The sequence below is a fragment of the Pongo abelii genome, chromosome 19, assembly GCF_028885655.2.
Source record: "Pongo abelii isolate AG06213 chromosome 19, NHGRI_mPonAbe1-v2.0_pri, whole genome shotgun sequence".
Classification (NCBI taxonomy): domain Eukaryota; kingdom Metazoa; phylum Chordata; class Mammalia; order Primates; family Hominidae; genus Pongo; species Pongo abelii.
Window position 1 is genome coordinate 15,296,487 of NC_072004.2, and position 72,089 is coordinate 15,368,575.

The 72,089-nt window shown below is 40.9% G+C and overlaps 1 protein-coding gene and 1 non-coding gene across 6 annotated transcripts; one reads left to right on the forward strand and one right to left on the reverse strand.

Annotated features, from left to right (window-relative positions):
- Positions 1–9,455: 9,455 nt before the first annotated feature.
- TEKT3 (tektin 3) lies at positions 9,456–47,950 on the reverse strand. Of its 5 annotated transcripts, XR_008515294.2 has the most exons (11): positions 47,824–47,942; positions 46,536–46,841; positions 46,316–46,345; positions 36,670–37,277; positions 33,650–33,733; positions 24,704–24,774; positions 19,711–19,854; positions 17,882–18,104; positions 14,299–14,453; positions 10,591–10,663; positions 9,774–9,792 (listed from the first exon to the last, which is right to left on the reverse strand). XR_008515294.2 is itself a non-coding variant. In XM_054536221.2 (10 exons), exons 4-10 carry the CDS (start codon positions 37,246–37,248, stop codon positions 9,576–9,578), a joined length of 1,473 nt encoding a protein of 490 aa, XP_054392196.2. In that variant the 5' UTR covers positions 37,249–37,277; positions 46,316–46,345; positions 46,536–46,841; positions 47,824–47,896; the 3' UTR covers positions 9,456–9,575. The 5 variants fall into 5 exon arrangements, 3 of the variants coding, with proteins under 3 accessions (XP_054392196.2, XP_054392197.2, XP_024090875.3); XM_054536221.2 differs by lacking the exon at positions 10,591–10,663 and having other exon boundaries at positions 9,456–9,792; positions 47,824–47,896; XM_054536222.2 differs by lacking the exon at positions 10,591–10,663 and having other exon boundaries at positions 9,456–9,792; positions 46,536–46,820; positions 47,824–47,893.
- On the forward strand, positions 16,969–17,071 carry LOC112129868 (U6 spliceosomal RNA). Its single transcript, XR_002912204.2, has one exon. It is a non-coding gene; the product is annotated as a U6 spliceosomal RNA (small nuclear RNA).
- Positions 47,951–72,089: the final 24,139 nt, after the last annotated feature.

Here is a 72,089-nt window from a genome sequence, read left to right on the forward strand (position 1 = left end):
TTACACAGGAGCCCCTAGTGTTCAGCCAAAGATACCAAGCAATTCTAAAAGATAATCTGAGGCTTCAAATGGGAAGTTATAGCCTTCAGGTTTTTTTTGTTGTTGTTGTTGTTTTTGAGACGGAGTCTCGCTCTGTCGCCCAGGCTGGAGTGCAGTGGCGTGATCTCGGCTCACTGCAAGCTTCGCCTCCTGGGTTCGCACCACTCTCCTGTCTCAGCCTCCTGAGTAGTATTTTTAGTAGAGACGGGGTTTCACCGTGTTAGCCAGGATGGTCTCAATCTCCTGACCTCGTGATCCGCCCGCCTCGGCCTCCCAAAGTGCTGAGATTACAGGCATGAGCCACCGCACCCGGCTGGCTCTCAGGTTTTTAAGCTTCTTAATCGATGTAAGAAATCGAGCCTTCAGTCAAAAAGGCAAAAGGAACTGCATGGTATTTAGCTCAGGGAAAGACATTGGGAGGCAATGTATAAGAGATTATAGCTTATCCCAACGAGGGGATATTATTAGATGACTGCTGGACCTCCAATTTCCCCAGATCCTCTTCAATATATTTCTATAATATGTTACTTTTAACAAATGCCTTGGCTGGATTTGGCATTACCAGCCTTACCCTTAGTTCCTCGAGGGCGATACCTATGTCCATCTTTTCCTTCTTCACAGCACAACCACCATGCTCCTTTAGGACTTGAGATTCATATCACTCCTTGCCTTAAAACCCTCCAAAGGGTTCCAGATCCCACTCACACACCCAGGATTGGCTCCATAATTTGAAGCGCCCAGTGCAAAATGGATATGCAGGGCTCTTTGTTCAAAAATTATTAAGAATTTCAAGATGGGCTGGGCATGGTGGCTTACGCCTGTAATCCCAGCACTTTGGGAGGCCAGGGCGGGAGGATCACCTGAGGTTAGGAGTTTGAGACCAGCCTGGCCAACATGGTGAAACTCCATCTCTGCTAAAAATACAGAAATTAGTTAATGTGGTGGCACGTGCCTGTAATTCCAGCTACTCAGGAGGCTGAGGCAGGAGAATCTCTGGAACCCAAGAGCCGGAGGTTGTAGTGAGCTGAGATCGTGCCACTACACTCCAGTCTGAGCAACAGAGCTAGTCTCCATCTCAAAAATAAATAAATAAATACATAGAATTTCAAGATGGTGAGAATAAAGCACTAAACCAAGCATACACCCTTCTGAGTCTCACACCAATGAAGCTGGCCCTGCCCATATATAACTCCTATAGATAGCTACTCAAATTTTCAGGGTCTTTTAAAATGTGTTTCTCTCTATCTAGAACACCCATGGGGGCTCTCCCGCCGCCATCGTGTTGCATATTGATTTCTCACCTTTCAGGTAATTGCTTAAATGTCCCAACTTTGAAAAGCCTCTCAAGGCCCAAACACTCAAGTCCTTATAAATTCTCATAATTAACATAGTTCTTTGTATGATTATTGGTTGCCAATCTAATCCACTGACTGTAAGCTCTATGAGGACAGACCCCATTTCTGTCTCATTCATCATATTATTTTCATGGTCTCATAAAGCACTAGCACATAGAGGGTGTTCAGTAAAAATTTGTTTATTGAATCCGTGAATAAATGGATGAATTGCAATTTTCTATAGACCATCTCTTCAAAGGATTGGCGGGGGGACAGGAGGAGGATGACTCTGGAGGTGAGCATACCACAATTCCCAGTCCAAATCCGGTTTCCAGGCTAGTGTCACTGAGGACACCTGATTCAACCAGCCTGAGAGCAGGGAGACAGTAAATCCAAAGGTTTGGATTTATTTATGTATTATTGGACCATCCTATTGTTCCTACTGGGTCTCAGTGTATTCTTCTCACTTGCCACTGAATTTGACTTGCTTATATATTTTTCAGGGAGTTTTATTGATTACGAAAAAAGACTTCATTAGACTATTCCTCAAAGCCTTACGGGTTTCCAACCTCTATTTTGAAAGACATAGCAATGGCTTCCAAAAGGCCAAGCAATGCAGTCTTTACAACTAAAAACATAAGCGTGTCTCATCTGACTGATAACAGTATTTAACTGAGGAGAGAGAGGCTGTGACTGGGGGGTAGAGGTCAAAAAAGAATTTAGCCTCATCTGTAATGTTTCATCATCCTAAAAGGATAATATATTTCTATGTTGTCATATAATTTTATATAATATTAAGATATAAAATATAAGTCATTTGCTATGCAGGTAATATGGACAGAGGAAAAAAAGAAAAAAGTATATATAAATTAATATTATATATTTGCTTCACCTTCCTGGCCATAAAAACATTAAAACTCAAATTCTTAAAAACAAGGATGCTCTACCCAAACATATTCACATATATGGATATACAGATATAAATATATAGATAGGGTTTAAATGTTAAAATAAGCAGCTACCTTGATTATATCCATCACATAACTGACGCTACAGAGCTTCTCATTCTCATCATGGGATGGATTTTGTTGACTAGTATAATTCTCTAGTTGTTTTGATCTCTTTACTGAGCCAGAGTATTTCACTAATGCCAATCTGGTTATTCGATTTTAATTTGATGTCTCTTCAACTCAAAATTACACTCTAACCACGCAGTATTCTGTAAAATCATGCAAAGGTAAAGAATCACAAGACTATGTGCCGTCATGTCCTTTTGTATTATCCATTTGGAATTTGTAGTAAGGCCCATGTCTTCGGCTCATGTGCATCTTCCTCTGTTTGCCCAATTGACAGCTCAAATTTTGTGTTAGAGAATGTCAAGCTTCTTTTATTTTTTATGAATAGAATTAAGCTACACTATAATGCTGTTTTTGTAGACATGGATGAACAGGTATTGCACTATAGGTTAGGTCATATTTCTTGATTTTTAACAACATATGCTTTTAAAGTTAATTTTACAGTTCTAGGTCCCCCAGAATGACTCAATCTCCCATTTTCTATTGGACTGTACACTAGTGCCATAAATTAAAACCACATCATGTTACCTGTCCCGGCTGGTACATTCTTGCATCTCTGGGCCTCAGTTCATCTCAGGCCCAGTGTGGCCACTGACACTACAATTTAAAGTATGAATAAAACAAACCTAAGCTCTAGGACTAAACTGGGGCTCCCGTCTCTACTGTTATCCTTCTTAAGTTGCTTTGTAAGATAAGCATCTGAAGACCTCATAGTTTTATTTCAATCTCCAAGCCAGAGCTTTCTGTTTCTTACCAGGGTTTCAATAACCTCAACAGCAGGGTACAGCAGTTCCAGCCACACAGGGCACATTCCAGAGCAGAATAGAGGCTCCCTCTTTAGTCTGGGCACATGTTCTTCAGGCCTGCTTATTTGAGGCCTGCTCTCTGCTCCCCTAAAACTCCTTATTGTTTCTCCAACCCAGCAGCTGAAGTTCAGCTGCCACTGAACCTCACTGTTGTTTCTGTTATAGTAAAGTGATACCAGGAAAGCTGAATAACCTTCGCTTATATCTCCTGGCTGGCCCCATAAGCATTTGAGCTTGCCATCCCCACTCTATAGCTTCTGAGGGCTTTAACACTAAAGCGCCTTGGGTTTTTTTTGGCTCTCATAGTCTTAGAAATACCTGCACCTCTGGGCTAGCTATCCTGTGCTTAGAGGGCCTTGCTTTGTCCTGTTTCCTAAATAGGTAAAAACTTTTTTTTTTTTTTTTTGAGATGGAGTTTCTCTCTTGTTGCCCATGCTGGAGTGTGATGGCACAATCTCCGCTCACCACAACCTCCGCCTCCCAGGTTCAAACAATTCTCCTGCCTCAGCCTCCCGAGTAGCTGCAATTATAGGCATGCACCACCACACCTGGCTAATTTTGTATTTTTAATAGAGACGGGGTTTCTCCATGTTGATCAGGCTAGTCTCAAACTCCTGACCTCAAGTGGTCCGCCCACCTTGGCCTCCCAAAGTGCTGGGAGTACAGGCATGAGCCACTGCACCCAGCTGAAAACTATTTCATTTTAGCCTGCTATTTCTAGGGATGGGATGTGCTCAGTTGCCTAGCCAGCACTACCTGCACTCTGGGGAACTAAACAGTCTGAATTTCAGAGTGGAAAATGACCATTCACGTTATAGTCCCTGCATTCAGCTGTTTCTTCTGGTTGGTGCATCAGTCAGGATAGGCTAGGTTAGGCTGCAGTAACAACTCCATAGTGTCCATGGCTTATGACTAGACGAGTATATTTCTTCCTCATATTGAATGGCGGCAGTGGGTCAGCAAGTAAGTTCTGTTTATTGTGGTGGCTCAGGGAATATCTCAAATGTTCTTGGTTGTCATGTCAAAAGGAAGAAAACTTTGGACAATCTCACACTGGCAATTAAATATGCAAGTCTGAAGTGACTCACATCGCTTCTGCTCGGTCACATGGATCCACTCATCCACAAGGGACTAAGGAGGTGGAATGCTGTAAATAGTTTAGTATTCTAAGCCACTAATTGCTACCAGGGTTGGTTTTCAATGACAGAGTTCTGGAAATCAAATAATTGTACCTCACTCAATCTCTTCTAGCATCCTGTTGGCAATACCTATTGACATTGATGAGTTGTGGGACTAGCCTCCATATACCTTTAATCAAATTGTCAGGGAATGGTTTTCTTTATCTGAAAAAACAGAGTACATAGATACTCAGCTCTTATACTTAAATTCTACTTAAAGATAGAATCAAAGAAGTTTAGAGCTAAGACTTGGCAATACTATGGTAAAATTTATTGTACTGATGGTATTGATTATTTATAATAAAATATTACACCTTCATGAATATCTGTTGGGATATTAAAACATTGGTTTTAAAATAATTTTCCTTTAAAAACACAACTTTTGAGGATGTCTAATTCATTCTAAACAGCTTAGAAGAAGGCACTGTAGGATGATAGCAAAGAGCTTTGGAAGCAAGCTCATCTGAGTTTAACTCCTGACTCTGAAATGTGCCCCTGTTTGGCTTTGGGTTATTTTCCTTCCCTAAGTCTCAATTTTCCCATTTTAGAATATAAATAATTAAATGTATGTACCTTAGCCATGATGTTGAAATAATACACGTACAGTTCTTCTGCTCAGGAAAAGCTGGCTATCATTATCATTACATGTATCAATCGCAAGATAGGATCAATGACACAGAAGCTGGATCCCACTCATGTTTTAATTTTATACACATTTTCCGAAAGTAAAAATTTCTTAAATGCCTCTGTCCTCAGTTCTAATTCCAATAATACAATCATTTTACACATTTTTTGTTGTTGCTGAGAAGGGAAACAGTGTCGGGGATTACTCTCCTCTCAGAGACCAATTAACAGTATAGGATGGTAGTTAAGAGCTCACATCCTAGTATCAGCCAAGAGGACTCAGGAGATTGTCATGTTATATGATGGGATCATAATAAGCACTCCACAAATGTTAGATGTCCTTCCTCTCCAGGAATTTGATTTCTGAGAATCCAGTGAAAACTTTAGTTGTCTATTGTCACGTAAAAAATTACCTAAGAACTTAGTAGTTTAAGACAATAATCTATTATTTCTTGAGATTCTGTGGGTTGACTGAAGAGCCCTTCTCTCTCATGGTATCAGCTGGGGCACTAGGAGAGTGGAAAGATCCCAAATGGCCTCACTCACATGGCTACCAGTTGGTGCCTGCCTAGCCTGAGAGCTCATCTAGGGCTGTTGGCTGGGGAGCCTCTCCATGGGCTGCTTAAGCTTCCTCACAGCATGGTGGACTCAGGCTAGTCAGATTTCTCATATGGCAGCCAGCTTCCAAAAGCAGAAGCTTCCAGGCCTTCTTAAAGCCTAGACCTAGAATTGACACAGTGTTACTTCCATTGCACTCTATTGGTCCAAGTGATCACAGAGTCCGCCTATATTCAAGGAGGGAAGACTTCACAAGGACATGAGTATTTGGAGGCATGGTTATTTTCCCACAGGTGTTTCCCACCAATATCTACGATATCTACCTTAGGGAACTGGGAAATTTGGTCACCCCTTCTAGCACTGCTGCAAAGCACCAACATGTTAATCTTTCAGACTGTGCTACATGTGGTGTTGTCTGTGGACCTGGCTTATTATTTTCCTCTCAGGTTGCCTGTCCTCCTCTCTCTTCAGGAGCCCCTGTCTTTCCTACACCCATGAAGAGCACTGGGGTTGAGAGATGAACACAACCAGCTTGTTGCAAATAAATGGGTGGCCCTCAATACAGATATGGATTTTCATTATCAGAAAATGTGCAGTTTTGCTAAAGAGCAGGTCCTTGGGCAAGTAGGGCATCATTTTTGTGGAAGTAGGGAAGGCGTTCTTATGTCTGAGTGACTGCAGGGCTAAAATGCCAAAGACAGGAATGTTGAAACTTAGTCCAAAGATTTCACATCACCTTAAAAATTAACCTTTACTTTACAGGGAGGGAAAAAAGTAATTGCAAAATAAAAAGTTATTTTTATGGTTCCCACAGCCCTGTGCATACACAAGGGGATATTATTTAGAATAGCTATGAAAAGCCCCCTGTTCCCAATAAGCTCTCCCCTCACTCTACCATGATGCCATCTGAGTTGTTCAGGAGTCATGGTGGTGTATTTAGGGGTCTTTCCTTGCTAAAAGGAAAACGTGGGCTACAGAAAGGGTCTGCTTCTAGCTCCTAGCAAAATTAGCAAATGGGTAGGTCCTATGGGAATGAGCCAGAGGTCACAAGACAGATCCTTCTGATGTTGAAAGCCAAGGATCTATCTGAGCTGAGAAAGAATTCAGAGCTGTTTAGAGAGAGGGATGAGGGAATGTATGCAGCCACTTCCCCATTCTGGATTCCCTGCAGATGGAACTGTCTCATTCTGTAGCCCAGGCTGGAGTGCAGTGGCATGATCACGGCTCACTACAGCCTTGACCTTCTGGGCACAAGTGATTCTCTCACCTCAGCCCCTCAAGTAGCTGGGACCACAGGTGTGTGCCACCATGACTGGTTAATATTTTTTATTTTGTAGAGAGATGGGGCCTCCCCATGTTGCCCAGGCTGGTCCTGAACTCTTGGCCTCAAGCAATCCTCCTGCCTCAGCCTCCCAAAATGCTGAAGTCCTAAGATTCTTAAACAGGACCACGCTTCTGAGCCTTGGAGCTCTTGGACTTTAGCATGAGCCACAGCACTCGCTTCATATGGCACTATCTATTGACCTCTCAGGATCCTTCTCAACTCAACCTTCCAGATAAACATTCCCAGTGGTCTAGGACTGGCCCCCGAGGTGAATTGATTCACCGTTCCTGGGGAAGAGATTGAGTATTGTTTATTTTCCCCATGAATGCATGAATACTTATCAGACCATATATATTAATATAGAGCTCAGATAATATCAGAGCACTCTGCATAGAAGGCTGGTCTTGGCAGTTGGTGCCAATGGTGAATCCAGCCCTGCTGGGAACAGTTTCAGGGCCAGGGCTAGAAGAGGGGAGGTTGCAAGGGAAGACTCAGGCACAATGATGAGCAGCAGCTTCACCTCCTCCTTTGTGCTTTGGGTTAGCCCTTCATACAAAGGAAAGGAATCCGCCCCTGTTTTTGGTGCAAAACAAAAATTATAACCTAAAATCAGACCCCACACTTCAGCTATTTACAGCATGAACTCAGGACTCAAAAGTGCCAGGTGAGGTGTTTATGACAACACTCTCCGGAGACATAAATGGAAATTACTAAAATTATAGGCAACTCGGTTATTTAGGGGCAATTACACACATTTCTAAATCTGAATGATGCTTGGGTAAGTGGAAGCCTTTGACGTTCCAGCAGCCCTTCTTAAAGCCACATGATATTAAAGATAGTTTGGGCTTAAATAAATAAAGCCAGATCATGTGCCAGTATTTGTAGTCCTAAGATTCTTAAACAGGACCACGCTTCTGAGCCTTGGAGCTCTTGGACTTCAGCATTAGAATATTTACCCTCCTGGAGTAGCTGCAACATTTTAGATGAGAAACCAAATGTTTATTTGTGGAATTTAGCCTTGCCCACAGTTTACCAAAATAACAAAAAAACTTTTCTATGTTTGAATTACATTTCCTTCCCATCACAGTCTTGTAATGCCAGGAATATATATGCTTCAGTAAAAGGACTACATAAGCATATATTCCTAAAAATATATATAGTTCATGAAAAAAGTCAGAAAGGTTTTACCCCAAACACATAACAAATAAGAGATATGCTGAATTTATGTTTATTCCTACTATTGTCTAAAAGTCATAACTACCAACATTTGGTTACTCTCATTGCTAAAAATTTTAGTGGCATTTATATACCTTTGTTTCCATTAGAGGCAAAAACAGAACAACTAAACCTACAATTTGATTTCTAAACTGAGACCACAGCACAACCCCAATACAAGCTTCTCATCTGGACATCCACTCTTCTGGCATTCTGAGATGATTTGTGAAATTGACTAACCAAGGTCTTAAAACACTTTTCAGAAACAGAGAGAGAAGGAAATGGAGTTGGGGTTAATGGACAGTGGTTAAGGCAGAGCAAGGAGAACACAAGGATACAGAGAGAAATGCTAATAAGAGAGAGAGACACACAAGCGTGAGAAATAGGAGAGAAAAGAAAGAAAACCTTGTTCCCTTCCTGGTTCATCTTCCCATTTCAGAGCTCCCAGACCAAAAGGATTCAAAACTAGCATGCTTTCTACACCATCTAAACATACATTCCAGGTGATTAAATGCCACTTTTAAACATACAAAAGAATTAGAATAAATTATAAATTATCTTGGGATACAGAAGTGCTTTCTGAGCATAATTCCAAAGGCATAAATCATACAGAAAACATTGACACATTTTTAATTCTGTACTTTAAAAAACCATAAACAAAATGTAAAGGTAAGTAACATATAAAGAATATATGGTCAGTACATAGGACAAAAGTGTCACAGATGAAGAAATACAGTGGGCGAGGTGCCTGGAGAAGTGGAGCAGCGGGTGTTCAACTCCAGGTTCAGGGGCTGGGGGAACTGATGAGTATCTCTGAGCATGGACATGGCTTTATGAAAGCAATGCTCAAGTAATGAAAGTTTGAATTGGAGAGATGAGAGTGGAATAGAAAGAGACGTGCAGAACACATTATGAATTATGCATTATGAATCACAGCCAAGCTGGCCCTACCTACTATTGTTCCAAATGCACTCTGTATTTCTCTACCTTTGTTTTTGATCAAATTACCCCAACTACCTCATACCCAGTGGCCTTTCCCCTTCTCACTGTGGATCCTTTAAAGTAAAACTCAGAAACCACCTACTTCATGATTCCTGACTGCCTCAGAGAGAATACAGTCCTCCTTTCCAGCCCATTCGGATTAACACACAAAATGACAAGAATCACACCAGTTATCCTTTTACCTTCTCTATTAGATTGATTATATTTCTTCATATCCTTCCCATAACCCAGACGCCTAGTAAATAGTAGAAAATTAAGGTTTGGATGCGAACAAAAGGCTTTCCGAGACAGGAGGCTGGTACATTTCCATCAGCATAATCCTTTAATAAGTGACTATATTAGCACTTGGTTCAAATGCTGAGACAGTGCTCTGGCTCAGCCTTAACTTAGGGGTATCAAAACCACACCCGATGGGGTCCCTAGCAGAAGCCGACCAGCCGGAGGGTGTTGGGGTAGCTCTTGCGCATGCTCATGCATTTTTCCTGGTCAATGTACAGGGAATTGGCTTTGACAGCTAGGTCATACTCGAGGGTGGCTTTGGTGTGGACCAGTGACTGCAGGGTGTCCTCTGCATCCCTCAGGCGCTGCTGCAGGGTCTGTATGGTGTCGTCAACCTCGTGTACCTCGTTAACAAGGCTGCAGCATAAAGGAATCAGCATGGTTAGGTCAGCATGTAGCTTACGCAACTCCAAGTACATCACATTGTAACCAGTGATGCAAAGCTCACATTTTCTTTACTTTAGGATATATTTATCAGCAAATGAGAGGTGCATGAAATTAATAAAATATAAAGAAATATAAAGAGAATGGTAACAATGAACCAATGGGAATGTAGATGTCCCAGGAGATAGAAAAGGATTTCATAATTATAGAAAAATATCCAGACCATTTTAAAGTCATTATGCCAAGGCAATTCTATAGTTTCACAGAAATTCACAACTGGAAAACGAATTTAGAGAGGTCACCAAGACCAACTTCCTTGTTTTACAGACTAGGAAATAGAGCCCAGGGGTTCATAAGCTGCCCTCTCCATTGACACAGGGCCCACATGTGTTTGTAAGCTGCACCTGCTTATCCAGGAAGCTAAGAAGGAAATACAGAGCTTCAGTGGCCATAATAAGAAACTGGGTCCCATTTCCTGGCCGCATTCCCCTCTCAGCTCCTTGAGACAGAAGAGTAGAAGCAGAGACCCAGGAAGACCCATCTCATCATCTGCAGACACATCCTGGAATATGCTTGCAATTTCTCAGACCTCAAGGCCTTCACTCTTGCTGTCCCCTAAGCTCAGAATGCTCCTAACCCACTCTTCATCTCGCTAATTTATCCCATCCTCAAATCCTAGGTGAATTAACACTTCTTCCAGAAGTCCCTCCCTTAACCCGGAAACCATCTGCTGCCCAGTGTTGTGACTTCCAAGAGGACCAAGCCTTTTACAGCACTCAGGGTCTTGTGATTGTCTGCTTGCAGCATCTGCTGTCCTTGCCCAGGGTTGCATCCTCAGCCCCTCCTGCAAAAATACAGGTGTGAAAAAATTACTTATTGGGTGAGGACCAACTTTCATGCCCTAGGTGAAGGAGGATGTCTTGGGAGGTAGGGAACTGCCCAAAGGTCTGAATCCATGGGATCTACTAAGAACAAGACCCAGATCCAAGGAAATAAAAAGGAAGGAAAGGCAGGACGGAGCCTGGAGCATTCACTTCCAAGCCACTTGAAGGTGGCCTAAGAGGAGGAAGGTGCTGGTAAAGGCCCCCATGTGGGCTCATTGAAGCAACAACAGGCCATGGGAACATATCCACGCTGTGCAACACCTTTCATCTTACAAGCTCTACTGTCTCCTGCTTTCCAATGGGGAGGGGAAGAATTAAAGCTTAAGTGCCAAAGTTTGGTTTTGTCTGGGGACAGTAAACACAAAATCTGAGAACTCATCAGAAAGCAAATTTCTTGTTATTGTTTAGGTCAAACTGAATTAAAAAAGAAAGCCTTTTTAAAGATCCCAGGGTATAAAATATCACTAAGAAAGAAACAGATCTTTGGCAAGGCTGCCGCAGATGGCTGGTAATGGGATTTTTGATGGTGGATTGTTTACAATCACACGGGGCCTGCCTCTTGTCTCCCACCCTCCCTGGCTTCAATAGGAACCCTGAACCCCAACGTAGGAAACAGAGCAGGATGATATATGTGTCTTTACTCCTTTCAGCCAAATACGAGTCTAGTGGAAATTTTATCTGGGAGGGAACATTTGAAAATATACATGTCAAAACATCAATGCTAAAAAAAAAAAAAATCAAGAGATACAGAATGTAGGCAGTTAGAACACTTGTTTTCACACTGCTGCATGGACACAGCTAGGGAATAACACGCTCCACTTCCCTCAGCGTCGATTAGAAATATGTTGTTCATCATCTTCAAGGCCCTATTTCACTCCCAGTTTCCTTGTTCTTGGCTGATTGCAGAGAGCTGTTCTGCTGAAGTCACTCTTTCTCTTTCTTTCTTCTTTTTTTTGGAATTACAGAACCACAAAACATCTTGCATTCGAATACAAATAAAGCTACCACAGTTTATATATATATATATATACAAACGAATATATATATGTGTGTGCATATATATATATATATATATATATACATATAAAGATTATTTAAGTAGAGCAGAGCCTGGTCTGTCTGGCCTGCCACCAAAAATGCCAAGAATGTTTAGAATCACTTTTGAAATAACTCGTTTAGAACATTTTTAAATAAAAGTAAGTCTTGAAATGAAAACAGCAATTTTTTTCAGTCCCCACTCCCCTTAGTTTATGATCTTTATTTTTTCTAAATCTAGACCGCCAAAGGGCTGCTTTCAGAACCATCCATTTAAAAAGGAAAGTAATCCCCTCCCACAATAATAATCCTAAAGATTTTTGGCAAGGATATTTTAACAAGAAAACTTGACAGAAACAAAAGTAGGTTTTGTTCAAAAGTCAGTAAAGGAGCAGAGGAAATAGACATACCATGAAGTCGGCAGGAAGTGAAAGAAAAGCAAATTCTGTTTAGCCAGGAAAAGGAAAAAAAAAAAAAGAGTAAAAATCATTCAGTTCCTCAGGAGAAGCTGTGAATGCCTCATTGTTTGATAATTCCAAAGTCCTATTAGACCACTACCCAAAACCCATTTTAAAAGCAACCCTGTGTTTGTCTAACGGCAGTATAAACAATTTATTTGTTCCCATCTCCACTTTTGATGACTCTGCAGAGATTTTTAGAGAATGAAACATCAGCTCAGCTTCTCCTAATAACATTTACATAAAGTCAAAACTGGTGATCTAACTCTAATAGGCCAAGTGGGTGTGCGCTCACTGCTGGGTTCTTCTAAAGCAGAGAGGTGCCTCCAGCTGGCTGTCTGGGGGACCATCTAGTCTCTGGAGTGGAGAGCTGCTTATCCTAAATAATGAGCTGTGCATGAAGAGGGGTTCTATGGAACCCACTTTGAAAAACATGCAGACTGAGTGATCTCTTCTGTGGCTATGGCCTAGATAACAGCTCCACCAGGAGAAATACAACTCATCCTGGAAATGAAGATCATGTGCGTACAACGTAAAGCACGCCTCATGGCACTCAACACAGACAACATGCATGCTATACACGTAAGGTGTTTTATCAGAATGATTTCCTCTGTGACCTTCAGTTTCATCCTCTGTGTGAGAGAGAGATGAGCTGCAGCATTTACTTTGCCAACTCTTCTCAAATGAGATCAGGTACCTGACAGGGGGATGGTAAATGCATTACACGACGTAAAAGACAGGAGAAAGAGAAGCAAATGGCTTGGTGGAATAGAACTCTGGGGTGAGACAGGCAAAGACTCAAACTGCAGCTCTCTCACCACTAAATGTGGTCTGGGCCAAGCCACTCACCCACTCCTGCCTCAGTTTCCTCACTTGTAATATGAAGGTAATGAATGAGATAGTATAAAGTGCTTAGGGCAGTGCCCAGCATCGAGTCAGGTTAAGAGATGGTAGCAGCTATTATTATCATTGCATTGAATATCGCCATCATTATCTTTACTATTATTATCATCATCAGTGTTGGCCTCACAAGATCCCCCTTCCTTCCATTTCAGGAAATTCACTGTCTCAAACCACCACTTATTTATTTTATCCCTAGGATCAATCCTTCAAGATAAGAGAATTTTATCGTGGAAGCAGAGCGAGTGGCATCTCCCCACTGCAACAGAAAGGCTTCAAGAGTTCATGCACTGCCACTTGGCTCCTCCAGTTGCTATCAAGTTGATTTACTTCTGCATGGAGCATTTTAGGACCTAAGAACAGCAATGATGAAACCCAGAAAGAAAAGACAGACTCACAGGTATTGGGAAATTGGAAATGAAGCCAGATTGTGGCGGGGGTGGGGAGGGAATCTTGGCCAGTTCCTTACAGGTCCATCCCAAAATGAATCTTCAAAGTGAAAATAATAATAAAATTCATGTAGTGTTTAGTAGATAAACTGTGGGGTCAGATTCCTCCTGCTGTGTATATACAGGAGCTGTGCTCGATGAAGACCAGCTGGCTTTGATTTCTACTGAGAATGAAACACATTGAAATAAACTTAAATGAGATCCTCAGTCACAAAGACAGCAAATGAGTAGATAGGAGTCAGTGGAATTGGTACTGAAAGTCCCTTTTCTGTTGCGTTCCCCATGCTGAGAAATACACAGAAGTCAAAAACTGCTGCTTATAAGACAGGAGTTCTGGAAACTCCGAAGACTCCAAGAACGTGCAAAAGAACCCGAACACCACACTGGCCTCCATGAATGAGTTAAAGGCTTAATAGCACTTTTTTTGCGTGTAGCGTTGATGTCCTTTCCTTTTTTAAGGACTTGTGGTAAAATATACATAACATAAAACTTTAACTAATCTTAAGTGTACAGATCAGTGGCATTAAGTACATTCACACTGTTGGTGCAACCGTCACCGCCATCCATCTGCAGGACTGTTTCATCATCCCACACTGAAACTCTTCTGCATTCAACATCTCCCCATTACTACCATTCTCACAGAAGGTTCCTACACGATGTGTATGGGCAGAAAGCAGCTTTCTAAAGAGCCTGGCACCACAGTTGGTCTGGTGGCCCTCCGAGTGAGCCCCGAGCCTTCCCCTCCCACCTTACCGTAGCTGAGCCATGTCTCGGCACAACTCAATGTTCGGCCGTCTAGTGCGCTCGTCCAGTCTGGTCTGAGCCACCTTCAGGAAGGCAGTCTTGTCCTTGATGGCCTTCTTGATGGATTCTATGGTCATTTCAGTCTGGAAAATCTCCTGCAGGGTCTGTGACAAAGAGAAGCAACCGCCTGAGGCTTTGGTGTGGTCCCTTCAACAACCCGCCTCCCACCTCTTGCCTGTCCACTCCATGTCCAGCACCTGCCTCGACCTCGCTGATGAGGAGATTGCTTCACCAAGACCATCTATCCTTCCCAGTCCTGCCCCAGGGAACCCACTTGTCTCACTGGAGCTGGCATGCACCTGCTCTGGAGAGTGGGCGGCGCCTCTCTCCCCAACCCTAGGCTCAGCAACCTCATTTTGGTAGCTGGAAATCAGCCAGAGTGGGAGTATTTCAACCACAGAAATTGGCAAATGCTACAAATCAGGGGCTCCCTGCATGCTGCCCCCAATGGCCATTGTTAATTACTGACCAGTGTTCTGATAAAAGTGAGGCTTTGAGTGGCCCTGGTCTCCCTCCTCACATCCATTTGTCCATGCATCTCTTCCCACTTCCTCTTCCTACCAACTGGAGCAGCATTGCTTCCTCCTCGCAGAGGATTTCCCTTGCAGCGAATCAGGCTTGAGCTTCAGGGTACCTCACTTGCAACAGAGGAGTACTGGCAATTTTGTATTCCTGATTTTGTATTCGTTTTTTCTTAAAGAGGCCACTCCCCCAAATTGCATAAACATGGATCCCTCTTTGGTTCTCCCTCCTCTTTCTCTGTAAAGAGAGTCCCTGTCCTATGCTCTGAAAAACCTCCCTTCTCCACGCATCTTGATCTCTGCACTCCCGTAGCTCCACATCCTCCCCATTACCGTCCCTCTTCCTGGGTTCCCTTCCATGGCCTGGAGACACAATCAAGAATCATCTGTTTTTTTGAAACCCTATGTTTTTACCACCACTTCCCCATCCAGTCCCAACTGAGTCCTCTGCCAAATGTATTCAACTACGGCTGTGCCCACTCCCTTCACTTCCCACCCACCCAGTCTCCCAGTGGCATCTGGATTCTGTCTCTGGCCCTAGCTGCTGCCATGAAACTTCAGTTTCAAAGCCGACCTCGAGGCCTCTCTGACACCTCCCTCTCCTTAAGACCCTCATCTTCTTTTCTCTGGCCAAGTGTTGTTCCAACTCCCTCCTTTCCAACTACTCCTCATTCCCTTCCAGTGCAAGGCTTTGTCCTTGGGTGATGTCTCTGCAATATCCTCTCTACACTACAGAGATCTCATGCAATCACAGATTTAGCACTTGTGTAATCCAGGCACTCTTCAATCTGTCACTTGAGCTTTGACCTCCCTCCCAAGCTAAAAATCATTTCACTGTTTCTATCACTAAGGCCTTCTTCAGATACTATGTGCTCCATGAAACCATCTTGATCTCTTGCCAGTGGAAACAACTGCTCCTTCTTGTAAACTGTGTTCACATTTCATCTGTGTTTCCAAGTTCTTTCTGCACCTTTCTGATGCAAATTCCCGTTTTCTATGTGCATGTCTTGTCTCTAAGACATGAGATGTATGTACATCCCTGAGTGCCTAGCACAATACCTTGAGTGTACCTGTTAGGGCTGAATAGTGCCTCTTCCCCCAAAATTCCTATGTTGAAGTACGAATTGCCGGTGCCTTGGAAGGTGACCATATTTGGAGATAGTGTCTCTGGGGGGGTGATTAAGTTAAATGAGGTCTTTAGGGTGACCCTAATACAATACAACATTGGTGTCTTTATAAGCAGAGGAAATCTGGACACAGACACACACAGAGGGAAGACGATGTGAAGACACAGGGAGAAGGTGGCCATCTACAAGCTGAGGAGAGAGGCCTCAGAGAAAACCAACCCTGCTGGCACCTTGATCTCAGACTTCCAGCCTCCATTAATTAATTTTCTCTCTCTCCAGTGAGAAAATTGATTTCTACTGTGTAAGCCACACAGTCTGTGGTACTTTAAGTTAGGGCAGCCCTGGCAAACTAACATATCAGTAAATAAAAATTTGTTGAAGAAGGAACTCTGTCACACTGGCCTTCTAAAAGGCCTTTAGAATGTCGTCTTACAATTGATAGTGTCTGACCCCATTAACCTCATCAACGTCTTCTACAACCTGTCTTCAACCTACTTTTCCATGTTCCTCTCCCAGGACACAAACCATCTACACCGGCCACACACCAGACTCTTTACAGACCTCAACTCATCCTCTGATTTGCTGTCTCCAAGGCTTTCTTCAAGATGTGGCCCCACCTGGAATGGTCACTTCTCCTTCCAAACCCCAAAAACACTTTTGTACTTGTTATTTGATAATCATGATTTGCAATATTCTATTCGTATTGTTTATGAGCTTTTCATATGCAAGTATTTCTTCTCTGTAATGTAAACTTCCTAAGAACAAAAACTACATTTGATGCTTCTCTCTGCTCTTCACAGCATGGAGCACGCTGTCTGGTTCAACTAATATTTGTTGCCTAAAGCAGGCACCATGAGAAGGAAAGGTAAATCACTGCAGCCTGAGAAAATGTGGTACCCTCAACTGGGTAAAACCATCGTAGGCAACATGGCTCATGGTGCAAGGTTCTTAAAAATAAGAAACAGCATTGCTTGCTTCAGCAGCACATATACTAAAATTGGAATGATACAGAGAAGGGTGGCATGGCCCCTGAGCAAGGATGACATGCAAATTCATGAAACGTTACATATTTTTTTAATATAGGTAACAACAATACATTATATAGTTTCAAATAGCTAGAGGGAGGATATTGAATGTTTCCAACACAAAGAAATGATCGGTGTTTGAGAGGATGGATATGCTCGCTCATTACCCTGACCTGATCACCATACATTAAATGTATCAAAACATCACTGTCTACCCATGAATATGTACAATTATTTTTTGTCAATTTTAAAAAATAACACACAACAAACTATATGCAGCATAATCCACAGAAACCGTAAGAGCTCCAAGACTGGTATTAAGGAAAGGAAGAGCTCCTTGTTTATCTTGAAACATACGAATTCTGCTGGACTCCTTCATTTTATAGTAATTGTAAAACTCTTGCGCTTAGAGCACTTAAAATTTTTCAATATCAGAAACACTTTGAACTACCTAACAGTTTCCTGTATTTGATTTTGTATTCCAGAAAAGGGTTCTGAAATACTTTAATAGAAAACATTTCTACCATATGTTCTAATAATAAATTCACTTCCTAGTTATATACAGCGATTCATTAAACTTTAATAATAATATTTTTGTTTCTTTTAAAGACTAAGAACCTTTCATTACATAGTGCCTTCTTTGTGTTCCAAATACCAGTGGATTCCAATTTCATTTTGACACCTGGCTACCTGGCTGAAATAAATGGCATGCTTTGTGCTGTTTTAAATTTTTCTTGCTCTGTGTGGCCAGGCTGTCACATGCCTATGTTGCCTCTCTGGGAGTGGTGAGAGATTTGTGGTCCCAGAGCACACCGCTCTGTCCGGGTCAGCTAAGGGGTACCACTGGCGGTTGATTTACCTTTGCTAAGTGCGTCTGAATCTTATTCTTAGCATCTGCAGTCTCAGCAATGCGATTGGTGAAAGACAAGTTCACTTTGTTGAATTGATTCCACATCTCATTGGCAGTCACAACCAAGAGGTTTTCAATGTCGTCTCTTAGCTTAGCGGAAGCTGCCCGTTCACTCTGGGAGCGGAGAATATTGTCATCTGTAAATTTGGCCCAGGACTCGGGCACTGAGACACTGAAAAGGAGAAGCAGAGGCAGACAACGGTGAGAGTGATGAATCAGCCTACAGGATCGCTAGGCAACAATTTATCCTGTGAGAGAGAAACCCCCAGGTCGCTGATCCTAGCTTCATTATATTAATGTAAATATCACAGTGAGGCTTATTTTAAACTTTCCTTAATTATTCCTTATTTTACTGCTAATCAGTTTTCTATATAACTAAAGCATAAGCTAGTTCTTCTGCCAGTTTCAGGGGTAAAAGGATTAATGAATGATGTGAACGTGTAGGTTCATTATAAATGTGTCACACATCACATCAATAAGCATATGACAAAATACTCAACCTCAAGGGTAATCAAAGAAGCATTAATGAAAACAGCCTACTAAGGAAATATTAGTAAGAGTAGAGAGAATGATCATTTGCAGTGCTGGCGAGCATATTTAGAAAAAGTTTCTCTCGTATCCTACAGATGAGAATGTTGAATTGGTACAACCTTCCTGGAGGGTAAAGAGGCAACACAAACCAAGAGCCTTTCATTCAAATGTGGAAAACCCAGAAATTCCACTTCTAGAAATGTATTATAAGGAAACAATGTATCCAAGGATATATGTGTGAGGATATTCATTTCAGCCATATTTATGCTGATCCCTGAAAAATGAGAAACAACCTAAATGCTCAAAAGTTTAAAACAAAAAGGTTGATTATTGCGCATTCAAAAAAGTAATCCATATACCAGGCAAATTCATGTTAAAGTAGAATATTTATTTTATAGACAATGTTACTGAAAAATCAGACAGGCTATATTTCAACTGCGTGCATTATATGGTACGTGAATTTCACCTCAATCAAGTTAACTTTTTTAAGGGAGTGGCTGGAAGAGACCATGGATCCTGCCCAAAATTGCATCCAGGGGCCTGGCAAAGAAACCACTGATGGGGTAAGTTGAACAAACTGTGGTAGGAAAGGCATCAAGCTGTTTTCAGCCTGTATCCCACAGCATCCAGGGCATGCTATACAATGGCAATGTGTGGCTTGTCTGTGTTTTTCTTTTTCTTTTTTTGAGACAGAGTCTCACTCTGTCACCCAGGCTGGAGTGCAGTGACACGATCTTGGCTCACTGCAACCTCTCCTCCCAGGTTCAGGCGATTCTCCTGCTTCAACCTCCTGAGTAGCTGGGATTACACGCATGCACCACCACGCCTGGCTAATTTTTGTATTTTTAGTAGATACGGGGTATCACCATGTTGGTCAGGCTGGTCTCGAACTCCTGACCTCAACTAATCCTCCCACCTCAGCCTCCCAAAGTGCAGGGATTACAGGCGTGAGCCACTGCGCCTGGCCTTGTCTGTGTTTTTCTAGGACCTCTGCATCAGGTAGGGTTATTTTCATAGTTAGAAAATATAAATAACAAATATTCCTTTACAAAAGAATTCAGGATGCAATTATCAAGGCCTGACCACAGAACGTGCTTGCTTACTGGAGACTTGTCCAAAGCTGGGTATGTTTCTCACCTTCAGATATCTTACCATGCTTTCCGTTTTAACCTGTAAGCTATGTCCTTTCAAAAGGAGAAAAAGTTAAATGACTTCGAAATCACGGCCGTGGCGTGTGCCTGACTTACGTTGCATCGACCCTCTCCACTCCGCGGAAGGAGCCGACACCGTCTGACGTGTTGCGCAGGTGGTGGCATTTGTCGTCGATCCGGTAAGCCGTCTGTTTGTCACTCAGGTCCTTTTCCAGCTCATGCTGGGACGCTCTGTCAGCTCTGCAATACAGAGTCGGGAAGTGGAGCTTCACACTCAGGTGACGCTGTCCTGCAAGGACATATGAGTGCCCTTCCATATTGGAACCTCTCTCACTGTTGCTCTCACCATCTCTCCCTCTTCACACAATGTTCAATTTCTCAGTCAAAATGAGCACTCTCTGGATATGCCCATACATCTACGTCACTGGGACCCTAACTCCCACCTTGTCTACACTTCTCCTTTCATAGGGTGGGATGGAAGTGGGTAGAGCAGGTGAAGATAAACAGGGGTCCAGGATCTGCAGCCCCAGCTGGGGCCCATCTCCCTAAAACACACAAACTCTTCCAGACAGGACACGGGTTCAAAGTAATCTGTCCACATCTGTGCCTTCCATTCCTTCCTTTTCCTTTTCCTTTTCCTTTTCCTCTTCTATATCTCAGCTCCCTTTTCCTCCATTATTTGAATATAAATCCCCAAGAAATCATGAGGCCTTTATAGCTGAGCCTCCTGCCATCCATTGGTAACCTTGGTTTGTGGTCGTGCTATGGCTAAGAAGTTTGCCAGGAGATAAAAACCAAGGATCAAAATTAACCTCCAGGGCAGGAGTGAGAGAGGGCTTCAGCAGAGATCGAGAACTAATGGTCCACCCAGGCTCACACACTCCAGCAGCCACCCTGCTGGAAGGAAGAGGCCTCGGTGAGCTCTGAGATGTATGGTCTTGCCTGCACTGCCAGGCAGACAGGGGACCCACAGCTTATTACCAAAGACAGACCCTGGGGGCAGGCATGGGTGACAGGTGAGCCACATGGAATACTTCATTCGACAAATAATTATTGAGTGCCTCCTATGTGGCAGACACCATTCTGCGAGCCTGGGATGCATCAGTGGACAATACCAACATCTCTTCTCTAAGGAGCCGACATGCTTCTGGAAGGAGACAGCACATTCAATGAATCGGCAATTTGTGTGGTTCGAAGAACAATGCTAAAAAGCAAAGCAGGAAAAAAGAGACCAGGACTGTGGTTATGATTTTAAAGAGGATAGCCAGAATTGGTCTCACCAGGTGACATTGAGCAAAGACATAAAAAAGGGGGAATCAGATCATGCAGGGCCCTAATGGACATGGGAATGAGTCAGGCTTTCCTTTGAGTAAAATTGGAGGCCACTGACTTACAATTTAAAAGGATCATTCTGGTGCTGGGCTGAGAACAGACTGCCGGGGGCAGGAAGACCCATTAGGGGGCCACTGCTGTTACTCAGGTGAGAGATGAAGGCGGCTTGGACCAAGAGGATGAAAGTGAAGGAAGCAAGAAGAAGTATTCAGATTCTGGATATGGTTTGAAGATAGAACCAAGAGAATCTCCTATGAAATTGAACACCAGTGAGAAAAAAAACAAAGAGCTTGAGTCGTTGGAATAATGGAATTCCATCAACTAAGGGGGGGGGTTGGCTGCGGAGGGAGAAGCTAGGGAAGAAGATGGAAGTTCAGTTGACATAGTAAACTTGAGTGTTCACTGAACATCTACATGGGAGACATGAAGGAGATTATTGGAATTTGAAAGAGATGTCTAGGCTAGAGATAAAAAGTAGGGAGCCACTGACAGATAACTAGTATTTAAAAAAGTAGGATAGCTGAATGAGCTTGGGAATTTCTGTATTCTCAGCACCTAAGAACGGTTTTGGTAGAGCAAAGCCGTTCACTCAGTAAAGGCTGCGTTGAATGGAATGAGTCAATTCTAGCTGCAGGTTCCCTTCAACTTAGCCTGTGCTTTCGAGCAAATCACTTGACCTCTCAAAGCTGTTTTTCTTATTTGTAAAGTGTAAATGAGAGTAGCAGCATGCAAATGATCTGCACTTTGTGAATTCTAAGACAGTATACACATACGAAGGATGAAAAATGAAAAAGCTCCCTTCCCTTGCCACTTCTGTGCTGAGACTCTTGCCTTAGGTGATTATGTTGAAATTCTAGGACTAGAAGGCCTTTCTCCTTTGGTCTGGGACCAAGATGTCCCACAAGCTTCCTGTCTTAAGCTGAGACCGTGTTAGAGAAGGGGCTGAAATGTTCATGAAGCATCTGTTGTTACAGTTCACCTCTTGGGAGGTGGGGCTTGGGGAGTTGGAATAGAGACTTCACAGCCTTTTACTTCCCATCACCTCAAGCGAAAATCCCTTCTCATACACACTTTCAGGTCTTGGCTGGAACAGTGGTTGAAAACATATGCCTTGAGAGTGTGGAACGATGAACAGTGGGACTCAAAGGAGGGGAGGGAGGAGGGTGGGATGTTGGGAGGTTGCTTGGTGGTTACAATATGCGTTGCTCCAGTGATACATGCTCTGAAGGTCCTGATTTCACCACAGTGCAATATATCAATGAAGCAAAATTGCACTTGTACCCCATGAATATATACACATTTTTTACAAAATTAAAATGTTAACAAAAGCCATATGCTTCAGCATCAGACAGCCCTGGTTCAAATGTCTTTGCTACTTGCTAAACCTGACCAGAGGAAAGTTATAAACTAATGGTAATAACACCCATCTTTCCAGGCTGTCGGGAAGAAAATTATGTGCCTAGCAGATGCTAAGTGCTCAGTAAGTACTAGCTCTCGTAATATTGTAACATGGGTGATTTTTATGACTTTAGAACTGGGGCTGCCTGGACACCCTCTGATCTGGCCTCAGAGTCTGCTTGGGCAGGCATTTAAGGCAGCATCCCATCACTATGTCTTACAGCCCAAGATGGGAAGACCTTGGCTGCCCTGTTAGTGCCTAATGAGATTCTATTTTCAGCTGAGATCCAAGCTGAGGGTTTCATTGCTCCTTCTGAAACAAGTGTAGTTGATAAACTCTCTTCCAGTCACCTGCCCTGGACAGAGCACAGTGGCCCCCCACAAATCCTGGAGAAGCCATCCCGGGAAGTGAGGTAGGCATTATACCCACTGTGTATTAAAGGAAAGCCAATCTCCTTAAAGGATCAACAACAAAGATTCCAAACAGGTACATATACACAGAACTTTCTGCAAAGGTCTGCAATACAGCCAGTATTGAGGCAATTTGTAACAGGGATTTATACGAGATGAGGCTGTTCCACAGTAGAACAATCTAGGCCAAGAACAGCCAAGAACACAAAAGATGGGCAGCAAATTCCAGACTATGAAATAAAATGCGAATTAGGAACTAGAACCAATGCTTTGAACCACACTAAACATGTTTCTAAAATTCCTAGGGAGCAGAAACTACATACAGTCATCCTTAACTACTCTTTTGCTTCTCCTCACCAATTTCCAAATTTAAAAACCCTTCCAGTCACAGCTCAAGACAATCTCAGCACACAAACCTCGCCAACCTTCGTGGTGTTCAGATCCTGATGCACAGGGTGGGCAAATTAAATGAGCAGCATGGACGCTTTTATAACACACATAATCACCTCTCTTATTGGGTGGCATATTTGACACTACCTCTTTCTGTGGCCATAAGCAAATGGCACTGATCTTTCTACTTAATGTTAGCCAACAGTCTTGGCCAATACTTTTCCTATGCTGACAGCTGTGATCATTGCCTGAGACTTTCTTTATTATTATTCTTCCCCCTCCTCATTCCTCATCCCACCCCCAATCATAAATATTAAGTACCTACTATCGCCAAGAAAAGGAGAGCCCATCCCCTGGATGAATGTGTATTCTAGTGAGGAATAGGATGGGTTAACAATTACAATGCTGTGGGATGCAGGGAGCATTGCAAGGGTGTAATCATTGCAGAGGTCGGATCTTTTTTTTTTCTTCTTTTTTTTTGAGACAGTCTTGCTCCATCGCCCAGGCTGGAGTGCAGTGGCGCGATCTCAGCTCACTGCAAGCTCCGCCTCCCAGGTTCACGCCATTCTCCTGTCTCAGCCTCCCGAGTAGCTGGGACTACAGGCGCCTGCCACCACGCCCGGCTAATTTTTTGTATTTTTAGTAGAGACGGAGTTTCATCGTGTTAGCCAGGATGGTCTCGATCTCCTGACATCATGATCCGCCCGCCTCGGCCTCCCAAAGTGCTGGGATTACAGGTGTGAGCCACCGCGCCCGGCCGCTGCAGAGGCCAGATCTTTAAGGAGGTATGGAAAATAAACACTCAAATAAACCACCACTCATTACTTTTTCAAATGTTAGAGCTGAACAAGTATAAGTCAATCTCTTATATAAAAAAAATGCCAGTCTTTTGAGTTAAAAGAAATCTTAGTTACACTCCAGTGAGGGCAGAAATCCTTCCCACAGCATCTCAGAATTATTTATTTAAATAAAAATTTAAAGCAAGTACTCCATGTACTTATTTTTCAAAAATATATTTGTTTTTGAGACAGAGTCTCTCTCTGTTGCCCAGGCTGGAGTGCAGTAGCACAATCAGAGCTCATCACTGCAGCCTCATACTCTTGGGCTTAAGCAATCGTCCCACCTCAACCTCCTAAGTAGCTAGGACCACAGGCACCCACCACCATGCCTGGATAATTTTTATTTTTTAACTGTAGAGCTGAGGTCTCGTTATATTGCCCAGGCTGGCCTTGAACTCCTGGGCTCAAGCGATTTTCCTGCCTTAATTTCCCAAAGTGTCTATTTGTATTATTTTAAAAAATGTTTGTGGGTACATAGTGGGTATATACATTTATGGGGTACATGTGATATTTTGATACAGGCATACAATGTGTAAGAATCACATCAGAGTAGCTGGGGTATCAAGTAATCATCTTAACTTTTGAATAAAAATATGTGTATATGCCTGTGTGTGTGTGTGTGTGTGTCCTTATAAGAAATTAAGAGAAATTTGAATGAGAAGCATGAAAGTATAGTTCAATGACAGATTTTGAATTGTATAGAGACATAAAGCTCTTACGCAAGTTGGGCAATAGCCTTATCCAAATGTAGCTTCATTCTTTCTTGACAACACAGGATAGTATCAACTTCCTACTCAATTGGAAAAAAAACACATTAATGTTTTCATTATTGAATATAACACTCAAAATCAGCAATGTAACAAAACATCAATGAAGGAAAATTTTGTTTCTTAAAATACTGTGGAGTTAAACAAGAAAACAATTTTGCTTCCACTTATTTATCTACATGCTCCATGATACTGCAATCTAAATATCAGACTAAGATGCAGCCTTTATAGGTCAGACCATGGGGAAATTATATTATGGAACAAGTGGGGACACGGTTAAAATTTTAGGATTTTTCTCTCTTTTTATCCCTGTCCTTAATTAAAACAGTAAAAAAAAAAATTCTGGTAATATACAAAGTCAAATTTAAATGCACGGCTTCATCTATAATAGCTATTCTTCCAAGACAAAGTAAGTCAGGGAGGAAAAAAGCACAGCCAAAAGAAGCTTCTCTCTGGCAGTACATGTATCCTCCAGAAGATAGTGCTTGGGTCCAAATATGGAGGCTGACTTCCACCCTGGGAGGTCGCACTCCCCTCCTGCTTGTGTACTGCAGCCCAGTGCCCGTCCTTGTACAAACACCTGTGCTAGCCAGGCCTCTCTACTGGACCACACACGTTGCCTTTTGATGCTGCTAGGATGTATCCATTAGCCCGTAACATGTCAGAGACTATTAAATCAACATTTATTTCCCCCTTGAAATTTCTATGCACATTAGAAAATGTAGGAACTCAGAATAGCACAAGATATTTAAAAAGTGCACATCGTTACTGTTACCATTTTCTCAGCCAAAAAGTTGTCATACCATGCATACTGCTTTGGGACATTTTAAACTTGAACATTTTCCCATGACATTAAAAAATACTGTGATGAATGACCTTGATCAATATTTAGACACCACCAAAGAGTATGCCTTTTTCCAAGGTTTTGACAAGTACAGCCAAATTGCCCTTCAGAAAAGTGGTACCCATTTACAACAACAAATGAACATGTGTTTTCTTGTCTTACCCAGCAAGTGCCCACTGTCACTCCTTTCCATGTTCACCAATGTGATGGAACCACACCCCCACTGCCCCACCAAAAGCAGCAAACCTGCCTAAATTTGCAAGCTGATATTATGAGTATTCATTTGTTCACCATTTGCCTTTTTTGCTTGTGTCAGCTGCCTGTTCACATGCTTGTCCACTTTTTCTGTCATTTATTTTTTCTTTTTCATTTGTGAGGGTTATAAACATGTTTGAAATTCAGTCTTTTGTATTATATATGTCACAATTTTTTTATCAATTTGCCTTTGCTTTTATAAATGTGCGTGGTGCTTTTGATATAGATGTTTCTGATTTGTATGATGTCAAATCTATCAAATATATCTCCTTTTGGTTTCTGCCTTTGTCAATCAGATAATAAAGGCCTTCACCACTCCAATATGAAGTATTACTCACCTATGTAGTGTTCTTCTTTTATTGTTTGTTTAACATAAAAATATCAAATATGTCTAGAGTGATCACCCTACTGTCTGGTTGTTTGGTATCTGAATTAATGGAATAAAGGAAGAGCTAAATTCCCTTCACACATTGACACCAACATTCTCCCTGCCTTGACAAGCAGGCAAGATTTCCCAGTCTCACAGTAGGTTGTGCATCAGTCTTAGTATGTTTGTGTTCAGTTTTTATCTTTCTCAGTGCCTTGTATGTATGTGTACCTGTGTGTACTTTGATGAGATTTTAGCAAAAGATGCTTGGAATCCTGCTTAGAAAGGACCATTTAAAACCCCAAAGTGTGTTTTTGTCCTTTGTGTACATAAAGCACAGAGTGGAAATTCTTAGGACTTTTAGTGGGGGGAAAAAATGCGTTTAATGAGACTCTTGCTGTAAAAAATTCCTACAACAATAACTTTTTTTTTCTTCTTTTTTTTGAGATGGAGTCTTGTCTATCTCCCAGGCCGGAGTGCAGTGGCACGACCTTGGCTCACTGCAAGCTCCACCCCCCGGGTTCACGCCATTCTCCTGCCTCAGCTTCCTGAGTAGCTGGGACTACAGGCGCCCACCACCACACCTGGCTAATTTTTTGTATTTTTAGTAGAGATGGGGTTTCACCATGTTATCCAGGATGGTCTTGATCTCCTGACCTCGTGATCCACCCACCTCGGCCTCCCAAAGTGCTGAGATTACAGGCATGAGCCACCGTGCCTGGCCAACAATAATTTTTATATGTGAATTTGAATAATGTCATATGATGAATGTCAGATGGTTGGGGGCAGAAGAGTTCATGAGAATACAAAAAGCCCAAAGCCAAAGGCCTCTGGGACTGTCCCCAATGCTATCTTATCCATCCATCTGTACCCATACATGGAGGTGGCCTTGAAATACCACAGTACAGCAAAAGAAGGACAAAGCATTCCCTCACCTGCCCATGGGAAGAAAGTTTGCAAGAAGGTGGGGGATACACACAGAAAGCAGAAGCGTAGGAAGAGCCTTCATCTAACTAGATCTCTGGCTGCTGCCTCACACCTAAGGAAGTGAACTGCACATTTAGGAACCTGGAAAATGGGTCCAACATTTCCAGATCCCTGACTTAGGGAGAAATTACAGGCCCCATGAGTTACAGGGTCACACTGACTTCATTGAGCTTCTCAGATTACAGTGACTAAAGTGATTAAAATGCAGTTTCATTTGTGGGCTTCAGATGAAAACAAAACATGGAATCATGTCCAGTTGCTTGAAGAACCTTGAATGCATCCTACTATTTACTATTTGAGTGGCTGAAACGTTCATGAAGCATCTGTTGTTACAGTTCACCTCTTGGGAGGTGGGGCTTGGGGAGGTGGGATAGAGACTTCACAGCCTTTTACTTCCCATCACCTCAAGTGAAAATCCCTTCTTGTGCACACTCCCAGGTCTTGGCTGGAACAGTGGTTGAAAACATATGCCTTGAGAGTGTGGAATGAACAGTGGGACTCAAAGGAGGGGAGGGAAGAGGGTGGGATGTTGGGAGGTTGCTTGGTGGTTAAATGTGCGTTGCTCCAGTGATACATGCTCTGAAGGTCCTGATTTCACCACAGTGCAATATATCAATGAAGCGAAATTGCACTTGTACCCCATGAATATATACACATTTTTTACAAAATTAAAATGTTAACAAAAGCCACAAGCTTCGGCGTCAGACAGCCCTGGTTCAAATGTCTTTGCTACTTGCTAAACCTGACCAGAGGCAAGTTATAAACTAATGATAATAATACCCATCTTTCCAGGCTATTGGGTAAATAATTATGTGCCTAGTAGACGCTGAGTGCTCAGTTAAGTATTAGGTCTCGTAATATTGTAACATGGGTGATTTTCATGACTTTAGAACTGAATGCTCATGTAAGATGTGGGCTCTCCTGTACTCTCAGCTGAGGAATATGCACCACATCACAGAAACATTGAGTGTCAGCCACAAATGTGGACAAGTGCTGATCCTGCGCTGTGGCCTGAATTGTGGATATAAAATCATTACTTGGATGTCCTCGTTAAACTCAGACCCTGCTCCCACAGGTTGAGGCTTTATATGTCGTTCTATTTACCTGTGTTAATTGAGTCTTTTTAAGTTTTGGGAAAGTGGGTAAACCACCTGTCTAACAGGTGAACAGGCTACTGAAATCAAATCTTCAAAGTCAAGCTGCAAGCCTGAATTGAATCTAGCTAATAAGCGAATACCACCTATAGGTGCAGATATTTCGTTTCCACATACAATGCTTTTTAATGATAGATTCACCAAATATTCTTGTCTTCTCACTTATCCTTGATTTTAGCGAGCAGAGGCATTTCCTTTCATTAGAGATCTGTATTCTCAGTATTTGTTCCTGAGTTCAGCCAAGATGACCCATCAGTTACCCTTTCTGGCATGGCTGCTTGTGAGAAGCTTCCGGTCCCACAACCTGCTTAGAGGTAGAAACCTAGGTGAGGAGTGTAGTTCTTATTGCTGGGGGTCAGAGCCCATCCAGATCCTCTTTCCGTGCTGGTTGCAGGGTTTCTATTCAATCCTGTCCTTAGAGGAGAACCCCCTTGGGCTGGACTGGGCTGAAATGCTGAAACGTCTCTCCAGCAGCAGGTCTGACATCTCTGGAACTCATTGGTTGCATTCTCAACAAACCTCTGAGGCTGGAGTATTTTTGCTTTCTGCTTCTGCAACACGGAGGAAGGAAAAGCCTCTTGTGGGAAGGAAACTGGCCAGCTGGGACCAGGCCCAGAGCCTCAGCCTGAGTTCTGAGCAGCTGTCTCAGTCCCCATCCCAGACCAGGGCAGGCTGCAGGGTAGATGACTCTGCAGGTTCATCTGGCTCCAAAGTCCAAGGAGTCAGCACGGCCTGGGAGTGCTAAGAAGATAGTACCATGATTGACTCCCCAACAGAAGCCATTCTGTAAGAAGTTATCAACTATCACTGACTGAATGTAATAGTCAACAGAATTCAAAGAATTCATAAGAAAATATTTCATTGCATCCATGTCTTTCAAAAGTAGGCCTTTTAAGGTTACTTCTTTCCTTTGCTAATACACATTTAATTATTCTAAAAATTAAGACCTATTTTGGTCAAAAGTAAAACATATGCCAATACCACTACCTTGAATAAGCCACAGAATACATTCACTACTTGAATTAATTGGCAATGACCGAAGCACCTCCCTCAATTCATGAACGATTACTCTAATTGCACATTCAGTTTTTTGAGATAAAGCCACCCCTGTCAGTTTTTTGAGATAAAGCCCCCCACTGCTACTGACCTAGAAACTAGAAATCTCCAATGCAGTGGTTCTTGTTTTTAAGAAACAGCATTGTTGAGATAGAATTCATAGACCATATATTCACTTGTTTAAAGTGTGCAGTTTGATGGTTTTTAGTATATTCACAGAGTTGTCTAATCATCACCGGAACCAAATTTAAAACATTTCCATTACCTTCCAAAGAAATCATGTGCCCATTAGCTGTCACCCACAATTTCCAATCCTGCGAGCCTCCTTTCATAATAAGCAACCACAAATCTACTTATAGTCTCTATAGATTTCCCTATTCTGGAAAGTTCATATAAATGGAATTACCATATGTGGTCCTTTGTGATGGCTTCTTTCATGTAGCATAATGTTTTCAATATTCATCCATGTTATAGCAACAGATCAGCACATCTCTTTTTTTTTGGCAGAATAACCTATTGTACAGCTATCTTACATTTTACTTTTCCATTCATCAGTTGATAGATATTTGGGTTGTTTCTACTTTTTGGCTGCTAAGAATAATGTTGTTATAAATATCCATGCACAAATTTTTGTTTGGGCATATGTTTTCTTTTCTCCTGGGCTGACACTTGGGAGTAGAACTACTGGATCCTATGGTTCATACAGAGTCATTCATGCTTAACGATTTTCCAAAGGATCTGCATCATTTTATACTCTCATCAGCAATGTATGAGGCTTCTAATACATTCAATGGATTAGGCTTCCTCCACATTCCAGCCAACTTGTTATTTTCTATATTTTTTATTATAACTATCCTAGTGGGTATGAAGTCATATTTCATTGTGAGATCCTTTGCCCATTTTTAATTGGGTTGATTTTTTTTAATTGTGACAGTTATTTATATATTCTACATACAACTCTTTTCACTTTGTTGCTAGTGTTCTTCAAAATACCACATTTTTAATTTTGATGATGTCCAGTTTATCTGCTTTTCCTTGTGTTGTTTGTGCTTTTGATATCACATCTAAAAAACTGTTGCCTATTCCAATGTCACGAATATTCATGCCTACGTTCTTTTCTAAAAGTCTACAGTTTTAGCTCTTATGTATAGGTCTTTGATCCCTTTTGACTTAACTATTTTGTATGTTGTGATTTGGAATCCAACCTCATTCTTTCGCATGTGGATATCCAATTGTCCAAATACCATTTGTTGAAGACACTCTTCCCATTGCATTGCCTTGGCACCATTGTCAAAGATCAATAGATGGTAAATGTGACGGTTTATTTCTCAACTCTCAAATTATGTCTATTGTTATGCAGGTACTACACTGTCTTACATATTGCAGCTTTATAGTAAGTGTTGAAGTCAGGAGGTGTGAGTCCTCCAACTTTTCTTCTTTTTCAATATTATTTTGGCTATTCACTATCCTTTGAATTTCTATATGAATTTTAGGATCAGTTCACCAATTTTTACAAGAAGTCAGCTGGGATTTTGATAGGAATTGTGTTGAGTCTATGACTCAAGTTGAGAAATATTGCCATCTTAACACGAACATCCATGTTTATGGATGTTCCCATCCATAGACATGATATGCCCATTTATTTAGGTCATCTTTAATTTCTTTCAGCAATATTTTGAATTTCTGAGGCACTTGTTCTCTACTCTGCCTAGTCATTAAGATTACCTGGGGGATATTTTAAAAAGATCAATGCCTAGTCTCCACTGCAGATTTGAATCAGCATCTCTGGGTGTGGGACCCAGCCATTGATATTTTTAAAACCTTTGCCAGGTGATTCTAATGTGTAGCCAGGTTTGAGAGCCACTACTCAAGTAATGGAAACACTAAATGTAGCCAAGTACCAAAAAAAATCTGTTGGAAATATCATAGCGTGTTTGTGGCAAGTTGATGAAGTTAAACTGTTAGAACTGCCTTGTAATTTATTTCATACAGAACATCTCAGGATTAGTGAGAACAAAAAGCCATAGGAGAGACGATAGTAAATTCCTATCCAGTTAGGATGACAAAGTAGATGACAGATTATTTTAAGGCTTATGAGATTCATCAGAGGCTGGGAAAGAAGAAACAGAAGAGCGGAGACCCATCACTGCAAAACTATTTCATTCAGAATGTTCTATTTCTAACCACTCCTGTCCAGCAATAGGGACAGTGACTTTTACAGTAGATTACAAAACCTTTCTGTAGTAGCCAAAGCTTTCCTGAGTATATTATTTCAACTCAGAGTTCTCTCAGAGAACCAGACAGTAGAGGAGAGGAAAGAGCAAAGAAAAAAAGTCTGCTTGTCATCTTTAATGTCATGGGTCACTAAGAAAATTTAAGCGATGTTAAAGCAGGGTGTTGAAGCCGTGTTGGGATAAAATTACTCTGAGGACTCGGCTGCTACCTTGTCATACTTACTTTCCTACCAAGGACTCAATGCTCACCAAGGACCAATTAAAAAAAGGCAAAGAGGTGGGACCCTGCAAAGCTTGTGCAGGGACAGAGAAGATGGATTCACTGCAGGAGAAATTCTGTGAAATCAGACAGGGAAATGAAGCTGAGAAAAGAGGAGGGAGTCAGACAAGAGAGGCCTTAGTGGATTTTTCTCCTGCAGAAAATAGGGAGTCAAGGAAGAGTTGATAGCAGAGAAAAGAAACTCGTGAGAATGTATAGGATAGATCCAAGGGAAACTTGGGGAAGGAAAGGTGCTTTGGAATTTCTTATTAATCAGATATTTTTTAAAAGAGCTGGAAATTGATTAAAGGAGTTTGGGAGACAACAGGCAGCAAGCCATGGTGATGAAGGAACACTGGTACCATCAATAGAAAGGGACAGGCAATAGGCTAAGCAGGCTTTATGAATGTGAACCAGAAAAAAAAAAGTTACCAAACTAAAAAATGTTTGGCAAGTACTTAGGAATGAAGAACTAATACTTTATAAAGTGCCCGGGCTGAAAAAAGAGATTGGGAATGGCTCCAGGTACATGATACCTGAAATCTTAAGAAATGATAGAGATCTGTGGTAACAAGTCTAAGAAGTGAAGATCAGAGAAATTAGAACTAAACCAGATTTAATTGGTGGAAGGTGGAAGAGAGATTAGTGGGAGAATCAGCGGAGTAGTGCAGATGCAACTGTAAGTTTCTGGATGGCAATTTGGCTACATATCAAAAGCTTTCAAATGCATAGAACCTTTGGCACATCAATTACGCTTCCCAAAATACATTCTAAGGAAATAATCAGAAGTACCTAGAGTTATCAATAATCATATTTCTGTATACTGCAGTGCTATTAAAATAGGAAAACAAATGAGTGGGATAGGGAAGCAACCTAACTATATAAGAGAGGATTGATTGAAAAAAAAAAAAAAAAAGATAGCACCTTTACATTGTAGAACACTGCATAACCATTAAAAATCATGTCTTAAAAGAATATCTAGGCCGGGTGCCGTGGCTCACGTCTGTAATACCAGCACTTTGGGAGGCTGAGGCAGGCAGATCATGAGGACGGGAGTTCAAGAGCAGCCTGGCCAACATGGCGAAATCCCATCTCTACTAAAAATACATAAATTAGCCAGGCATGGTGGCAGGTGCCTGTAATCCCAGCTACTTGGGAGGCTGAGGCAGGAGAATCGCTTGAACCTAGGAGGCGGAGGTTGCAGTGAGCTGAGATTGTGCCATTGCACTCCAGCCTGGGCGATAAGAGCAAGACTCCGTCTCAAAAAAAAAAAAAAAAAGTATCTAATGATATGGTAAAAATTACCCCAATATAATTTTAAATGAGTATACACTATTCAAATTTATAAATACAATGATTTGAATCTTGGGGACATATCTGAGCATCATTGTGTGAGTTAGGTGGTGCCTATCTAAGAATGATTAATAAAAAGATGCAACGGAATGGTAGAAAAAAAAGCATGATTAATAAAAAGACTGAAATACTCCAAAATTAATAGTGATTTCTATCTAATAAAGCTTCAAGTGATTTTTATCTTTATTTACTCTCGTTTGCATTTTCATATTCTCATTGAATATATATTATAACCAAGAAAAACATGTCTTTGCTAAATGCTATCAGCATCTGATATGATAATGCTTTACTTATAAGTCATTTTGTGTAACATCCTTTTTTGCTTCTACATATTCAACACACATTTACAACTAAGCTGCCTGTGACTGATGCATCTCCCCCATATTTACCGTCAGCAGTTGTGTTTCGACTTCATCGTGAACTAGATCGATTCCCATTCTCTTTTCTCGATGAAATAGACATTCTCGGGCTACCTACAGATACACAGATAACGGAAAGCACTAATAAAAACTGACAATCCATGACTAGCAGCTCTAATAATTTGTTTCAAAAATAAGTCAATAGATACTCCCAATACCAACTTTTCCAGCCCTTTTGTGAAAATCTAGCCTGAAACAGACTGTAACAACTAAATGAATCTCTGCTGCTAGTTAAAAGGTAAAGAGGTAGCTCTTAAAATAGTTTGAAAATATTCTTAACTTGGAAAGTTGACAAAATGAAGCAGATGGCATTTACTTGATCCCCACAAATTAGCATTTGAGGGCATTAGTTGGCATTACTTTCTTCAGGTGAGTTAGTTCAATAACATGAGACACAAGTCTTCAAGATATTATTTCTAAATATTTTCTACTGAGAATAGGAAGAAATGAATGATTATCTTTAAAAACATCAAAATATTTGTGTTGCCAAAAGTCCCAGTGATTATTTTAAAGTGTCATTTATTGTTTCCCCAATTATCAAAATAATATGCCTTTACTCACTAAAGAGAAAAAAGTATAGAAAAGTAGAAAACGTGATTTAGCCATATTCCTATTACTACTTTGTTTGTTCATCTTAACAAGATAGAGGTTATAATGTTCTTACAACTTTATATTATACTTTTTAGTATTGACATTAAATAGTAGACCCAAATCATGAAATATTCTTTGAGATAAAGTATGTTAGTGGCTCTAATGGAAAACAGCTTAAATTTCTAACAATAAATTATGTATGAAAGAACATTATGTAGCAGTTAAAATGCTTTTCTCAAAGACTATTCCATAACATAGGACTCCCAAATAATGTTAAATTTTTTAAAGCATAAAATATAATGGTATATATACTATAATCCAGATATACTATCGTTGAACAAAATCTTTGAGTGAATCTCTAATTGTTTAATAGTATCACTTACCAGAAGAAGAATTAATGGGTAGAGGGGAACTCTGATTATTTTAATAGGTATTACCAAACTGCTTTCCAGGAAATTTCTACCAATCCATAGCCCCACCAGTAATATATGAAAGTGCCCATTTTCTGCTCTTATGCCAGCTCTAAATGTTATGCATTTTCATTATTGCAAATTTGATAGACCAAAGGTAGTTATTTCATTGATTTAATTTGTATTTTATCATTAAGCTTTAACATTTTTTCTTATATTTGTTGATCGCCTGTATTTTCTCTTTGGAGGCTTATCTGTTCATGTGACTAATTTTAAAAAGGACCCTCTAATACTGTGTTGACAATAAATTTTCAAACACACAAGAATATCTGGACAAAAACTGCAGAAAAAATTCAAATTAGAACCATCTTTCTGAAAGTAGTCATCACTGAAAGGGTTACTAAGAGAAGAAACTGAATCTCCACTGGAAATTAAGAAAGTAGCTATCATTTTAAGGATATTTTCAATTCTTAAAGGCAGTCAAGGGTAGGAAGAACTGTAGAATAAACCAATACTTCAGAGTAATCTGACGCTCAGGAAAAGCGTAGAAGCCCTTCTGATTCTAAACAAAAATGTATGAAGAATTAATTCAAAAGGATCATTAGTGAACTATCAGCCGTTCTCAGGATTCCTGGGGATTGTGTGCCTCTGTGTGTGTTTCCGTACAGCAGGGAAGGGTTGCAGTAGGAAGTGACAGTGCACAGGGTGCCCCAAGAAACTCCTCCACCCACCAGACTTCCAGCTCCTTGATTCTCTAAACTCTTCTACTACAGATGCCGTGGTAGAGACCTATGGCAAGTGCTCATTACATGGGAATAAGTCATGCAAACATGAGGAAAAATGGTGCTAGCTGTGCTCATCAAAATGTATACTTCTAAAATAATTTGTATAATTTGCACATCTTCAAACATGGAATGTCTTCTTTCAATGGAGGAGGGTGGAATGGGTTTGGAGTGCCCATCGCTTAGCCTGAGGATTAGAGGTGACCTGAGCCCATTCAGAAGCCTGGTCAGAGGCCAGTAACCAACTGAAATGCTCCCTACATTACTATGGCAACTGGCCTAATCTCAGCCCCATTTTTCTATTTAATCAAGCAAATTCCATGTCCTAAGATGGTCTCATCTGATGATGTCACTACGTCCTGAAAGGGAATCATAACATATACACAGGAGGCGTTTCATGATGCAGATTAAAAAAATAAAGTTTTTGGTCTCAAATATTGTTTATTTTAACTTAGTGACAGCAGTGATGAAGCAGCCTATTTAAAAGATAAGATGGTCACGTGGTTTGGATCTGTGTCCCTGCACAAATCTCAAGTCAAATTGTAACCCCCAATGTTGCGGGTGGGGCCTGGTGGGAGGTGATTGGATCGTGGGGGTAGATCCTTCATGAATGGTTTAGCACCATCCCCTCAGTGCTGTTCTCAGGATAGTGAATGAGTTCTCTGGAGATCTGGTTGTTTAAAAGTTTGTGGCACCTTCCCCCCTTCTCTCTTGCCCCTGGACCCTTCATTTAAGATACCTGCTCCTCCTTTGCCTTCTGCCATGATTGGAAGCTTCCTGAGGGCTCCCCAGAAGCAGAAGCCACTATGCTTCCTGTACAGCCTGTAGAACCAGGCGCCAATTAAACCTCTTTTCTTTATAAATTACTGAGTCTCAGGTATTTCTTTATAGCAATGTGAGAATGGCGGAATACAGATGGCATGTTCACCTTAAAACATTGTGTGTCCTAATGGTGTCTCTTTAATTGGCCTTCTTTGCTTTGCATTCAGAATTATCTCTTAAAGTGGTTGTTCTTAAAGTGTATAATGCATTTAAAAAAAAAAATAAGCAGTGGTTTTGCCATTGCTGAAACCAGTCACAGATTTATTGATAGGGGGTTGGCTTCAACAGATGAAGTAAAACATAAGTCAATATATAAATAACCACAGTAACTCAACCAGTGGGTTATAATAATAAAAATTCAGTGCATTCTATCATAAGGTCTTACCTGAAGAGGGGCTTCAGTCTCCATCAAAGCCCGCTCCAGTCTTTTCTTCACATCAGTAAGTGCATTTGTCTCTCCAATCATTTCATCCAACTCATGAATGATTTCAGATTTCCAAAACCCTATGTCATTGACACGTTCTCCCAGATTTTGGGTTGTGTCTGCCTGGGTTTTTCTTGTTTGTTGATATTTGTCTTGAATCAGGCGAGATGTATCCACTCTTAGTTTCTCCGAATTATGTCGGGAAGTTTTGGACTCTTGATAGTTGGTTAAATTGGACCTGTACCAGTCATCCGGTGTGTATCTTGTGAAGAAAGTGGTTCTGTTGGAAACAAAGGGAAGCATGGTATTCTCGGACACCCTCTGTGATCTGGTGCAGTACGGGGCCACGCTTGGGGTACTGGAGGCGACTTTGTAGTATGTGCTGGGTCTCCAAGGAAGGCTCAGGCTATGGGTCAAATTGGAGTGGGGAAAGCGGTCCCTGTAGCTTGAGGCCATGGTACTGATGGCTGGTAGAAAGTTGGTTGGTGCTGGTCTAGGGTGGGCGTAAGTTGCCGTTAAAGTACAACCTACGCGTTCCATGATGCCAAAACACTATTTGTAAATCTCTCCTGTTAAAAAATAAAAAGTAAAATAAGACAGTCACATAAAATAATCTCTGGTGAAACATACAGATAAAAGGCCACATCTGACTTAGTATCAGTTGCAGAGGCCCCGAACACATTAGATGCTTTTCTCATTTGTTATCCACATTCACCATTGATAATATATTCCAACAAAGTTTTTTTTTAATCTCTATGTCTCTAGAATGTATTAAGATCACATTTTTATTGGCCATTTTAACTTTTGAATTTTTGTGAAAATTATGAGAGTAATATTGTCTTGTTGTAACAAATTCAGATTAGGAGCCTAAACTATGCATCTTAACGGATAGGGATTCAAAACAGATTTCTCACTTGAAGTCAGGAGTTAGAGACCAGCCTAGCCAACAAGATGAAATGTCATCTCTGTTAAAAATACAAAAATTAGCCAGCCATTGTGGCAGGCGCCTGTAATCCCTTCTACTCAGGAGGCTGAGGCAGGATAATCGCTTGAACCCGGTGGCGGCAGTCGGGGGCAGATAGATTGCAGTGAGCTTAGATCGCACCACTGCACTCCAGCCTGGGCTACAGAGAGACTCTGTCTAAAAAATAAATAAATAAATAGATTTCTGTCTCAAACCATGACAGACTAATAAAAACTAGACTTAGCCTCTTATATCTAAAAAATCTAGACAAGAAACTACCGATTTTAGACATTGGACAATGGACAGCACAGGACTCTGAGCCCTGAGAAAAGAGAAACAAGGTGAGCCCACCTATTTACTAGCTATGTGACACTGGGCAAATTACTTAACCTGTCTGTGCCTCGGTTGCTTCACTTAGAAATAATAGGGAATAATAATAGCACTTCCTTCTTTGGACTGTTGTGAGCAGTGGTAGCAGCAGGGGATTGCTTGGCAACTCCCCACCCCTGTCCCCACAAGTCATCCTAAATAAACACTCCATCTGGATAACAATGGTGTGGTTGATATGCAAATGCAGCTCGAGGCAAGTACCTGGATCTCCTTTCCTGGCAACCTGCAACCTGTAAGCACCTCCAATGTATAATAGAAATCCTAGGGAAGCCATGGGGTTATGAGGGCTAAGACAATGCTAAGTATTTAGAAGGCTTAGCACAGTGTCAGACACATAGAAAGTGTGCAATAGATCTTAACTTTTTAAATTGCTACCTCAGAGAAGTAGATAAAGTAAAAGAAAAATATCCTTCCTCCCCGCAAAGGTGAACTCCTCAGAAGTAGCCACTGAATAGTTCATTAATAGTTGTATCTTTCCAGGTTTTTCCTATTCATATATCAACATATGTATTATTTATATTTTATATACCTCTACCTATATACCATCTATACCTATATATAAAGCTTTTTAATACAAAAACTGAATTAACCGAATCATTGTATAGATCATTGTAGATCATGCTTTTTTTTTAAAAACTTAAGTATATTTTCTGGGCCACTCCCCCTGTTAGAACATACAGATCTACTTCATTCTTTTTACCAGTTCCATTGTCTGAAATTTTTGGTCATTATTATTCCAGAAAGCCAAGGATGCCACAGATCATTACGTATCTTTTAGCATTTAAATGTCATTCTGTTTTGGGGTTAATGTCTATGGACTTTTTTACTAAAAAGTGAAAATACAATCAGATCCAATTCTATGCACTGCTCAGAAAAATAAAAATTCTTTAGTGACTACTTAAATAGGTATGTCTTGAGGACTTTGGAACCCAAGTACAAAATAATCTATCTGTAGAATTGCGTTCAAGTCAAAATCCACACAGATCACATGATAAAATAGCTGCCCATGGCCCTGTGCTTATAGAACCCTAGTTCTCTTTCTGCTAAATTCTTCCTTCCTACAGCCCCCAAACATGTTATACTGGCCAAACTTACAGACTGATGGTGAAAACAAAAGCCTTAGTTACCATTTGCAGTTCTTTGCTTCAATTTGAAACTTAAACATTACTTTTTGAAAAAGGAAATTTAAAGTACTGAGGCCTTAGGGTCCTTAAAGTTGTCTTTAGTTCCAACCCCTTCCTTATGTCAGATCAATACATAATCTGGTTTACTTCTAGCAAGAAACTTCAAGTGGTGATGGACCACTCCTACTTGGCTTTGGTTTATTTTATTTTATTTTATTTTATTTTATTTTATTTTATTTTATTTTAAATTTTTTAGACAGAGTCTCACTCTGTCGCCCAGGCTCCAGTGCAGTGGCATGGTTTCGGCTCACTGCAAGCTCCGCCTCCCAGGTTCACACCATTCTCCTGCCTCAGCCTCCCAAGTAGCTGGGACTACAGGCGCCCACCACCATGCCCGGCTAATTTTTTGTATTTTCAGTAGAGTCGGGGTTTTACCATGTTAGCCAGGATGGTCTCGATCTTCTGACCTTGTGATGCACCCACCTCGGCCTCCCAAAGTGCTGGGATTACAAGTGTGAGCCACCACGCCCGGCTGGTTTATTTTATTTTTAGAGACAGAAACTTGCTCTGTCACCCAGGCTGGAATGCAGTGGCATGATCACCGCTCACTGTAGCCTTGAACTCCTAGGCTCAAGCAATCTTCCCAAGTAGCTGGAGCTACAAACACACACCACCATGCCTGGCTAATTTTATTAATTTATTTTAGTAGAGATGAGCAGGTTTCAGTATGTTGCCCAGGCTGGTCTCAAACTCCTGGCCACAAGTGATTCCCCTGCCTCAACTTCCCAAAGTGCTGGGATTACAGGCATGAGCCATCATGCCCAGCCTGCTTTATTCTTGACAATAAGAGATCCAGAAACCAATAGCTCACTTCATCCTTCAACCATGGAATTTCACGTGTAGAATGCCACATGAGTTTTCCCAGCATTTGTTATATTGGCATCTTGAGACGTCTCAACCCATGTTTGAAACGTGAGTCATCTGCTCTGGGGGCAATATCTGAAGATGCAGAGGTTTATACACCAGATGAGATATGTGGACTGAGAAAAACAAATATAGTTTACAAAAGCACCTGGTGATGTGTTTTTTAATTAGAGGTGAGATTTGTCTTAGAATCTGGAATCTAAAGCATAAAGCATAGTGGTTTACAGATCACAGAAGTAGAACTCCTCATGTACGGCAGTCAGTTTCATACAGAGAGACAATATTTTACAGCCCCACCTGAAGTTCTAGCTTCACCAGCCAACTTGTAAGTCATTCAGGAAGACTGAATAAAAGACATCACGTGGGGATGGTTTCACCAAAATATTCCACTGTCATGCATTTTGGGCCATTAATAGTCAAGAAAACCAAGACTTTCATGAACCAAGAAATACTTAAAAACTGAAAACTGATTTCTACCTCCAACCATGACAGCATAATAAAAACCAGACTTAGCCTCTTATATCTAAAAATCTAGACAAAATATATGAAACAACTGCATTCAGACCTCAGACAACAGGCATCACAGGACTCTGATCCTTGAGAGAAGGGAAACAAATAAGGTGAGCCCTCTGATTGTCAAGGCATTGTGCCTAAAGGCAATTTTCAAACAATGAGAAAAAACATGAAAACTGAACACAGCCTGGCAGCTTTTGTGAGTTGAGAAAGTGATCAGAATTCAGGGAGGCTGAGAAAGCTAGAAATTGTAAAGCAGGTTTCTGGAATAAAGTGGGCTATGCAGAAATAGAGATCCAGAAATCTACAAAGAGATCTTTGTGAGTCTTTGCTGAGAATAGGCTGCACATGCATCAAGGAACACTCCACAAACCTTGGCAAAGACTGATAGCAGAGCTGTTAGCTGAACAATTTCTAGAACTCACAGAGGGTGGAGATACATTATGAACACAGACTAACTAGATTGGAGGGTCATTGACAATCACCTGGAGCATTCAAGGGAGACACTAGACAGGCCACACATTAGAGGTAGGGCTGAACTATTCCTGGAGTGAAGATAATGAAGACTCACTCTAGCAAAGCTTGAAAACAGGTCTCAAAGATATCAAGCTAATCCACAAGTAACTTAACTACGTGACAACATCAAGACACTCAAATATGTAACATCACAATGTCCAGCATCCAGTCAAAAATGACCAGACATAATAAGGAGCTCAAAAATGTAACCCCTAAAGAAAAATCAGTCAATGGAAGGAGGCCTAGAAATGGCAGAGATGATGGAACTAGTAAACTACATACAAGTATTTGATACAAGGACATTGAGAAGACAGAAATGGAAGACTGGAGAAGAACCAAATAAACTTCAGGAATAAAACATACAATGTATACTTGTACAACTTCACTACATGAGATTAACAACACATTAGAAATTAGTGAGCTCAGAGGTTTTTTTTTAACTAAAAAAGAAAATTAAAAGCACTTTGGTAACCTATGGTGCAACAGCAAAGGTTCTAATATTAAGGTTTTGCAGTGCCATAAAAAAAGTAGAGGGACAAAAATATTTGAGGAAATAATGGCTGAATATTTCCCAAATTTGCTGAAAACTATAAATACCTAGGTCAAGAAGCTCCACAAACTCCAAGAAGATAAATACACCTACACACACACATGCACACACACAACCCCCTGCTGCCACCACCACTCCAAGGCTTATAATCAAAATGCTGAAAAACAGTGATAAAGAGAAAATTTGAAAATCAGAAAGGAAGGACATATTTGGAAAAAAAGAATGAAGATAAGAATTAGTGCTGAATTATTATCAGAAACTACCCAAACCAGAAGACAAACAACATTTTAAAAGGGCTGGAAGAAAGTGTAAGCCTCAAATTCTATATCTAGTGAAAATATCCTTCAAAAAATGAAGGTAAAATAAAATCTTTTCATAAAAACAAAATCCAAAAGAATTCATCAGCAGCAGACCTGCAATAAGAGAATTGTTAAAGGAAATTCTTCAGGCAAAAGGAAATTATACCAGATGGAAACTTGGATCTACACAAAGAAATAAAAATGTCAGAAATGGTAAGCATGTGTGCTAATAAGAAAAAAAGAATCTTTCTTTCAAATTTCTTTAAAAGATCATTATTTAAACTAAAAATAAAAAATTGTGGCATTAATAAAATAGAAGTAAATTATATGGTAGCCATAGCACAAATGATAGGAGGGCTTAGATGGCCATATTAGATTATAAGGGTCTTATAACTGAAAAGAAATAATGTCATTTAAACATATACTGTGATAAGTTAAAAATATGTATTGCAAACTTTAGAGTAGCCAGTTCTCAAAATGTAAACTAAGGACCTATGGGCATGCCTAAGACCTCTTTGGAGGTGAAATGGTCAAAATTGTTTTCATAGTAAATACTCAGATGCTATTTGCCTTTCTCACAAATTTACAATGGAGTTTTTCAGAGGTGACATGATACATACTATCACAACAGGCTGAATGAGGATGAGAGCCCAGCTACTAAGCGAAAAATTACTATGCCAAAAATATAAAACAATGCTAAATACTTCTTACTAAATTATTTTTTGTTTCAGAAAATATTTTAATACAAACATTATGTTAATATATAATGGATTATTATGGTTATTTTAAAATAATTTACAGTTTTTAATTTCTAGTATAATAAATACAACAGGTATAATCCACATAAGTAAAAGCTCTTTGAGGTCCTCAATATTTTTAAGAATGTAAAGGGGTCCTGAGATAAAAATGTTTTTGAACCACTGACCTGGAGCAATATCTAAGACTAAAAAACAAGAGTTTCGACCAATAATGAAGAAAAAAAATAGAAGACAAAAAAGACTCATAATTATTCCAAGAGAAAAGAGAACCAAAAATAAGACAAAGAAAAAAGAGAAAAATGATACGAACCCAACTATACTGATAATTAAACAATCCAATTAAAAGGCACAGATTGTTAGAAATCTTTTTTAAATAGCAATATTGAACTATAAGCTGTCTAGGAAAAATCTCATTTTAAATATAAAACACAAATAAGTTAAAAATAAAAGTATGGGCTGGGCACGGTGGCTCATGCCTGTAATCCCAGCACTTTGGGAGACTAGGCTGGTAGATCACGAGGTCAGAAGTTCAAGACCAGCCTGGCCAAGATGGTGAAACCCCAACTCTACTAAAAATACAAAAATTAGCCAGGCATGGTGGCAGGTGCCCATAATCCCAGCTACTCGGGAGGCTGAGGCAGAGAATTGCTTGAACCTGGGAGGTGGAGGTTGTAGTGAGCCGAGATCATGCCACTGCACTCCAGCCTGGGCTACAGAGCAAGACTCCATCACAAGAGAAAAGAAAAAAGCAATAAGAAATAAATGAAAGTATGAAAAAAGATAGACTGTTTAAACACTAATCAAAAGAATACGGAAGAGGCTATATTAATATCAAATCAAGTAGACTTCTAAACAAGAAATATCAGAGATAAAGAGAAAAATAAGGATAGCGGAATCAGTCAAGGAGATATAACAATATTAAATGTTTATGTAACCATTTACCTAACTTTCAACACCTAAAGCAAAAATTGACAGAACTAAAATGAGAAATACACAAATCCACATTATATTTCAATATTTCAACATTTGTCTGTTAGTAAATCATAGAGCAAGTAAACAAAAAATTGGTTAATACATAGAATATTTGAACAACGTTACAAGTAACTGGACCTAATTTGCATCTTTAGAACACCCTACCCAAAATAGCAGATATGCACTATCCCCAACTACACGGAAAACATTCACCAGTGTAGACCATATCGTGAGTCATAAACAAGTCTCAATAAACTTAAGATATCAAAATTATACAAAGTATGTTAACTGACCATATCAGAATTAAGTTAGAAAACAATAATAGAAAGATATTTGGAAAATCCCCAAATAGTAGCAAATGAAACAACATCTTACTCCATACCTCATGAATCAATAATCACATGGGAAATTAGAAAATATTCTTAACTGAATGAAAATGAAAACAGCATAACAAAATTTGTGAGATGCAGCTAAAATAGTTATTAGAGGTAAGTTTATAGCTTTAAGTGCTTACATTAGTAAATAAGAATGAGGTAAAATCAGTGATCTGTGCTTTCATCTTAAAAGGCAAGGAAAAAAAAAAAAAAGTAAACCCAAAGTAGAAGGAAGAAAATAGTAAAGAGAAAAAAAAATCAATGAAATAGAAAATAAACAAATAGAAAAGAAAAACAATGAAACTCTGTCAATAAAATTGATAAACCACTTGATAGGCTTATCAAAATTGAAAAGAGAAGACAAATTACTAATATCAGGAATGGGAGAGGTAATATTCCCACAGATCCTGCAAACATTATATAAAGTGAATAAAGCAATATTACTAACAACTTTATGGCAAGAAATTTGACAACATAGATGAAATGGACAAAATTGTTGAAAGATACAAATAACCAAAACTGATTAAAGAAGAGTTAGAAAACCTAAGTAGCCCTGTAGTATTTTTTAAAAATTGAATCTACAGTTTAAAAACTTTCCTCAAAGAAAACTTCAAGCTCCAATGGGAGCCTATGGCTTACTTTGGTGGTGTACATCTTTTACAATGATTAACTTACTCTCCAAATTCTAACTTAGTCAATTTTTTTTTTTTTTTTTTTTTTTGAGACGGAGTCTTGCTCTGTCCCCCAGGCTGGAGTGCAGTGGCACAATCTCCGCTCACTGCAAGCTCCGCCTGCCGGTTTCACGCCATTCTCCTGCCTCAGCCTCCCGAGTAGCTGGGACTACAAGCGCCCGCCACCACGCCTGGCTAATTTTTTTTTTTTTTTTTGTATTATTTAGTAGAGACGGGGTTTCACTGTGTTAGCCAGATGGTCTCGATCTCCTGACGTCGTGATCTGCCCGCCTCCGCTTCCCAAAGTGCTGGGATTACAGGCGTGAACCACCGCACCCAGGCAGTCAATTCTTAAGAGAGCATGTGCAGCACATACTAAGATCATTAACTGATGCTATAAATATCTCATATTCACAAAGAAACTGAGCAAATTCTTTGGAAAAATAACTGAAAATAGCTCTGGAAAAATCCCCTAAATTAGGCAATTGCTTATTATACATTTAATCATGATGTTTTGGTTTGAATGTTCCCCTCTAAAACTCAAGTTGAAATTTAATTACCATTGTGCATTATTAAGAGGTGAGACTTTTAAGAGGTGATTATGTCATAAGGGGTCTGACCTCATGAATGGAATAATGCCATTATTGTGGGAGTGGATTTGTTATCACAGAAGTGGGCTCCTGATAAAATAATAAATTCACCCCCGTTGTCTCTGTCTCATTCACTTGTCCTTCTGCCATATTATGTTGCAGCAAGAAGACCCTCATCAGATGTAGCCCCTGGATCTTGGACTTCCTAGCCTCCAGAACTATGAGCCCAATAAATCTTTGCCTTAATAAATCACCCAGTCTCTCGTATTCTGTTATAGCAGCAGAAAACTAAGACATGTGCCCAAACAGAATTTTAAGAAATGAGACATGGGCTACAAAGTCAAATACAATGTTTGACTAGGTGCACTTAATTTACGGTCAACAGTTATTTACATACTGAAAAAAATGCTATAATAGTCTTCTACAAATTTTAACATACTAAATATAGAATCAATCACACAGAGATTTTAAGAACCAGAAAGCTCCATTTGCAATCCAAAAGTTGGCTTCATATTGGGTAAACATTTTATTAGCATATTTAAGCAAGACTTGAAGATCATAAATATTTTAAAGTACAAAAATCTACAGACCATTTTCTGCAGAAGACACAAGTTTACATGACTTGCCCCACACCCTGCCTTAGATCAGGGGCAAGCATAAGCTTGAAGGGCTCACGTACAAACCCCTTTAGTTCCTTTGTAGCCACTTAATTACAGTTCCAAATTGGAGCGGAAATAAAACAGTGCTGCCAATACACTAACAAATACCAGAAGTAGAAGAAATCATATCAGACATCAATGTTTAATTTCTCTTTATGCATATATTACATAAGAATACAGGAAAACTTCATCTCTTCAAAAAAAAAAGTTTGGTTAAGGAACTCTATTCATTAATGGTATATAAATTATTACACATTGGAGAGCTACATGGTGGTATCCAGTAAAGTTGAAATGGTAAATTACCTGTGACTCAGCAATTCAGTTTCTTGGTACCTAGAGAAATTCAAATGTTTACAATTAGAATGTACAAGAATTCCTTTCTAATATTTTTAAAGGGAGCAAACTAAAAGTCCATCAACAGGAGGATGCATACATAATATGTGGTAAATTCATACATAATATGTGGTAGATTCATACAAGAATCACCACACAACAGTTCAAATGAATGACCTGGAATACGTACAGCATAACCATTCCATCAACTTAAAAAGTAACAATAGGCCGGGCGCGGTGGCTCATGCCTGTAATCCCAGCACTTTGGGAGGATCACGAGGTCAGGAGTTCGAGACCAGCCTGGCCAACTTGGTGAAACCCCGTCTCCACTAAAAATACAAAAAAAAAAAAAAATGGCCAGTTGTGGTGGCAGGCGCCTGTAATCCCAGCTACTCAGGAGGCTGAGGCAGGAGAATCGCTTGAATCCAGGAGGCGGAGGTTCCAGTGAGCTGAGATCATGCCATTGCACTCCAGCCTGGGCGACAAGAGCGAGACTCTGTCTCAAAAAAAAGTATACATTGGTTTGGGATAAACATATGAGTAGTAAAAGTATAAAAATATGCAGAATATAAGTAAATGCTAGATTCTGTTGGTTAATAAGGATAGGGAAGGAGAGAGGGGAATGGGATTTCCAAGGGTTACGTAAGAGACCTCAATTGTGCCTGTAATCGATTTTTTGTTGGTTTAAGTTTGGACCGGGTACATGGATCCACCCCTGGGTTCACTCTACTTATTGTGTGAAGTATTTTATTTTAAAGAAGAAAAAAGTAGAATATTTTGTCAGTTACCTCAAAACATTTTCGCCTATTAGTAAAACTATATTTTTTTCACAATAATCAAACAAATAATTTTACCCATTCCCAGGATGTTTATTTCTCTACAATACCATATACATCCAGGAGAAAACATAAAGGAGTTTGGTCTAAACTGCCCAAACACAAGCGAAAGCTTTGCAGCCAGAGCTAAACAGAAACGGCTTTGGGCGGTGAGAGAACAGCTTTGATCTGAATTTCAAGAGCTCTGTCTACAAGACCAGGTGATTGAACTCTCCTCCCCGTGGCTGCAGATCTGAAGGCTCGGCTATTGAAGCAGAGGGGACGAGGAACAGCGTGCGGGGCGGCCAGCACCGCAGTGGAAAGGCACAGCGCTGCTAACGGGTAATAATTAGAATTAAGAAATTAAACGAATTAGCATAGTGCCGGGGGTTCGGATGCCCCTTCCCTGTTTCCACATTTAGAAATAACTTCTCAACCCTTGAAAAGCATCAGAAAGGTAAATTACGAGGAAATAGACGTCTGGGTGGGAGGTGCCTGTGGATTTGTACTGTTTTTATTTGGAAAGAAAAGTGAAGATCGCGGGTAGGAACTGCAGGGTGTCCGCGACCTCCCGCGATCCTGAGGCCAGAAGTTGGAGTCCTGGTTGGCGAAGGGGGATCCTTTGGGGTCGTCCTAGAGGCAGGCTGACTCGAGACCACTCACCTGTCGGCGGATGCCCGGCGAGGGGCGGGAAGGGGCGGTGGGAGGAAGGGGTCGCAGCCTACTACCTGCAGCCCTCGACTGGGGCCCAGACCAGTCCGGCCCTGGCCCCGCCTTTCCTATCTGTGACGATAGCAGCGCCTGAGGGCCACTCAGCGGCCGCCCCGGCCGGTTCGCCGAAGCTGATTGGCCAGTTATAGGAGAGGCGGGAGCTGTCAGGCCAGGAGGGAAACCCGTCGGGCGGCGGTTACTATGGACGCGCTCACGCTTAGTAACCGAGGCTCCCCGCCCTCCGGGAGACCTGCTTGGTCTGGGAGGTGAAAGGGGTGAAGAGTAGCCCAAGAGAGAGGCCTCGGTGATTTCCCCGCCTCTCCTGTGAAGCCTGATTCGGAACTCTTCCAGCTGCGAAGAACTTGGCCGATTCTAAGGCACATCAGGGCTGCCTGGAATCTTAACACCTGCCTAGGTGTTGACAAGCCCCCATCTTTCCTGACAAGCCTCTCCTCTCTCCAGCAGAGCTTCTCCTGTGACAGAATTATCTAGTGTTCCTTCCCTCCTTCCTCACTCTAAGAAAATGGTTTGGACTTTCCCTCTCTCTCTTCAGCAAATATTTCTGTAAACAGCAGCCCTTACTGTTTCTTCCAGGTGCTGGCCCACATTTTTACATACATCATTGCTCATCCATGCAACCTCCTTCCAACCCTGTAAGAGGGGTTTATATTGTACAGATGAAGAAACTGAAGTTCTAGAAGTTAATTGACTTAGACAATGTGACTCAGTGGCAGAGCTAACACTAAAACTCAAATCAGTCAAACTTCAAGGCATCTTTCCATGAGGCAGCAGTTTAACCGTGTGAGCGGCAAGAGAATTCACTGAGTTACTTTGGTAACTAGTAATGCTAAAGAAAATAAAGCCCGCAGTTAATTATTTTTGGCTTTTCTAGGAATTACTGTGTGGCACTCCACCCAAGGGTGAGGCTGAGGGGCTTGCCAGGATAAGGCAGGCTGCCCAGCCCCTAAGAGACCTCGGTGAAGTGACTTCAAGTTGGGGGCTGGTCCTCAGCTTTGCCAATTCAGACTCTTGGTTATGCCAGTGTCCTGGGTTTATTAGAGGCTGACTCAGGCCAACCGAACTCATGGGAACCTAATCTAGAAAAGTTAGAATGCTGCCTCAAGTGTTTACATTAAGCAACACGACCCCTCTAACTGTGGAGATAAGCCCAGAGTATTTTCCCCAAGGAGGAAAACCACAGAAAACACCCAGTGCTCAGAGGCTACTCATTTGCCTAGACACAAGACTAGACAAAGCTCCCGTACCCCACACCAGGGCACTGCAAATCCTGACTAGTTTTCCCACTATGTTCCTTATCAGCAACTTTTTCTACATTCGGCCTAAGAAACATTTTACTCTGAGCTGTCTTTTTTTATTACTTTTTTCTCATGCATAGTGTTCTGCATTTTGTATTTTCACTATTCAGGACGGGCTTTGCAGATGCCTAGAATCTGTAGACAATGCAGCAAATGATGCCATGTTTGTTCTTTGGGCCAAAAGACTGGCAACTGTTCTAAAGTAGATCTAATTGCCCGCAAACTCTTTAAAGATGGTGAGCAGTCTTTGTGCTTTGCACACATCAAGATGCCCAATAGCATTGCTAATTGAAGATGAAATTCATTCAATGTCTGATTTAAAAATAAACAGGTGAAATTATAGCAGAGTTAGATCTTTTCAATGATACATTGAGTCAGTGAATTTCAAAAACCTCCTGATTAAAATTTCAGGTTAAATTGGTCAACTCTGTTCTCCACAGAAAGGAATGAATGATGTTTTGGAAATAATTTAGATACCCTCTCAAAAAAAATTGTTTCATGATTATCAAGTCTTTGCCAGAATTAAGAGGTTAATGCTCACCTTTCAGTTTTACGGTACAATAGAGACCTCCTACAATGCTTATAAAAAAAATAATAAAGCAAAACCACTAGGATTCAGCTATTCAACCTTACTTTCTCAGCAGCTCCACAAGTTCAGGAATGTGTCTGTTTCTGTTCATCTCTGTATCCCCAGCACAGGGCTTCCTACCTTCCATGAAAGAGGGACTCAGTCAATGCTTGTTAAATGAAAGCATGAAGTGTGATGTTTAGTGGGGTAGGAAACTATCAAAGATACAGAAGTGGAGAAGCAGTAAAGCAGACTTTGCCTATTTTATAACTTTGTCTTAGTCATTTTCATAACTTGAAGTCATTTTTATAACTTCCTTAGCTGCTACATTTTCACTCTATTTAGAGTCACCAAACCTCCTCTCCAGTCTTTCTGAGTCTTCCTATCACTCAGCCATCGCCTTTCATCAAGATGCTATCAGCCCCTTTCAGCTGTCTATCCTTATCAGAAATCAAGTGTGGGCCTAGCCATCTTCACCCCTGGACTTCCACCCCCATTCCCATCCTCACAGTGACTCACATCCACAGCCTGCTTTCTCCATTTCTCCTCCAGCACTAAAGTTAATCATCCCATTCTTCCTATTCCCCTGACCTCACCCCATGCCTCTCTCCCCCTCACTCACTGCATACTAGCTACACTGGCTTTTTTTGTTTGTTTGTTTATTTCTGAGATGGAGTTTCACTCTTGTTGCCCATGCTGGAGTGCAATGGTGGTGCAATCTCTGCTCACCGCAAATTCTGCCTCCCAGGTTCAAGCAATTCTCCTGCCTCAGCCTCCCGAGTAGCTGGGATTACAGGCATGCGCCACCACGCCCAGCTAATTTTGTATTTTTAGTGGAGACGGAGTTTCACCATGTTGGTCAGGCTGGTCTCGAACTCCCGACCTCAGGTGACCCGCCCACTTTGGCATCCCAAAGTGCTGGGATTACAGGTGTGAGCCACTGCACCCAGCCTACACTGGCTCTTATTCAGGTTTCTTGATGCTCTAAGCTCTTTGCCACCTCAGGGCCTTTGCACATGCCGTTCCCGCTGGCTGGACCCCTCTTTCCCCCTCAAATGTCATTACCTCAGAGATGTCATGCCTGGTCACCCAGACTCAGTTGGGCTGCCCTGATGTACTCCCCTAACTCCTTTCCTTTGTGACATTCCAGTTTCCAGTTATTTATTTTGTGTGATTATTTAATTAACTTCTAAGTTCCCTTCCAGAATATGAGTGTCAACAACGGAGGGGAGGGAAGGAAGCAGGGCTGTTTTGTTCACCACTGAAAACTCAGCAGTTCACCTGGTGGTGCTGAGGAGGGCAGAGTACTGTGAGGAGGCGCATTTTACCTCTGACACCTCCTAAGGGGGATTAAAACAAAAACACAAAACCAAAAACACCTCTCCCACAGCTGAGCTCACAATTCAACAGAGGGATTAGAAGCCAGACTTTCTGGTTCCAAACTCTGATGTGGATGACGAGAGGAAAGCTCCCGGCTCTGTCACAGCCGCTCCAGTGTTCCCAAAACCCAAATGTTCTGACAGGAGCCCCCTATACATTTATTTGATGTCCTTGCTACGTGTCTGGCCCTTTGCCAAGTGCTGGAACAGAAACAAAGTGGGGTCACAACCCCAGTGGCTCCACCACAGCGCTGCTGGTGAGATGGGGAGCAAGTTCATTCAGGAATGAATCTTATAATTATCCTCTTCCAACCTTTGCTGGTTCCTCAGAGTTTAAAAAAGGAGGTCTCAACTCCTCAGATCAGCATCCAGAGCTCTCCATGACCTGGTCCTAGTCTGGCAGTGCAGCCCCATGTCCACACTCCCCGCTCCATGATCCCAAACATGAGTGAACACACAACCCTGCCTCTAACATCCTGTGATTTTTCTGATCCCTGACTTGCTCATGCTGTTCCCTGTACCTAGCATCTTCTTCCTCCTTAATATTGCCCCAAATTTATAGAATCTACTCATGTTTTTATGTCAATGTCAAATGCTACCTCCAAAATACTGTTTGTTTTGTCTGTCAAAATTAATTTATTTTCCCTGTGTATATTTGTGTAGCATGTACAATCCACTTGATGTTATACTTATTTACTGATGTTTCTGACTCCATAGACTGAGCAGTCCTTGCATCTGCACACAGACACACACACCCCACCATTGCTCTGCACTAATACAAATTATAGTTGCTATTTATTAAACCCTCACTCTGTGCCATATATCATATATTGTGCTAGCTTTACATACAGTATTTCATTTATGGCTCCTAATACCACAATGGGATAGGCCATTATCATTTCCGTTGTCGAAATGAAGTGGGGATTCCCTTGAAGAGGTTAGGTAGCTTGACCAGTGCCACACAGACAGCAAGAGGAAGAGCAGTGCTTTGAATCCAGTTATTTCTGGCTTTCAGGTCTGTGCTCCTCACCTCTATACTACAAGTGCAAAGTACCAACCATGAAGAAGTAGCTTTTAATGATTATGCCATTGCCAGGAACCACTCATTCCATCCATGAACTCCTCCAACTTTTTCAACAGCCCTGAGAGGCAGGTATTACTTCACTAGCACCTAGTCAATAAATACTAATGGCTTGTTGAATTACTTTGTGTGAGACTGACAACAGCAGACAAAGCCAGTACTGGGACAGAGGTCCCCTGTTAGGAGGTCCTAAAGTCAACTTTTGTAGGGATGAAAACCTTTAAAAAGGCAGTCGGAATAATGACACTCTCCAGACAGGAGAGTGAGTGGTCCACAGAGTGGCCACAGAGCAGGTGGCTGGTCCAAGGGGGTTGAAACAAACCCCACCCCCACCCCACCCCACCGCCCCCCCCAACTCCCGCCCTGCTGCCGCCCAAGATTCTAGGACTGGAGTCCTTACAGGCGATGTTTGCTGTTAGCACAAAGTCCAGTGGAACCACAAGAGTACTGGCTGAGACAGCTGAAGGTGGTCACAACTACTTTATGAGATCCTTTAAAGATCTGCAAGATTATAATAGGGCAATGGAAAAACTTCTGCTCATTCTGGATGGCAGAGCAGGAGACAGTGAATGGGAAGCTTGTTAGAGACACAAATGGATGAGAAAGCAAGCAGGGAGTCCCAGCACAGTCTGCTTCCATCAGAAGAAGGGCGGCACTCGGGGCTGAAATGGAGTCAGCAAGTTCCATTCTTCAGCTCTGTAGCACACAAAAAAGACAATTCTTACTGCATTAGATTGGTGTTTCCGGAAGTGTGTTCCCTGAACTATTCAATCAGTTAATCGCTAATAAAATAATAGTTCCATCATCAAATAAATTTGTGAATTTCTAACACAAAAAAAGTTAAATATGTTTCTTTAACACAAGAATCCTCAGAGTCTGTAATGTGTCAATTTGTGTTTTCCCATGGAATTCTAACCACAGAGTTTTTAAAACTCAGAACATTTTAACATCCTCCAGGACACTCATGGAACACAGTTTGGGGAACCTGCTTTAGCATAATGCAGCAGTTCCAAATTTTAGCATTAACGTGCCCTAAAAATATATTTCAGTCAGAAAAAAAAATTTTTGCCCATATCTAGCTTATTTCAGACATTCTCTAAAGCAATATAGAAATAACTGACTTATCTGTGTATTCAGTATAGAAAACTCCATTGTGATTTGATGACAGTTTCCCTATTAAGTATCTTGTCTAGAAGTGTGTATGTGTGTGTGTGTGTGTGTGTGTGTGTGTGTGTGTGTGCATGAAGGTGATTCATGGAAAATTAAAGAAAAAAAGAGTAAGAGAGGTGAAAGAGGTATAGTTATCCTTTGGTGTCCTCGGGGAATTGGTTCCAGGACCCCATAAATATCAAATTCTCAGATGCTCAAATCCCTTATATAAAAATAGCATAGTATTTGCACATAACCCACATATATCCTCCCATATACTTTAAATCACCTCTAAATTACTTATAATACCTAATACAATGTAAATGCCATGTAAATAGTTGTTACACTTTATTTTTTTATTTGTATTATTTTTTATTATTGGATTGTTGTCTTTATTTTTAAAAAATATTTTCTATCCACAGTTGGTGAAACCAAGGATATGGAATCTATAGATATGGAGGGCTGATGGTATATGTGGGTGTGAGGGAGGAGTGGAGGGGGAGGGCTGATGGTATATGGGGGTGTGAGTGAGGAGTGGAAGGGGAGGGCTGATGGTATATGGGGGTGTGAGTGAGGAGGGTAAGGGGAGGGCTGCTGGTATATGGGAGTGTGAGTGAGGAGTGAAAGGGGAATGTTAGGAAGTGGAAAAAGAAAACACTGCCTTTATAGCCAAACTGTCTCTAACTTGCTTATTTCTTCTAAAACCTTTTAAGTCCATACTTACATTTATAGCTATTTAAACAGAAAATTGGAAATATTTGCATTGTAGGAGAGGTAACAGAAATGTCTTCCATCTCAATTTTATAGTAATATAGTTTCTAGACATGTGTTTTTTATCACTTGTTGCAAATCACTTAGAAAAAAGTGGTATTTTACTCACATTTGCATCATCAATATGAATGGTATTATTTTCCTTGATTTCTGCGCTGGGAATCCGTACTTTTGGAAACAGCAATGTCAATCTGTGAACTGGATGTGGGATCTGAATGGACTTAACATGCAGAATATGACATTAATATTTACATAAAAGGGCTTCATGGAAGATTGGTTAAGAACCTCAACTGGGTGTGTAATGCATTCATTGAGAATTTTTATCACTTACAACGGCAAGGTGATATCAGTTGTCACGGCTGTGTTTTGCTTATGTTACTAAGCTATTAAAAGGGGTGTGTATCACTGTCAGCTTTTTCAATTGAATAGACTTTTTCAGAGCATGAAATTACAGGGCACGCCTTGCTGGGAATGCTTCCAGAGAGCCAAGATGTGTAAACTCAGTCAGGACTATTCTTATCTGAATATCTATCCCGTGTTTAGTAGATGGAAGAGCTGTGATTCAAGAGGTTAAGTGATATGCCCAAGGTCACAGTCACATTTTTGCTCATGATCAGTCTCCTGACCAAGTAGAAAGTGGTGGGTTTCCACAGTGCTCTCTTTATGCTTCTCTGAGAGCCATTATGTTATTGTTGTCTGTTTTCACAGATTGCCACTCCTGTTAGACTATGAGTCCCATGAGAATAAGGCAAGTGTTTTTCCAGCCTTCATCACAGGAACCACTTTTGAAGCACCTGCTCTGTGCAAGCCTCATATACCTCATTTATATCTCTCAGAGTAACCCCATGAGATTTATAACAGTATTTCTCTTTTACAGAGACTTAGAGGTTAGGTAACCCGACCAAGGCCACATTAGCTAGAAGGTGATACACCTGGAATTCAACCTAGGATGTCTGACCCCAAAGCCTGTGATCTTTCCCCTACCTCAAATGGCTGTACATTTTTCCTGTGCATTCTCTTGTTAGTCCTTAGCACTGACCGACCATCGGGCTTGGCCTGTGGTGCACTTCTGCTATGTGTTTATTGAATGAATACATGGATGGTTGAGAACCATAACTTGGGAAATTATGACCAGCTTTCCTTCTGGAACTTACTGGTGGTGTGGTATTGGGCAAATCCCCAGATCAACTGGATCTCTCCATAAGAAGATAACAATAATGCCTCACTAGTCCGAAGGGAAGATAATGAATCAGATGCTCTATCGAAGTCTTTTCCAGAAAATAGACTGAAGCTGGGATGCTCACTTGTGAATGGTTCTTGGAGAGCCCATCAGGCACGGCACCTATTTCTATAGGAACTGGCTGCTTTTCTTTTTGTCCTGGGAGAAATGTAACTCAAGGGAAAAGAAATCAAGGTTGGAGTTATCAGGTGAGGTGTGTTATGAGTAATCAACAACCTCCCCAGCAGCCAAGATGGCTAGACAATCAATCAGTCTTCGTGCCTGAAGACTTTCTTATACCATCTGGGACTACCCTGAACTTTAACCTTAGAGTTTCACTTAGAAGGTCCTGGTATTATTCACCGACAGTCCTATGTCATAAATTAATCATCATCAACAACAAAAATGACTCATATTAAGCATTATAGGGAGATCCTTATTACCTAAAGAAGCAGATAGAGACATAGATGGGATACTTACAGTGGGGAAAAGTGCTTGGTTTAATGTTGTTAAGAGTCATTAAATGGTAACTTTTGGATTATGGATAGTGTTGTGTTATAGATTGTATTTTGTACTATGTATTTAAAAAACGGGAAACTATACCAAGGCTACCTAAAAAGATCTGACATTTTAAGATCTGAGGGCATTTATAATATGCTCTCTATGGTTCTGTAGAAACCGAGTATTATAAAGAAACATTGACTACTACTAACAGAAGGACACAAACTGGTCTAAGGAGGCTGATATTTTATCAGAGGTACATGGTGTTTCATCCAGATAAGCCAATAGGACCTTTATTAGTTTAGAAAAATTACCTTTTGAGCTCAGCTACTACCACTAGTAAGATGTTAGAATTTTCTCAAGAGGAAGATAGAGCATGTCAGATAGAATCAGAGAGTCAATATCTCTAATTTACCATCAGTCATGCAATCATTGAACATTTTGGAACTCTCAGTAGCATGCAAGACTATGAATTATGAAATGTGAGTGACAGTGGTGTACTGGAACTGGGTCATACTGGCTGGCAAGGCTATTGTTAAATTTTCAAGAATTTTGTAAGCTCATTAAGCACAGCCTTTATTAAAAACTACATTATATAAATTTACTGTTTAGTAAATTACATTAAAACAATGGCAACAGATACCCAAAATTTATCACCTAATTATTTCACAATATTTTACTATTTTATGTCTTGAAGTTTATTTTCATCTATTGTATCTTTATATTGGAAATACTTTATCATGATGTACTACTGAGCATTTCTTCCCAACTCTGACATCAGCAACATTGGTAGCTTGAAAATGACTACAATGGGAGTATTTACATCATGGAAATGATCAACAGCCACAAAGCAAGGCTTGATTTATAGTTTCATTGATTGTCTAGACTCAAGAAAGTGATGGAAAGTATAATGCACATTAAAGTATCTCCTGTTTGTAGCCATGAAATTGTGACAGGCACACACACACACACACACACACACTACACACACACACAAAATTGAAGCTACATTCTCCCACTATTTGAAAATAATTATCTTATTCAGCAAAGAAGTCATTCGTGTCATTAAAGTTTCCATATACATCTTCATTTTTGTCTTGTTAATGTAAACGGAGCTGTCAACCAACATTCATGTTGGACTCCTCTTATTCATTAATTGCAACTACAGGTTGGTTAGAAATACAAGAGTTTGGCAAAAATCAACAAAATAATTCTGTAAAAACCAACTGGCTATATTGAATTTATAATACAGAGTATTTGTACATTTTATTACTATTTATAAATTATATGCTAAGAATTGTTTAATATCATTAAAATATAATAAACATTATGTACAGATACATAGATTTTTCCCCAGAGATTCAGCTGTTAAATGTTTGCATCACTGTGAATGGGCCCCTGTTTCTGTCCTTAAGAGGTTAACATTTGGTGGGACGTGGGCAAAAATCCTACAGTGCAGGCTCTGGTGTGCTCAAAGCCATCAGAAAGAAACCCAGTCTCTTGGGAGCTCAGAAGAGGAAAAACCACTGCCAGCCAGGAAAGCCTGAAAGTTTTCATTTACGGGCTATAGAGAAAATTGTGTAGATCTTTAAACTGACAAGAGTTTGTGGAAACAAAAGCGGAGTTGGATATAGATAGATGTGCTGTATTTTTATAAAATATTTGAATGTCATTTCTCAGTGATTTAATAAGAAAGTTAATTTATTTTTGTTGACATTGTTGGAAATAGTTTATCTTTTATTTATAAACTAGAAACAGCCAGAGTCTGGCATGTGTTAACTTGAGTCTGATTTGTGCTGGTCTTTGTCTAATTTACGTTTGCTTCAGTCAGCCCGTTATGAGGTTGCCAGGCTGTGTAGATGAAGGTGGCAGATAGTGGGCTGAGTCTTCCACAACCTGAGCGCAAGCTTCCAACACGGCTTGTCAGGCTATATAGGGAAGAATCTATTCAGCTTAGGGTGTGCATGCTGACTGTGGGCCCTGGGGGAAGGAAGCCTCTCTAGCTATCTCTTTATGAAGCTATAGCAGACGCTGTCCACACTTCAACCCATGTCTCCTCGGACCCTTTGATCATTTTCCTGAGCACAGACTCCCCATATGCTTATTCCTACATCTCCTTGAAGATGAACTGTCCTCAGGCTGCCAGAATCTACTTTGCTTACGCAAGGAAGCCTGGAAGTGCTTGGGAATTTGTGCCTCATGCCAATCCATAACCAAAGACTAATGAGTTCCGGGGTATAAATACCCCAGATGCTCTTCTCCTGAGGCGTGACCCTCTGAAGCATGACCTACCCTGTTTCCAGAGCTCCTCCTGTGGGAATGAATCAAAGTTACCCTCCTGGGACTTTGCTGGATACCACATTCCTGCATCTCCCAACTTCCCTTCTATAATAGATCCTACTTCCCCATTTCTTTCCCAGTTTTCCCCAGTAGAACATTTCTTGATAAATCACTTTCACACTAATCCTTGGAGTCTTCTTCTGGCCAACCTGACCTAAGACAGTGGCCATGTTTCATGTGGTGTGTTCCCCACCCCCATTTATTGGCCATGAATGTTTGGACCACAGGTACACACCCAGCTCAAAGGTGGCCCCTCTGTGGACTGGCCAGTGGATTGAGGTGGCGTAGCTCAAAAGCCAAGCTATGCAGATCCTCTCTCTCGTGGGGTTTGATATTGAGTCATATAGAAAGTGGCTGAGTCATCATATTTGATATTGCAAAACTCTGGCTGAGATTCACGACTTGGTATGCCAAGAAGCAATGAGATAACTCTCATCGGAGCCTTCTTGCATTCTGAAGGACTTTGCCATTTGCAAACTTGCTCCCATTTCCATGGTATTTCTTAATTCTGTGTGATTTCTTCCTATAATCCTCATTACTCAAGGTAATGGGATGTCTCTGGTCCTCAAGAAGCCTAAAATACAAGCTAGGAATCACCTCATTGAGGGACCCAATTTTCTGGCCATTTATTGCTGAATTATTTAGGGAAAGGGCCTGAAAATTATCAAAGAGTCCATGATGATTTGAGTAGAAGCAACATGGAGCCAAATTAGCATTCAAGTAAGTTGGATAATGAAGATAGGAGGAATCTATTTGAGATATTAAAAAGCTGAAGGGAAGCAGACTAGTGTTCTTACCTGAGGTAGAAAAAGCAGCTGAACCTCCTTTTGTCTTCCATATCTTCTGTCTTCCTCTCATTTGCAGCAGCCAAGATGGGGCTATCAAGTTGGGGAGGAGAGAGTAGAAACAATGAGGGAAGAGGCTATGTACTAGGAGTGTTGGAGCCCTTGAGTTTACAGTTGCCTTTTAAGTATTTCAATGTCTTTTACTCAAGAAAGCACTTTAGTTCTAGTGATGAAAGAATCAGGCTAGACCAGAAACTGAGGCATGCTGTCTAGGGCTTGTTCTCTATCTAGATTAAAAAGGAGCTTTTGACCCAGCCCAGATCACTAGGGGCAAAAAAGAGACAGGAATTCAGGGCAGATATTTTGTTCAGAAATGCAGGTCGAACAATCTTTGGGGTATCAGGCCATGTAGGGTATGGAGATGAGAGGTACCACCTCTACAATTCTCCATATTGAAAATGGAAAGTCAATATTTTATAGCCACAAGCAAATGCAAACAAATACGATTCATGTTTTCCTGGAATCAACATCACCTCCCCCCTCCCACTCTGCACTTCTCTGAAATACTCATAAAAATCCTAAGTGCTCCTCAAAAGCCAACAATTAGCTCATCAGAGTCACACTACACAGACATATCTCCTCTGCTAGTACATTCCCTAGTGCAGGACAAGACACATCAAAATTGCCCAGAGAGCTTTTAAAATGTAGATTTCAGGGTCTCATCCCAAGAAGAACTGATTCAGTAAGCCAAGGGTGGGGTCTGGGAACCCATACAAACTTTATTACAAATGAGCAGTTTACTTGGATTTGAGCAATGATACTAGATCTTAAATTTTATACAGATGATCTTACTGTACGTTAATCTTAAAGATTTTTAAAGGCAAAGAAACTATCTTCTTTATTGATTTCCTTTGTTTGAGGTGGATATTTCTATGTGTTCATGAACTATATTATAAACAGTTGCCAATTTTTGGCTAGTGAGATTTTAAAAGTAGTTATTTATAGGTCTAATTTAAGTTTAAATGTTTTAAAGTCTCTAAGAGGAACCTTCAAATCTCTCCTATTTCTCCCTCATCTGCTCTATGAAGCACACATTGTCTTGGAGAAGAGGTTTCAGATAATGGAATTGAAGTTAGTCAAATCACAGAAAGTGAAACCTAGAGGGATTTTAATAGCTCCCCAGTTCAGCCCCCTCATTAGATGAGAAAATTGAGGCCAAAAAGTTTAATTGATTTGCCCAAAGTCAGCCAAGTGCTTGAGACAAGTGTCTCCAACATGTTTGGTCTCTCCCTTATACCCGGGAGGCCTGGTGTGAATATTTTCATTGGAATTTTATTTCTGGTGCCATTCTGCAAACAGCACTTTCTGGCCAAATTGAGCAGATGTGAGTGCACTATCCCTGAAATCACCCCATCTAGGCAGCTCCATCTCCCATCTGCTACAAAGGATCTATCCACCACTGCCTATAGCCTTCCTTAAGGAAGAACCTTCAAAATTCTAAGTTAAAAAAAAAAGCAAATTTTATCATGCCTCAAAATATTGTAACGTTTCTCACTTACCTAAATCTCTGGGACCTGCTTACACATATCTGCTGAGCATATCTACCTAGACATTCTCTTTATATATACATATATAAAAGGTATTTATATAAATACTGTAGATATTTATATATACATATATACACATATACACACACTTACATACCTACATATCTACATGTATATCTCTACTTCCCTGTAAATTATTTCTCTGAGTCCAAAGTAAGAGTCATAAACTCCACACTGTATTAGTTCTTCTTATCTCATCCAGCACAACCACCTTTGGATTGTCATTCAACTGAAAAATAAACAGAAAACATAGTTGGCACTGTGATGATCTGTAGGCAATCTTATGCCACCTCTCCATGTCCAGGGCCAAGCAGATTACTCATAGCTGCCCACAAGCCAAGTGCCATTCCCCTTGCTTCTACCCCACCCTTCAAAGTCACCGATGCTCTGAGGACACTAGGCGTGTCATTGATGTGAATTCCAAAAGGGATCATCTACTGCTTAGCCCCTGTAGAAACCTAGTACTGCAGAGGTCCAGACATGACAGCGGCTGCCCCCGTGAGACAGTGTCTGAAGTGCATGCGCACCCTGCCCTCTGCCATGTGTCAGAGCCCCAGCTTCCATGTTTTGGGCAGGCGACAAGTGGGTTGACGTATGGATGCCCCAGCTGTTCAGTAGCCAGGTCAAGGTCAACCCTTTGCTCCCAGTTTTGAACAGCTTCTTCTTTTCTGTATAACCCAACCTGCCAACTAAATGCTTCCTTTTCTCCATGTGCCATGGTGTGGAAAGGGCTGGGAAGTGCTGCCCAGGATGTGCATCTGCTAAGCATTCCTGAGGGCCACAGTCACCTGCTGTAGCAGCTCCCCAATCCCCCCTCTGGGGTCCCCACTGCAGCGAGGGAGCTGTGTGCTCCAGCAGGACGAGAGTGGCAGGAGATGTTTTTCTATCTAAGGTGGCTCCCGTGGCACAGAGGAAAGAACACAGGCTCAGGAATGAGACAGACCTGCTGCACTGATCACCTTGGTTTTGCCCCCTACTCATGCTAGACATTGAACAAGCCATTTTAACCTCTCTGAGGTGGTTCCAAGATGGCCAAATAGGAGCAGCTCCAGTCTACAGCTCCCAGCATGAGAGACGCAAAAGACGGGTGATTTCTGCATTTCCAACTGAGCTTTGAAGAGAGTAGTGGTTCTCCCAGCACAGAGTTTGAGATCTGAGAATGGACAGACTGCCTCCTCAAGTGGGTCCCTGACCCCCGAGTAGCCTAACTGGGAGGCACCCCCCAGTAGGGGCAGACTGACACCTCACACGGCCGGGTACCCCTCTGAGACAAAGCTTCCAGAGGAACAATCAGGCAGCAACATTTGCTGTTCAGCAATATTCACCGTTCTGCAGCCTCTGCTGCTGATACCCAGGCAAACAGGGTCTGGAGTGGACCTCCAGAAAACTCCAACAGACCTGCAGCTGAGGGTCCTGACTGTTAGAAGGAAAACTAACAAACAGAAAGGGCATCCACACCAAAACCCCACCTGTGCGTCACCATCATCAAAGACCAAAGGTAGATAAAACCACAAAGATGGGGAAAAAACAGAGCAGAAAAACTGAAAATTCTAAAAATCAGAGTGCCTCTCCTCCTCCAAAGAAATGCAGCAACGGAACAAAGCTGGATGGAGAATGACTTTGACGAGTTGAGAGAAGAAGGCTTCAGACGATCAAACTTCTCTGAGCTAAAGGAGGAAGTTCGAACCCATCGCAAAGAAGTTAAAAACCTTGAAAAAAGATTAGATGAATGGCTAACTAGAATAACCAATGTAGAGAAGGCCTTAAATAACCTGATGGAGCTGAAAACCATGGCACGAGAACTATGTGACGAATGCACAAGCTTCAGTAGCCGATTCGATCAGCTGGAAGAAAGGGTATCAGTGATTGAAGATCAAATGAATGAAATGAAGTGAGAAGAGAAGTTTAGAGAAAAAAGAATAAAAAGAAATGAACAAAGCCTCCAAGAAATATGGGACTATGTGAAAAGACCAAATCTACATCTGATTGGTGTACCTGAAAGTGACGGGGAGAATGGAACCAAGTTGGAAAACACTCTGCAGGATATTATCCAGGGGAACTTCCCCAACCTAGCAAGGCAGGTCAACGTTCAAATTCAGGAAATACAGAGAATGCCACAAAGATACTCCTCGAGAAGAGCAACTCCAAGACACATAATTGTCAGATTCACCAAAGTTTAAATGAAGGAAAAATGTTAAGGGCAGCCAGAGAAAAAGGTCGGGTTACCCACAAAGGGAAGCCCATCAGACTAACAGCTGATCTCTCAGCAGAAACTCTACAAGCCAGAAGAGAGTGGGGGCCAATATTACAACATTCTTAAAGAAAAGAATTTTCAACCCAGAAGTTCATATCCAGCCGAACTAAGCTTCATAAGTGAAGGAGAAATCAAATCCTTTACAGACAAGCAAATGCTGAGAGATTTTGTCACCACCAGGACTGCCCTACAAGAGCTCCTGAAGGAAGCACTAAACACGGAAAGGAACAACTGGTACCAGCCACTGCAAAAACATGCCAAATTGTAAAGACCATTGATGCTAGGAAGAAACTGCATCAACTAATGAGCAAAGTAACCAGCTAACATCATAATGACAGGATCAAATTCACACATAACAATATTAACCTTAAATGTAAATGGGCTAAATGCTCCAATTAAAAGACACAGACTGGCATATTGGATAAAGAATCAAGACCCATCAGTGTGCTGTATTCAGGAGACCCATCTCATGTGCAGAGACACACATAGGCTCAAAATAAAGGGATGGAGGAAGATCCACCAAGCAAATGGAAAACAAAAAAAGGCAGGGGTTGCAATCCTAGTCTCTGATAAAACAGACTTTAAACCAACAAAGATCAAAAGAGACAAAGAAGACCATTACATAACAGTAAAGGGATCAATTCAACAAGAAGATCTAACTATCCTAAATATATATGCACCCAATACAGGAGCACCCAGATTCATAAAGCAAGTCCTTAGAGACCTACAAAGAGACTTAGACTCCCACACAATAATAATGGGAGACTTTAACATCCCACTGTCAACATCAGACAAATCCACGAGACAGAAGGTTAACAAGGATATCCAGGAACTGACCTCAGCTCTGCACCAAGTGGACCTAATAGACATCTACAGAACTCTCCACCCCAAATCAACAGAATATACATTCTTCTCAGCACCACATCGCACTTATTCCAAAATTGACCACATAGTTGGAAGTAAAGCTCTCCTCAGCAAATGTAAAAGAATGGAAATTATAACAAACTGCCTCTCAGACCACAGTGCAATCAAACTAGAACTCAGAATTAAGAAACTCCCTCAAAACCGCTCAACTACATGGAAACTGAACAACCTGCTCCTGAATGACTACTGGGTACATAAGGAAATGAAGGCAGAAATAAAGATGCTCTTTGAAACCAACGAGAACAAAGACACAACATACCAGAATCTCTGGGACACATTTAAAGCAGTGTGTAGAGGGAAATTTATAGCACTAAATGCCCACAAGAGAAAGCAGGAAAGATCTAAAATTAACACCCTGACATCACAATTAAAAGAACGAGAGAGGCAAGAGCAAACACATTCAAAAGCTAGCAGAAGGCAAGAAATAACTAAGATCAGATAAGGACTGAAGGAAATAGAGACACAAAAAACCCTTCAAAAAATCAATGAATCCAGGAGCTGGTTTTTTGAAAAGATCAACAAAATTGATAGACCACTAGCAAGACTAATAAAGAAGAAAAGAGAGAAGAATCAAATAGATGCAATAAAAATTGATAAAGGGGATATCACCACTGATCCCACAGAAATACAAACTACCATCAGAGAATACTATAAACACCTCTACGCAAATAAACTAGAAAATCTAGAAGAAACGGATAAATTCCTCGACACATACACCCTCCCACGACTAAACCAGGAAGAAGTTGAATCTCTGAATAGACCAATAGCAGGCTCTGAAATTAAGGCAATAATTAATAGCTTACCAACTAAAAAAAGTCCAGGACCAGACAGATTCACAGCCGAATTCTACTAGAGGTACAAGGAGGAGCTGGTACCATTCCTTCTGAAACTATTCCGATCAATAGAAAAAGAGGGAATCCTCCCTAACTCATTTTATGAGGCCAGCATCATCCTGATACCAAAGTCTGGCAGAGACGCAACAAAAAAAGAGAATTTTAGACCAATATCCCTGATGAACATCGATGCAAAAATCCTCAATAAAATACTGGCAAACCAAATCCAGCAGCACATCAAAAAGCTTATCCACCATGATCAAATGGGCTTCATCCCTGGGATGCAAGGCTCGTTCAATATATGCAAATCAATAAACATAATCCAGCATATAAAGAGAACCAATGACAAAAACCACATGATTATCTCAATAGATGCAGAAAAGGACTTTGACAAAATTCAACAGCCCTTCATGCTAAAAACTCTCAATAAATTAGATATTGATGGGATGTATCTCAAAATAGTAAGACCTATTTATGACAAACCCACAGCCAATATCATACTGAATGGGCAAAAACTGGAAGCATTCCCTTTGAAAACTGGCACAAGACAGGGATGCCCTCTCTCACCACTCCTATTCAGCATAGTGTTGGAAGTTCTGGCCAGGGCAATCAGGCAGGAGAAAGAAATAAAGGGTATTCAATTAGGAAAAGAGGAAGTCAAATTGTCCCTGTTTGCAGATGAAATGATTGTATATCTAGAAAACCCCATCGTCTCAGCCCAAAATCTGCTTAAGCTGATAAGCAACTTCAGCAAAGTCTCAGGATACAAAATCAATGTGCAAAAATCACAAGCATTCTTGTACACCAATAACAGACAAACAGAGAGCCAAATCATGAGTGAACTCCCATTCACAATTGCTTCAAAGGGAGTAAAATACCTAGGAATCCAGCTTACGAGGGATGTGAAGGACCTCTTCAAGGAGAACTACAAACCACTGCTCAACGAAATAAAAGAGGACACAAACAAATGGAAGAACATCCCATGCTCATGGATAGGAAGAATCAATATTGTGAAAATGGCCATACTGCCCAAGGTAATTTATAGATTCAATGCCATTCCCATCAAGCTACCAATGACTTTCTTCACAGAACTGGAAAAAACTACTTTAAAGTTCATATGGAACAAAAAAAGAGCCCGCATTGCCAAGTCAATCCTAAGCCAAAAGAACAAAGCTGGAGGCATCAGGCTACCTGACTTCAAACTATACTACAAGGCTACAGTAACCAAAACAGCATGGTACTGGTACCAAAACAGAGATATAGACCAACGGAACAGAACAGAGCCCTCAGAAATAATACCACACATCTACAACTATCTGATCTTTGACAAACCTGACAAAAACAAGAAATGGGGAAAGCATTACCTATTTAACAAATGGTGCTGGGAAAACTGGCTAACCATATGTAGAAAGCTGAAACTAGATCCCTTCCTTATACCTTATACAAAAATTAATTTGAGATGGATTAAAGACTTAAATGTTAGACCTAAAACCATAAAAACCCTAGAAGAAAACCTAGGCAATACCATTCAGGACATAGGCATGGGCAAGAACTTCATGTCTAAAACACCAAAAGCAATGGCAACAAAAGCCAAAATTGACAAATGGGATCTAACTAAACTAAAGAGATTCTGCACGGCAAAAGAAACTACCATCAGAGTGAACAGGCAACCTACAAAATGGGAGAAAATTTTTGCAATCTATTCATCTGACAAAGGACTAATATCCAGAATCTACAAAGAACTCAAACAAATTTACAAGAAAAAAACAAACAACCCCATCAATAAGTGGGTGAAGGACATGAACAGACACTTCTCAAAAGAAAACATTTATGCAGCCAAAAGACACATGAAAAAATGCTCATCATCACTGGCCATCAGAGAATGCAAATCAAAACCACAATGAGATACCATCTCACAGCAGTTAGAATGGCAATCATTAAAACGTCAGGAAACAACAGGTGCTGGAGAGGATGTGGAGAAATAGGAACACTTTTACACCGTTGGTGGGACTGTAAACTAGTTTAACCATTATGGAAGACAGTGTGGCAATTCCTCAGGGATCTAGAACTAGAAATACCATTTGACCCAGCCATCCCATTACTGGGTATATACCCAAAGGATTATAAATCATGCTGCTATAAAGACACATACACATGTATGTTTATTGCGGCGGCACTATTCACAATAGCGAAGACTTGGAACCAAGCCAAATGTCCAACAATGATAGACTGGATTAAGAAAATGTGGCACATATACACCATGGAATACTATGCAGCCATAAAAAAGGACGAGTTCATGTCCTTTGTAGGGACATGGATGAAGCTGGAAACCATCATTCTCAGCAAACTATTGCAAGGACAAAAAACCAAACACTGCATGTTCTCACTCATAGGTGGGAATTGAACAATGAGAACACTTGGACACAGGAAGTGGAACATCACACACTGGGGCCTGTTGTGAGATGGGGGGAGGGGGGAGTGATAGCATTAGGAGATATGCCTAATGTAAATTTTGAGTTAATGGGTGCAGCACACCAACATGGCACATGTATACATATGTAACAAACCTGCATGTTGTGCACATGTACCCTAGAACTTAAAGTTTAATACATATATATATAAAGAAAAAATCTATAAAGAAGGCAGAAAAACAGAATGTTTAGAAGAAAAAGTTAAATAATGAGCAATATTCTTATCAATAAAAATAGTTGCCAGAAAACCACTGAAGCGCTGTTAACATAAAAGCTTATACCTAAATTATGACTCAAAATAAAGGCAAAAATAAATACAAAAAAAAACCTCTCTGAGACTCAGTTTCCTCATCTATAAAATTGTGTTACTGATACCAACATCACAAGTTGCTATGCAAATGAAATAAGAAGACAGGAGAAATAATCTCTCTCTTCCTCCAGGTAAAGCATATTGTTGTTCCCATGGAATAAAAGAGGAATAGCTGGGGTGGGGAGGGGGATGTTTGTGAACCTACACAGCCACATACAGCAACAATTTTCTCCTAGTCTCCTCCTCCCACGGCAGTGTGGCGGGAAGGAGAGGCTGTGTCATCTCGCTGCTGAACCACGGCAAGACAGAACTAATTATATGTGGCTGCAGTGTAGCCGCAACATTGGATGAGCTCATCGGTTCTTACAGAAAATGACCCAGGGATTCTTGAAAGGTGACAACTATTTTTAAATACCTAGACTTTAAAAAATAAAACACTTTCCTCTCTCTTCTCTCAGCTTAAGGCAGATTGGCCCAAGATCTAATTTAGATCAGGGTCTATTGTGAGTCACATAGCTGATCTTTCTTCCCCCAGTTCTATATTCTTAAAGTTTATATGCACTTCCAAGCATATGGCTTATAAATAGTAATAGAAACATACCACTTGATTCCTGACATATATACTCAGGAGGTTTCATTTATCCACTACTATATTCTTTATCCAGAGTATCCAAGAAAAGACTGCAAAGGTCAGAGGCATGATGAGCCTGCCTTGACTTTGAAGGTGGTTGTTAGGAACTGCAGGGCAGTGAGAAGAAAGGGGAGCAGTCTCAGCTAGGTCTGGGACATCATCTGAGACACAGTGCAGGTCCCTTCTCCAGCCCAGTGGAGATTACTGAGCTATGGGACAAGGCCACTGGAGGTACTGGAACACCTTCCAAGGGACCTGTGGGCACTGGGAAGGTTCGGGAGCAACAGTTTTGCTTCAGTACATATCCATTCCTACATCTAATCTGCCTCAGGAGGAGCAGAGTCAGGAGTCTCCCTGGTTCTCTGTCCCTGTCACAAAAGCTCTACTTCCCACTTATGGTCACAAGTTGCCCTCAGGTGTAAAACATTCCTGGGTGACAAACAAAGGGACAATTCAAAAACTTAGTGATGGGTTCAGAAAGTATATCACTCTCATGACTAGTTATGAATTCTTTTGCCAGTGAAGTGGTTTCTACTTTGTTTTCTACAAAATAGAAGGAAGACCTAGACGGTTGTCTTTTCATGAAATAATTTTTGACAATAGATGATCTTGTTATTTGAGGCATATAACTCAGAAGGAGTTATATTTTAAATTGAGTAGCATTCACATAATAATACTGCTTTCTGTCTACTGATCTGTGAATGGAGTTTCAAAGCACCGACATCTATAAAAATAAGGCATTGATACTGAAACACAGCTCAGTTTAGCAACAGTAGTTTAGAGATATATGTTACAACACTGTGATGAGTAAATTCATAAATGTCTCATCCATCTTATTGAGAGGCATGTAAATAATGCAGTTTTGCTTTGGGAATTTATTAACAAAATGAATTTATGTTTTTTAGATCAGAATATACTGAACATGAAAAATATTAAATTGTTGCACTTAGACCCTTACTTAAAGGCCTATTAAAGACTCCTGTTTAAAATTATTTTTTTAGAATTAAATGTTTTTGAATTTTTTATATACATATTTTTGCAGCAGAGAATTATGATAGGTTGTTCAATGGCAGATTTTCAAGCTTAAATATATATTTCATTAAGATGAAATTCTGTGGTGGAAGTAGAATAAGAAAGTAAATTCAAAGAATGATGTAAAACTGACTACTAAGAAAAGCTGTGTCCTTTATTTATTTATTTATTTACTTTGAGACGGAGTCTCGCTGTCACCCAGGCTGGAGTGCAGTGGCGCCATCTCAGCTCACTGCAGGCTCCACCCCGCTGGTTTGCACCATTCTCCTGCCTCAGCCTCCTGAGTAGCTGGGACTACAGGCGCCCGCCACCTCTCCTGGCCAATTTTTTGTATTTTTAGTAGAGATGGGGTTTCACCGTGTTAGCCAGGATGGTCTCAGTCTCCTGACCTCATGAGCCGCCCACCTCAGCCTCCCAAAGTGCTGGGATTACAGGAGGTCCTTTATTTTTAAGTGGATGTTGGTAGGTATCATTCACTATGCTATGTAGCTGAATACATTGAAAAGAATAAAGTAACAGCTTTACTTTTAAATACCAATATTTGCAGAACATAGAAAATGATTCCTCTGTAACTACTTAAACTTATAAAAAAAATTTTACATGTCAACTTTAAGAACTAAAAGCATAGTTAGGAAGAATGAATAAGACCTAGTATTTGATGGCACAATAGAGGGACTACAATCAATAATAATTTAATTATATATTTTAAACTAACTAAAAGAGAGTAATTGGATTGTTTGTAACACAAAGGATAAATGCTTAAGGAGATCTGTACCAAAATATCTCATGTGCCTCATAAATGTATACACTTATTATGTATGCACAGAAATTTAAACAATTTAAACAAATTTTCAAAAGTAAAAGAGAATATGAAGCTTTGCAAAATTCTTAAGTTGACAAGAGCCCAAAACTTTGAAGACTGCAGTTCTCATGTACCCAGATAATGGTGACCTGGCCCTTCCTGTCCCTGCTGCTCCTGTTCCTGCCTCCCAAAGAACTTGGGTTCACATCCTAGCTTTCTACCTTGAGGCAACTGATTACCATTCTGTGACTTGATGGGAGCCCAGGAATATCCTATTCATGAAGAAGACACATTTTCACATTATACTTATTGGTCAATATCTCTCTACAAAAGGTAGAAATAATATGTGTGGTTGCGGGGCTGGTTTTCAAGGCATAACTTTGAGATGAGATAGGTGACAAAAATGTTGTGCAGGTCTTAGATAAAACAAGGGTAGTTCCTAGGAAACATGAGCTCCATCTGGGGTAGCAGAAAAGATTACTCAGGGCCGGGCACAGTGGTTCATGCCTGTAATCCCAGCACTTTGGGAGGCCAAGGTGTGTAGATCACGATGTCAGGAGTTTGAGACCTGCCTGGCCAATATGGTGAAACCCCGTGTCTACTAAAAATACAAAAATTAGCTGGGCATGGTGGTGTGTGCTTGTAATCGCAGCTGCTTGGGAGGCTGAGGCAGGAGAATCAGTTGAACCCAGGAGGCAGAGCTTGCAGTGAGCCAAGATCACCCCACTGCACTCCAGCCTGGGTGACAGAGCAAGACTCTGTCTCAAAAAAAAAAAAAAAAAAGATTACTCAGGGGCAGGGAGAAGGTAGGTGGCACCCACCTGTGCTTGGGTGGGAACTAGAGTAGAGAGAGAAGAGACAGTGGTGTTCCCAACACCTATGTGTCCCTCCTCCACCTACACTCAGGGGCTCCATCACCTGCAGACAAGCCTGCCCTCTCCCCAGTGTCACCATGGGTCAGGACTCCCTTTTGACCTGTAAGGACAACTGCATGGCCATCACCATAAGATCCTTGTCCAACTTGAAGGGAAACAAACATGGGTCCAGGACAAAACTGCACGCCTGAAACTGGGCAGGAGCATGCCACAAAGTTGAAAACCCCTGCCAAAAAGTGGATATTAGAGCTAATGCAACCATCTGGCAGCAGACCCATCCCAATGTTGAGAAAGGAGCAGGAAGTATCAGGCAGGAGTCCCTGAGCCTCGTGAGGTCAGGGAGGGGCCTTCATTTACCAAAATAGGCCACCAAAAGCAGAAGCTGGACATGCTGGAGGAAAACTTTGTCAGCTGGATTGCTGAGGCCTGGCCCTCTGTGTTCTCAGCTGGGTTGAAGAAAGTAGAAATTGTACAGACTGGTGGCTTAGGTCACGCACTGAGTCACAAGTAGACTATATTATGCAATATTTGCTCTTCTTACACAGCACATGGGCATACATACATATTCATAGTCCACACACGGATTCTGAAGAATTTCACTTTCATGTAGCTGCCTTCATGATTAGAAAACTTTGCTCACAAGTAATTTAGTAATCAAAACATCAGAAAATTTAGAAATGATGTAATACAAATAATAGTACAGATATTCCCTGACTGTGGTAGATACCTGCATAGGCCCTGATTATTTTTATTTATTTATTTATTTATTTATTTATTTATTTTGAGACAGAGTCTTGCACTGTCTCCCAGGCTGGAGTGCAGTGGCACAATCTCGGCTCACTGTGACCTCTGCCTTCCAGGTTCAAGCAATTCTTCTGCCTCAGCTTCCCAAGTACAGGCACCCACCACCACGCCCGACTAATTATTTTTTCTTTTTTTTTGTATTTTTAGTAGAGACGGGGTTTCACTATGTTGGCCAGGCTCATCTCGAATGCCTGACCTTGTGATCCACCCGCCTCGGCCTCCCAAAGGGCTGGGATGACAGGCATGAGCCACCACGCCCGGCCTAGGTCCTGATTTTTAAAGCAACTCCCCTGTTTTGCCTCCAGTAATGGACCCATGCCCAGCCCCATGGCCACATTCTTTCTACTTAAAGTGTGGTTCATGGACCAGCAGCAATGGCATCACCTAAGAGCTCATAAGAACTGCAGAACCTGAAATTTTGCCTTGATGACAGATCTGAATACTCAGAATTTTTTTTTTTTTTTTTTTTGAGACGGAGTCTTGCTCTGTCGCCCAGGCTGGAGTGCAGTGGCGCGATCTCGGCTCACTGCAAGCTCCACTTCCCGAGTTCACACCATTCTCCTCCC

Bases quoted from the DNA above. Each gene is read 5' to 3' on its own strand.
- TEKT3 (XM_024235107.3), bottom strand. From the start codon at position 37,248: ATGGAACGCGTAGGTTGTACTTTAACGGCAACTTACGCCCACCCTAGA. The intron at 19,855-24,703 runs GTAAGAGCTTTA...TCTGTATTGCAG, and splicing joins AAGGCTATTGCCCAACTTGC to AGCTGACAGAGCGTCCCAGC. The intron at 9,793-14,298 runs GTAAGGTGGGAG...TTTATGCTGCAG, and splicing joins CGAGACATGGCTCAGCTACG to CCTTGTTAACGAGGTACACG.